Below are 72,089 nucleotides of genomic sequence, written 5' to 3'. Positions count from 1 at the left end.
CAATATCAAACGGAGTCCAAACGTAGCGAAACTTTTTGTGGATTTGTTTTGGACCAGAAGACATCCAATTGGCTGGAGAAGCGACTTGGGGGGGGGGGGTGCTCAGAGGGGTGCACAACCCACCAGGGCACACCTGGAGGCCCAGGCGCGCCCTGGTGGGTTGTGCCCACCTCGGGTGCCCCCCGGACCGCCTCTTTGCTCTATATATACCCCAATATTCCAGAAACCCTATGAGAGTTGACGAAAATCAATTCCAGCCGCCGCAAGTTCCAGAAACACCAGATCCAATCTAGACACCATCTCGGAGGGGTTCATCATGTCCATTGGTGCCTCTCCGATGATGCGTGAGTAGTTCTTTGTAGATCTTCTGGTCCGTAGTTAGTAGCTACATCGCTTCCTCTCTCTCGTTTGATTCTCAATACAATGGTATCTTGGAGACCCATATGATGTAATTCTTTTGTTGTGTGTTTGTTGGGATCCGATGAACGTTGAGTTTATGATCAGATCTATCTTTTTATCCATGAAAGTTATTTGAGTCTTCTTTGATCTCTTATATGCATGATTGCTTATAGCCTCATATTTCTTCTCCAATATTTGGTTTTGTTTGGCCAACTTGATCTATTTATCTTGCAATGGGATGAGATGCTTTGTAATGGGTTCGATCTTACGGTGCTTGATCCCAGTGACAGAAGGGGAACCGAGACGTATGTATCATTGATATTAAGGATAACAAGATGGGGTCTATTTCTACATAAATAGATCTTGTCTACATCATGTCATTGTTCTTATTGCATTACTCCGTTTCTCCATGAACTTAATACACTAGATGCATGCTGGATAGCGGTCGATGTGTGGAGTGATAGTAGTAGATGCAGGCAGGAGTCGGTCTACTAATCTTGGACGTGATGCCTATATAATGATCATTGCCCGGATATCATCATGATTATTTGAAGTTATATCAATTGCCCAACAGTAATTTGTTTACCCACCGTCTGCTATTTTTCTCGAGAGAAGCCACTAGTGAAAACTGCGGCCCCCGGGTCTCTTCCTTAATATATTTGCCTTTGCGATCTATTTCCCTTTGATTTTATTTTCAGATCTATTAAACCAAAAATACAAAAATACCTTGCTACAATTTATTTTATCCCACATCTATTTATCCCATCTATCATATTTTTGTCACGTATGTTTGCCAATTTTTAGCGTGTTACCCGAAAGGGATTGATAACCCCTTTAACACGTCGGGTTGCGAGTATTTGTTATTTGTGTGCAGGTGTTGTTTACGTAGTGTTGCTTGGTTCTCCTACTGGTTCAATAACCTTGGTCTCATCACTGAGGGAAATACCTACCGTTGTTGTGCTGCATCATCCCTTCCTCTTTGGGGAAATACCGACGTAGTCTAGCAGACATCAATCACTATTGTGGTTTTTGCCGTGGGTAAGAACGGTTCTCGCTAGAAGCCCGTAGCAGGCATGTAAAACTTGCAACAACAAAGTAGAGGACGTCTAACTTGTTTTTGCAGGGCATGTTGTGATGAGATATGGTCAAGATATGCTGTGATATATGTTGATGTATGAGATGATCATGTTTTGTAATATCAACAACCGGCATGAGCCTTAGGGTTGTCTCTTTATTGTATGAAGTGCAAGCGCCACGTAATTGCTTTACTTTATCACTGTGCGTTAGCGATAGTTGTAGAAGCAATAGTTGGCGTGACAACCTCAACGCAACGACGTTGCGATGGAGATCAAGGTATCAATCCGTTGATGATGGAGATCATGATGATGCTTTGGAGATGGAGATCAAAAGCACAAGATGATGATGGCCATATCATGTCACATATTTTGATTGTATGTGATGTTTATCTTTTATGCATCTTATTTTGCTTAGTACGGCGGTAGCATTATGAGATGATCCCTTCACTTAATTTCAAAATAAAAGTGTTCTCCCTGAGTATGCACCGTTGCTACAGTTCGTCGTTTCGAGACACCACGTGATGATTGGGTGTGATAGACTCCATGTTCACATACAACGGGTGTAAGACAGTTTTGCACGTGCAGAATACTTGGGTTAAAATTGATGAGCCTAGCATGTACAGACATGGTCTCGGAACACTGGAGACCGAAAGCTCGAACGTGAGTCATATAGTAGATATGATCAACATAGAGATGTTCACCATTGATGACTACCCCATCTCACGTGATGATCGGGCATGGGTTAGTTGATTTGGACCATGTATCACTTAGATAACTTGAGGGATGTTTATTTAAGTGGGATTTCATTAGTAATTTGATTAATTGAACTTAACTTATCATGAACTTAGTCCTGATAGTATTTGGAAATCTATGTTGAACATCAATAGCTGACGGTATAGCTCCTCTATTTTGATATGTTCCTAGAGAAAACTAAGTTGAAAGATGATAGTAGAAATGATGCGGACTGGGTCCGTGATCTGAGCATTATCCTCATTGCTGCACAGAAGAATTATGTCCTTGATGCACCGCTAGGTGACAGACCTGTTGCAGGAGCTGATGCAAACGTTATGAACATTTGGCAAGCTCAATATGATGTCTACTTAATAGTTTAGTGCACCATGCTTTATGGCTTAGAACCGGGACATAAAAAACTTTATGAATGCCACATAGCATATGAGATGTTTCGAGCTGAAATTGCTATTTCATACTCATGCCCATGTCGAGAGGTACAAGACCTCTGACAAGTACTTTGCCTACAAGATGTAGGAGAATAGCCCAGCTAGTGGGCATATGCTCAGAATGTCTGGGTAATACAATCACTTGAATCAAGTGGGAGTTAATCTTCCAAATAAGATAGTGATTAACAGAGTTCTCTGGTCACTATCACCAAGCTACTAGAACTTCATGATGAACTATAGTATTCAAGGGATGATGAAAACGATTCCCGAGCTCTTCGTGATGCTGAAATCGGCGAAGGTAGAAATCAAAAAGGGAGCATCAAGTGTTGATGGTTAAAAAGACCACTAGTTTCAAGAAAAAAGGCAAGGTAAAGAAAGGGAACTTCAAGAAGAACGGCAAGCAACTTGCCACTCCCGAGAAGAAACACAAAGCTAGACCCAAGCCTGAAACTAAGTGCTTCTACTGCAAAGGAAATGGTCACTGAAAGCGGAAATGCCCCAAACATTTGGCGGATAAGAAGGATGGAAAAGTGAACAAAGGTATATTTGATATACAGATTATTGATGTGTACCTTACTAGTATTCGTTGTAGCCCCTGGGTATTTGATACTAGTTCAGTTGCTAAGATAAGTAACTCAAAACAGGAGTTGCAGAATGAATAGAGACTAGTTAAGGGCGAAGTGACGATGTGTGTTGGAAGTGATTCCAAGGTTGATAATATCACCATCGCACACTCCCTCTACCTTTGGGATTAGTGTTGAACCAAAATAAATGTTATTTGGTGTTTTCGTTGAGCATGAATATGATTGGATCATGTTTATTGCAATACGGTTATTCATTTAAGTCAGAGAATAATTGTTGTTCTGTTTACATGAATAAAACCTTCTATGGTTATACACCCAATGTAAAAGGTATATTGAATCTTGATCGTAGTGATACACATATTCATAATATTGATGCCAAAAGATGCAAAGTTCATAATGATAGTGCAACATACTTGTGGCACTGCCGTTTAGGTCATATTGGTGTAAAGCGCATGAAGAAACTCCATGGAGATGGACTTTTGGAATAACTTGATTATGAATCATTTGATACTTGCGAACCATGCCTCATGGGCAAGATGACTAAAACTCCATTCTCCGGAACAATGGAGCGAGCTAATGACTTATTGGAAATAATACATACCGAGGTATGCGGTCCGATGAGTGTTGAGGCACGCGGTGGGTATTGTTATTTTCTGACCTACACATATGATTTGAGCAGATATGGGTATATCTACTTAATGAAACACAAATATGAAATATTTGAAAAGTTCAAATAATTTCAGAGTGAAGTGGAGAATCATCGTAACAAGAAAATAAAGTTTCTACGATCTGATCGTGGAGGTGAATATTTGAGTTACGAGTTTGGCCTTCATTTAAAACAACGTGGAATAGTTTCACAACTCACGCCACCTGGAACACCACAGTGTAATGGTGTGTCCGAACGTTGTAACCGTACTTTATTGGATATGGTGCATTCTATGATGTCTCTTACCGATTTACCACTATCGTTTTAGGGATATGCATTAGAGACAGCTGCATTCATGTTAAATAAGGCGTCGTCTAAATCCGTTGAGATGACACCGTATGAACTATGGTTTGGTAAGAAACCTAAGTTGTCGTTTCTTAAAGTTTGGGGTTGCGACGCTAATGTCAAAAGGCTTTATCCTGATAAGCTCGAACCTAAATCGGAGAAGTGCGTCTTCATAGGATACCCTAAGGAAACAATTGGGTACACCTTCTAGCACAGATCCTCAGGCAAGGTATTTGTTGCTAAGAATGGGTCCTTTCTAGAGAAGGAGTTTCTCCCGAAATAAGTGAGTGGGAGGAAAGTAGAACTTGATGAGGTAATTGTACCTTCTCAATTTGGGAAGTAGTACATCAGAGAAATCCGTTCCCGTGATGCCTACACCAACTAGAGAGGAAGCTAATGATGATGATCATGAAACTTCAGATCAAATTACTACTGGACCTCGTAGGTCTAACAAAGCACGTTCCGCACTAGAGTGGTACGGTAATCCTGTTCTGGAAGTCATGTTATTAGACCATGGCGAACCTATGACCTATGAAGAACCTATGATGAGCCCAGATTCTGATAAATTGCTTGAGGCCATGAAATCTGAGATAGGATCTATGTATGAGAACAAAGTGTGGACTTTGGTGGACTGGCCCGATGATCGGCAAGCCATTGAGAATAAATGGATCTTCAAGAAGAAGACAGACACTGATGGTAATGTAACCATCTACAAAGCTCGACTTGTCGCAAAAGGTTTTTGACAAGTTCAAGGAGTTGACTATGATGACACCTTCTCACCCGTAGCGATGCTTAAGTCAGTCTGAATCATGTTAGCAATTGCCGCATTTTATAATCTGGCAAATGGACGTCAAAACTGAATTCCGTAACGGATTTCTTAAAGAAGAGTTGTATATGATGCAACTAGAAGGTTTTATCGGTCCTAAAGGTGCTAACAAAGTGTGCAAACTCCAGGGATCCATTTATGGACTGGTGCAAGCATCTCGGAGTTGGAATATGTGCTTTGATGAGGTGATCAAAGCATATGGTTTTATACAGACTTATGGTGAAGCCTGTATTTACAAGAAAGTGAGTGGGAGCTCTGTAGCATTTCCGATATTATATGTGGATGACATATTGTTGATTGGAAATGATATAGAATTTCTGGATAGCATAAAAGAATACTTGAATAATAATTTTTCAATGAAAGACCTCAGTGAAGCTGCTTACATATTAGGCATCAAGATCTATAGAGATAGATCAAGACGCTTGATAAGATTTTCAATGAGTACATACCTTGACAAGATTTTGAAGGAGTTCAAAATGGACCAGTCAAAGAATGAGTTCTAGCCTGTGTTACAAGGTATGAAGTTGAGTAAGACTCAAAACCCAACCACGACAAAATATAGAGAGAGAATGAAAGTCATTCCCTATGCCTCAGCCATAGGTTCTATAAAGTACGCCAAGTTGTGTACCAGACTTGTTGTGTGCCTTGCCATGAGTTTGGCAAGGAGGCACAATAGTGATCCAGGAGTAGATCACTGGATAGCGGTCAAAATTATCCTTAGTTACCTAAGAGGAGTAAGGAAATATTTCTTGATTATGGAGGTGATAAAAAGTTCGTCGTAAAGAGTTACGTCGATGCAAGCTTTGACACCGATTCAGGTGACTCTGAGTCTCAATCTGGATACATATTGAAAGTGGGAGCAATTGGCTAGAGTAGCTCCATGCAGAGCATTGTAGACATAGAAATTTGCAAAATACATACGGATCTGAATGTGGCAGACCCGTTGACTAAACTTCACTCACAAGCAAAACATGATTACACCTTAGTACTCTTTCGGTGTTAATCACATGGCGATGTGAACTAGATTATTGTCTCTAGTAAACTCTTTGGGTTTTGGTCACATGGCGATGTGAACTATGGGTGTTGATCAAATGGCCATGTGAACTAGATTATTGACTCTAGTGCAAGTGGGAGACTGAAGGAAATATGCCCTAAAGGCAATAATAAAGTTGTTACTTTATATTTCCTTATTCATAATAAAGGTTTATTATTCATGCTAGAATTATATTGATCGGAAACCTTGATAAATGTGTGAATACATAAACGAACATTGTGTCCCTAGTAAGCCTCTACTAGACTAGCTCATTGATCAAAGATGGTTAAGGTTTCCTAACCGCTGGCATGAGTTGTCATTTGATAACGGGACCACGTCATTAGGAGAATTATGTGATGGACAAGACCCATCCGTTAGCTTAGCATAATTATCGTTTAGTTTTGTTGCTATTGCTTTCTTCATGTCAAATACATATTCCTTTGACTATGAGATTATGCAACTCCCGGATACCGGAGGAATGCCTTGTGTGCTATCAAACGTCACAACGTAACTGGGTGATTATAAAGATGTTCTACAGGTATCTCCGAAGGTGTTTGTTGAGTTGGCATAGATCGAGATTAGGATTTGTCACTCCAAGTATCGGAGAGGTATCTTTGGGCCCTCTCGGTAATACACATCATAAGCTTGCAAGCAAACAACTAAGGAGTTAGTCACGAGGTGATGCATTACGGTACGAGTAAAGAGACTTGCTGGTATCGAGATTGAACTAGGTATGAAGATACCAACGATCGAATCTCAGGCAAGTAACATACCGATGGACAAAGAGAATTATGTATGTTGTCATAAGGTCGAACGATAAAGATCTTCGTATATGTAGGAGACAATATGAGCATCCAGGTTCCGCTATTGGTTATTGACCGGAGAGGTGTCTCAGTCATGTCTACATAGTTCTTGAACCCATAGGATCCGCACGCTTAACGTTCGTTGACGTATAGTATTATATGAGTTATGTATGTTGGTGACCGAATGCTGTTTGGAGTCCCGGATGAGATCACAGACATGACGAGGAGCTCCGGAATGGTCCGGGGGTAAACATTGATATATAGGATGATATGGTTAGGCCAATGGGTTAAGCCCACGGGGCTTTAGGTCAGTGCAAAAGGAGTTTTGAAGAGGCCAGGGGGCCAAACACCGGAGACCCTGGTGTTTGGCCCTGGGCCAGACGCTGAGGCCCATGGCGTCTGGGCCAGATGCCAAGGACTGTGGCGTCTGGTCCTGGAAGTCCGAGAAGGACTCTTCCTTGTGGGCAAAACCGACTTTGAGGAGGCTATTTCTCCAAGTTTCGACCCCAGGGCGCAACATGTAAATAGAGGGGCAAGGCTAGCACCCGGAACACATCAAGATACACCAAGTCATGTGCCGACAACCCCGTACCTCTAGTTTATCCTCTGTCATAGTTTTCGTTGTGCTTAGCAAAGCCTTGCGGAGATTGTTCTTCACCAACACCGTCACCACGCCATCATGCTGCCGAAACTCATCTACTACTTCGCCCCTCTTGCTGGATCAAGAAGGAGAGGACGTCATCGAGCTGAACGTGTGCTGAACGTGGAGGTGCCATACATTCGGTACTTGATCGGGACGGATCATGAAGGTGTACGACTACATCAACCGCATTGATAAACGCTTCCGCTTAGCGATCTTCAAGGGTATGAAGATGTTGTCCCCCTCTCATAGTTATGCATCTCCATGGATAGATCTTGTGTGTGCGTAGAAATTTTTTGTTTTCCATGCAACATTTCCCAACAGAAATCCCCACTCATTGTATCATGTTAACATGGCATGACTCCGCCTTCACCACATAAATATAAATCATGAGCACCCATGTGTCAAACCAAGCAATTGGATCATACATCTAACGTGCTTCAGCTTAACCCAAGCAATACATGAGCGTGAGCCATGGATATAGCACTATAGGTGAACTAGAATGCGGTGATAGAGATAAATAAGGGAAGTCAAAAATGGAAGAAAGTCTCGCATTAACACGGCTAATCAACAGGCTATGGATATGCCCATCAATCAATATCAATGCAACAGATGCACTAAGAGCTATAAGTGTATGAAAGCTCAACGAAAACTATGTGGGTGTGCATCCAACTCGCTTGCTCATGAAGACCTTGGTTGAGGAAGCTCATCATCGAAATATGCAAGCCAGGTTCTATAACGAAAAATTCCCACTAGTATATGAAAGTGATAACTCAGGAGACTCTCTATATGAAAAACATGGTGCTACTCTGAAGCACAAGTGTGGAAAAGGATAGTAACATTGCCCCTTCTCTCTTTTTCTCTCATTTTTCTGTTGGTCTCTTTTTGGCCTCTTTTTTTCCTTCTTTATTTTTCATCCGGAGTCTCATCCCGACTTGTGGGGGAATCATAATCTCCATCATCCTTTCCTCACTAGGACAATGCTCTACTAATGATGATCATCACACTTTTATTTACTTAGAACTCGATAACTAGAACAACGTGACTCTATATGAATGCCTCTGGCAGTATGCTAGGATGTGTAATGATCTAGCATAACATGTATAAGAATGATGAACAGTGGTTGGGCCACAAATATCATGTCAGCTCTATGATCATGCAAAGCAATATGACAATGAAAACATATGTCATGAAAGCGGAACGGTGGAAGTAACCTGGCAATATATCTCGAAATGGCTAGGTATGGTGGTTGTTCTCAGGAAGATATAAGGAGGCTTATGTGTGATAGAGCATATTATATCATGGGGTTTGGATGCACCGGCGAAGTTTGCACCAACTCTCGAGGTGATAAAGGGCAATGCACGGTACCGAAGAGGCTAGCAAATTGTGAAAAGGTATGAGTGCGTATAATCCATAGACTCACATTAGTCATAAAGAACTCACATACTTATTGTGAAAGCCTATTAGCCCTCGATGCAAAGTACTACTCGCATGCACCTGGGGAATTGGTAGGTAGGAGTTAACCATCGCGCACATCCGATTATAACAGCACTCAAGGATTTCAATCAGAAATACAAATGCTCAAACCTCCCCACCATGCCATAACAAACACTTAGATGAGAAGTTAATAACAAGATTTAATACCGATATTTCTACTAACCAATGATCATGAACCTATATCCTTTCATATTAAGATATCAATATCATTAAACCATACATTTGATATGTAGTGATCTACATGAAAGTTTTTATTATATCCCCCTTGAATACATATCCTTCTCGCACTAGTCTTATAACCCGTACATATTGCCATTACAATTTATTAGAGTCTCAAAAAGATTTAAGTGAAGCATGAGAGTACAACTATTTCTATAAAATATAACCATCGCCGTGCTCTAAAATATATAAGTGAAGCACTAGAGCAACTGCCTAGCTCAAAAGATATAAGTGAAGCACGTAGAGTATTCTAACAAATCATGATAAATGTGTGTCCCTCTCAAAAGGTGTGTCCAGTGAACAATGATTGTGGCAAACTAAAATGAAAACAAGGCAAAACTATGGTACAAGATGCTCCAAGCAAAACTCATATCATGTAATGAATAAAAATATATATCTCCAAGTAACATACCAATAGATTGTAGACGAAGGAGGGGATGCCATCTGGGGCATCCTCAAGCTTAGACTCTTGGGTCTTACTTGAATATTACCTTGGGGTGCCTTGGGAATCCCCAAGCTTAGGGTCTCGCCACTCCTTATTCCTTCATCCATCGTGATCTCACCCAAAACTTGAAAACTTTAGCACACAAAACTCAACAGAAATCTCGTGAGATCCGTTAGTATAATAGACAAATCATAAACTTAGGTATTGTTATAAACCCATTCATATTTTATTATTTTATAGTACCTACTGTATTCTAACTTCTCCATGAATTATACCCTCTGATATAATCTATAGCATCATTAAAACAAGCAAAGTATGCAACAAAAACAAAATCTGTCCAAAACAGAACAGTTTGTAATGACCTGAACAAACATATTTCTATAACTCCAAAAATTCTGAAAAATTAGAGCAACGTGGAATTTTGTATATCAATCATGTGTAAAACATTCAAAATTTTATCACATTCTAGTGAATTATAGTAATTGCAGTAATGTGCGTAAAAGTTTCTGTTTTTCACAGAATCAAGTCAACCATCAACCAAATCATCCCAAAGGCTTTACTTCGCACAAACACGAATTAAAACATGAAAACACAATCACAACAGTATCAATAATTGTGTCAACACACCAAACCAAAAATAAGAAGCAAAAAACTTAATTGAGAACCCGCTGGCAGTCGCCACAGTGCGATGGGAATTCGGATCGTCTCTGGCGCGATCTACGCATCGGAGCTGAGCTTTATGGTCGATGTCGGCATCTTTGTCGCCGGCTCGACTGGTCACCTCGGGTGGACCAAGGACCGCGCTCCACGTCAGATCATCAAGATCAGACGGATACTTTCATCATCATCAACTCAAATCTCAACCGAGACCATGGAGAAGTCGTCCATGGAGCCTCGGGGCTCATCGTCAACATTGCCCTCGTGTGATCGCATAGTTTTTTTGTGCAACAGATTTGTTTTCACTGCCACCATCTCCTCGGGAGTCGATTTGATGAACCCTTTGGCGGAATTGTGCGTAATTGAGTATACAATAACCCTATAAAATTTCGTCTCCTTCCGATGCAGGAATCTCCAGCGATCTATGATATACCGGAGGCCTGTCGAGTCTGGACGAGAATCTGGACGAGTTTAGGGCGTGGTCTCCAGAGCCTAGCTTGGAGGTTATTTGAAAGATCCAACCGTTCATCTTCTGCGGAATTTTCATATCTACCACCTCTTAAAATTTCAGCTTGATCCAACTATTCAAACTCCGGGAACCTTCCGATTAGTGCATCACTTTTTAGATCTGTTTTCTGCGTGAATACGAATCTGACCTGGGTTCATCTTTCTTCATGAACAGGATATTGGACAATCTTTTTGGAAGAGTCTCTTTCTAGGTATTGTGTTTTGTTTCCGAACACATGCTCACAAATTTTGCTCCTTTTCGGAGGTAATCTTCACCATCGTGCCGGTGTCAAACCAGCCCTTGCTCCACATCTGCCGACCTGCACTAGGTAGATCGTCGCTTCATCGAGCCGAGCCTAACCTTATCGGATCATCAGCTCGGCAAGCCAAACAAGATTTCGGCATCGCGAAGGCTAAATCATCACCAACACCATCGCCTCACGGATTGCACGGGTCAGGCACGTCGACATCGCCCCTCGGTCACTTCATCAATCTAGCATTGACCGTGTCACAAGTTATGACCAACATTGGCATGGCCGAGCCATATCTTCTTCAAACCGATGTCTGCCATGCTGAACCGCTTCAACACCTCGGCTGGCATAGCGGCTGCAATATCACCTTACCGACCTGCTCCGTCACCTCGGTTGGACCAGGAGCTTCGCCATCTCTTCATCAACCTACTTCGGAGACTTCGGCGTCACCAGCCGACCAGCTTCGTCGCGTTAGCTGGACCGGGGGCTTCGCTTCGCTGCGTCCCGGCCGAGCACGCGCACACAACATCAAGCTAGTGCTGGCACTAGTACTATTACTAGATGCAAATCCATGAACGCCCGTGTGTGTCTCTTTGGATTGCTACAACAAATAAAGCAGGTGCTATTATTCCTACTAATTTTTTGCTTGCATGGGTTTATTTTTTCTGAGGAATATCACTCTGGTTTGTTCCATCCTCTGTACACAGGACTGTCAAATGCTGGATTAACGATGGTTGCGTGATGGTTCGGTCAGTTTCCCGTCCGGAATTCGGCGAACGCCACATCGGGAACTAGGACCGCCATGTGAATTCAGGCTTTGCCACAACGACGCCCCGCATCGACATTGGTTTCGACGCCATGCCACATCTCTTTAAAAATTAATTTGCGTAAATTAATTATGCGAGGATTTTTTGATATATTTATATTATTATTTTTTGGACTGCATTATTTTACACGTGTAGGTAATCGACTTCGACTGCGTCACGCGGTCACTTCGGCAAGCCGACGTCGTCGTCCCAATCGGCATAAATTGGCTCACGTGATCACCTTGTTGGTCGAATTGCCATACTGACATGCTCGGTTGCCTCGGGGATTTCGGCATCGCTGAGAGAGCTCTACCTCATCGAGTGTTTGGCACACGAGCCATATTTCTTTTATTACTCGCTTTGCATAAATTATTAATTATGCAACGAATTTTTTTAATTTATTATTATTATTACTATTATCTTCGGCTTGCACTATTTTCTGTGCACAAGTAAATGATTCAGGTTGGGCAGCGCTGTCACCTCGGCGTATCGACGTACCAAGCCGCCTCAGCTGGACCGATGGCTTTGTCATCATTTCATTAACCCACGTCGGGGACTTCGGCGTCATACTGCCAGCCTGCTCCATCGCCTCGGTTGGACTGGGGGTTCCACCTCGCCACATTGGTTGTGCTATGTCACCACTTCGGAATGCCGAGCTCTTTGCTTCGCCACCTCGGGACCGGCTTGGGGGTTGGGATCTTGTCCCGCCGTAAGCTCGGGCCGTGCATTGACACCGGGCACATTAACCATCTAAGTCGCTTCCATGCTCATTTTTTTAATTCTCGTTCGGTTCGACCGAACTTTATATTTATGTTAAACAAAAAACTTAGTTTGTTAAAAATGTTATTTGTTAAAAACACTTCCTTTACCCAAGTTAACTGGGGGCTCTTAAATTTGTACGAGCCATTCTATAATAATTGTTTTCTTCCTAGTCGTTGCTAAGTCTTTTTCTACCACTCCTTTTTCGACATGAGTGTGCGGTCAATAGCTAGATGGCATGGTCTCTCTCTAAAGCCGCTCGAGTTTAGTTCACTAAACTGGCTTAACAAGCAGTACTCCACCTTCGGGATAGGAGGTTGCAGTCGTAGGTTGACCCGCTTGAAGTCTTGAGATCAGATGTGTCATATTAATGCACGACAGAAGCACAAAAGTAAGAACAATTATCAGATTGGCACCAAATGACTTGATTTATTTCGGGCGTAAAGTTTTTACTAAATTTTTTTGGTTTTCCAAACCTATCGCACTTTTAAACTATTTGTGTGTTTCCAGCATAAATCTCGCAGTGCAACGCCGGACACCTTTAGAGATTTGGCAAAGACATTCTCGGATATTGCTATATATGCATCAGTTTCGAATTGTGTCTTCGGTCAATAGTTGGGTTGCCCGGCTCCTGTGCTTGCCTCCTACGTTTCGCTTTGTTCGGCTAGGTGTGCAAAGGGAGAACCACTGCGATTGTGCTTTCAGCTCGAATGGTTAAGCACCCCAGTGGAGAAAGCTGAAAAGTGACTATCACAACGGGCGTAAACTGGTCAGCAAACCGATGACGGTGTCAAACTATAGATCGATACCGATTACCCCGTGTTAAACGATGGGCCTTTCATAACATTGGCCGAAGTGTTAATGGCTAGACTTCGGTCGGTGTCGAACACTAACTGGGGGCTCATAGCTAGCTTCCCCAGTTTAAAACTCCTATGACTAAGTGAAAGTTATAAAGCCCGCATATCTGATTGCCTTGTTTCCGCTAACACAACCGTCTCCGGGCACCGAGACGCCGGCTAAGGGTTGTCTTGTTATTGCGGAAACACCCTGCGTAGCATCTACAAAGGGGTAGAAGCCGACGATGGGCCACTTTTAACTGATAAATGGTTGCAACGGAATCAAAATAAACATATATCAGCAGTGTTTGTATTCAATATACAAGGGTTGCCTTCCATAATCATTGTTATAAAGCCATAAATATGCATCAATTTGACTTAAGATTTTTGCCAAGCTGGGTTGCCTGGCTCCTGTGCTTACACCTACGTTCCCGATTTTTTGGCTATGCGGTAAAGGGAGCACCTCTGTGATTGTTACTACCGGGTCATCCGAGTTAGTACCTCATACAACATGAAGCCAAAAGCTAGCGATCTTAAAGGATATAATTGGTCCGCAGCGACGGAAGTGAAAATTTTGGTTCATTAAGACCATAGAGTTTGGGAACTTTCCCCACACTAAATCCTCAATATTTTCCTCCCACATTGATCGGAGGTGAGATTTTATGATCATGATCAGCATGACAACCCAAAGAAAGGAACCGATAGCGGGACAATTTTCTTCAAACGATGTTTCTTCCGTTAAAAGTTACATAACATATCTCTCCGTGTGCCTTTGTTTATAAAACCATATGGCCGGATTGCCTTGTTTGTCGTAAATCTTTGCCCTTATAAAGGCTTTATAAAGTAGGACAAAAACTCCCCGGCTACTGGCCGAGGAGGTTGAAGTCGATGATTGGTCATCAAAGTTTTGTACAATGCGGATCCGAGCATTAATGATGTAGAGTACTTAGATACGTAGAATCATTACACATAATTTGTGATTTTACTCCGGATATTGATCCTTAATTCGGCCACCCGTGCCCACATTAAGACTTGGGGGCTACTGGGCTTTGGGCTTATCATTTACTAATATTAAAGGGGCACATCGATCCCCTGATCTGGTGTTGCCACCCGACCAGTGTCTCGGGGGCTACTGCATTGCCTATTCAATGCAGAAAATTCAAAGTGCTTAGTGTTCGGCTTGAACGAACTATGGGCAAATGCGTCTTCGGACAACAATAGATACTATCTGGGACTTATCCGACATCAAGCTAATATATTACGATAACTTCTCAAAACCCTCTCTCAAGGGCCCATCTGCCGATCACTATATCCTCTAATGTGCATCTCAGATTTTTGGCCGACACACACCTTGAGGGCTATTGGCTATACATCTCGGAAGAGAATACATTGCACAAATCGGAATTAAATCCATAGAGGGCAGCTCTGGCATTAAGCTCGGTTGAATTTTAACCTTTTCAAGACCGAGGTAATCTATGACACCTCGGATACAGTCCGGCGCTGGAGCTCGGCTGTACAAAGACTCTTCGGATACAGTCCGGCGTTGGAGCTCGGATACATTCCGGTGTTGGAGCTTGGAAGCGGTCCGGCGTTGGTGCTCGGCTGCAAAAGATACCTCGAATCCAGTCCGACGTTGGAGCTCGGATGCAAGAGGGCACCGCCGCACAGGAACAATTTCAAACCTGAGGTGTGGCATAAAAATAACAAGGCATTGATAAAGGACGAGAACTTAAAGGGGCTCCTCGGATACCCGACATGTAAACTCTTCGGATTCACTTCGACGAACCTCAAGATCGTAGATGAGAAAATTTGTTGAACCAGTTTTCAAGACCGACGACTGAAGATGAAGAATAGTTTGGAAGAATCGAGGAGGGTCCCCAACTTGAAGACCGATTCAGGGGGCTACTGACGGTGTCCTAGATTAGGGGATAATCACCATGTCATCTCCCGACCAGCTGGATCGGGCCGAGGAACCCCATGGAGATTTACTCATGGGCCACTTCGGGCAGCCCATGCCGCATACAAGGGAGATCCCACAAGACTTGGCGCCCAAGACGAGGACTCTCCTAAACCCTAGGCCTCTGGTGTGTTATATAAACCGAGGCCAGGCTAGTCAATAGACAAATATTCATTAGAACAATCTCATGGTAGATACATGTAGTCTATACTACACCCCATATGAATACAATCAAAAGCAGGACATAGGGTTTTACCTCCATCAAGAGGGCCCGAACCTGGGTAAAATCCCATGTCCATGTTACCATTGCTCCAAGACGCCTAGCTTAGGACCCCTACTACGAGATATCCCAGATATAGAACCAACAGTAACTATTGGGTTGCCTCCCAACAAGCGTTATTGTTTTACGTCCCTAGCTAGGCGTAAGGCATTGTTTCAAGTATTGTAATAAAAGTAAGCGAGATCATCCATGTTCATATCATACTTCCTTCTTTCAGTAGAAAGCTTCCTAAGAGGTATGTAAAAATAATCAAAAGAGCTAAATTTAATAGGGTAAGGATCCGTAAGATCAAGTTTAGGAGGAGAAGGATCATCCTTTGGCCCTTTGTAAGTGATGACTATTTCTATATTATGCATGTTTCTTTGAATATGTTCCTTTAGCCTTTTCTTAAGCCCACACCCCAATCCATTATTTTGTATAGCAAAATTATCATTATGCTCAAAAAGTTTATCAAGTAAAACAGATGGGGGAACCTTTTCCCTAAGATTCTCATTGTAAGCAGCATAATCTGGAGATTGTATTCTCCTTATTTCCTCTTTGTTGTAAAGAGTTTCTTCCATAGGAGGATACCCACTACTTATATTGTAATAAGAAAATATTTCTCGTGCCTCCTTCATGATGTGGCTAAATCCATAAGCTAGAAATATAGTGGCTACACATTTAACGGAAGGATCATGTATGTTCAAAAATTCTAGAAGTATCCTTTGTATAGCCGGATGCATATGCACAAATTGTCCTTCAAATTCAACTATAAGCAAAGATATGGCATCCGCAATACTAGTAGTTTTATTAAGAATTGATCCTCCTAACATAGGTAACATGCCAGCACAAGTAAAGAAATCCTGAATAATGCCTTTTCCAATAATATTACCACTGCATATATGAAGTTTTTTAGTATGCATGATAGTGGGTTCTTCTTTATCATGATCATCATCGGCAAGGTTATCTAACTTTTCTTTAGCAACTTCATCAAAACTTCTTTTAACATTTTCATTTTCTATAAGTATAGCTTGAAGATCAAAAGGTTCCACACTAGTTGCGGGAACATCACTAACCTTGCAAACTCAGACATGATAGCAACTTCAAGCAAAGCAAGCAAACTAACAAAGTAAACTATTTTTGGTGTTTTTGTTTTTATGAGAAGTGTAGGGAGATGAAAAGAGGGGCAAATAAAAAGTAGAGCAAATAGATGATAGTTTGTACGTAGGAACCTGGTAAGAATTTAATGATGTCTCCTCGGCAACGGCGTCAAAAATTCTTCCTGCTACTTGTAAACTGCATTGGGTTTTTCCCCGAAGAGGAGGGGTGAAGCAGTATAGTAGAGATAAGTATTTCCCTCAGTGAGAACCAAGGTTGTCGAACCAATAGGAGAACCAAGCAAACTCTCGTCGTCAGCACCTACACATAGAAAAGCAAATACTTGCACCCAACGTGGGCAAGAGGGTTGTCAATCCCTTTGAACTCGTAACTCACAAGGATTAATTCTGATAGTAATAGATAGATAAAAAGAAAAGTAAGACAAAAGTAAATAAATTGCAGCAAAGTATTTTTGTTTTTAATATGATAAAAGTAAATAGGGGGGCATAGTTTTCACTAATGGCTTCTCTCTCGAACACATAGCATACAGTGGGTAAACAAATTGTTGTTGGGCAATTGATAGATAAGCACATAGTTATGACGTTATTCATAACAATGATCATGCATATAGGCATCACGTCCGTGACAAGTAGACCGACTCCTTCCTGCATCTACTATATTACTCCACCAATCGACCGCCATCCAACATGCATATGTGGTATTAAGTTCATGACAAACAGAGCAACACTTTAAGCAAGATGACATGATGTAGACAAAGTAGACTCAAGCAATATGAATAAACCCCATTGTTTTATCCTTCATGGCAACAATACAAATGTGTGCCTCGCTACCCCTTCTATCACGAGGTGAGAACACCGCAAGATTGAACCCATTACAAAGCACCTCTCCCACTGAAGATAAATCAATCTAGTTGGCCAAACCAAACGGATAGATCGAAGAGAAATACAAAGCTATCATAATCATGCATGATAAAGTTCAGAAAAGACTCAATTACTTTCAATGAATAATCTGATCATAAACCACAATTCATCAAATCTCAACAAACACACCGTAAAAGAAGATTACATCGGATAGAACTCCAAGAAGATCAAGGAGAACATTGTACTGAAGATCAAAGAAAGAAAGAAGAAGTCATCTAGCTACTAGCTATGGACCCGTAGGTCTGTGGTGAACTGCTCATGCATCATCAAAGGGGCGACAAGGTTAATGTAGAGGCCCTTCATGATCGATTCCCCCTCCGACAGAGTACCAAAAAAGCCTCCAGATAGGATCGCGGAAGAACAGAAGCTTGCAACGGTAGAAAAATTATTTCCGGTGGCTCTATGGGAGTTTCCCAATATTTGAGAATTTATAGAAGTGAAATTAGGTCAGACGGAGCCACGTGGTGCCCACAAGGTAGCAGGGTGTGCCTGCCCCCCTGGCGCGCCCTGTTGCCTTGTCGTCTCATCGTTTGCCGTCTGACCTCCCGAAGCTGCTAAGGTCTCTTTTGTCCAGAAAAAATCGTCAAAAAATTCCGTGGCATTTGTACTCCGTGTGGTACTGATTTTTTGAAAAACCAAAACAAACAGAAAATAGCAACTAGCACTAAGCACTGGGTTAATAGGTTAGTTCCCAAAAATAATATAAAATTGCATAATAAAGCATATAAAGTATCCAAGATTGATAATATAATAGCATGAAACAATCAAAAATTATAGATATATTAGAGATGTATCAAGGTGTTATTTGTAATACCTCCTTCTGATCAATGGATTTGACAACTCTCCTGCCAACATTCAAAAAATATTTTCTCTTTTAGCTTGTGGTTCACAGCCTAGCTATAGTCTACACCACATGCCTATGTGTTTGACTGGCCGGACGTCACTGTTTGACACAAAGAGTTCCAGACATGCCGGACTTATTTTCGAGGTTGGCAGATAAGAGCATCTATAGCCGGACTCAAATTGACCAGGCGGACACAGGACCAGGGAGAAGCAAAAAAGTTGATCCTACCGGACCCGCATAGCCTCCTTAGATGCCCGGGTTGTCTGACACTCCTCATATTCATCTCATATGAGATGAGTACGAGGAGTGCCCAGGCATGTCTTGTGAGTGGCCATGCGTGCGCCACATAGGATTAGACCCACCATAGAGCTTTTTTCTTTCTTTCTTTATAATTTCTTTTCTCTCTCCTTCTCCACCAATCATATGCATGTGACCGGTCATATAAGAGAAAAAGTAAGGGACATGACTGCATGACGGGCAAAATAGGGATTCCAAACAGACACGCCCGGACACTAATCGGGCGCTCCACGAACGTTTGAGGGGCTAAATTTGTTCAATCCAGCTGACGTTTGAGGGGCTAAATTTGTTCAATCCGGCTGACGTTTGAGGGGCTAAATTTGTTCAGTCCGGCTGTAGATGCCCTAAGTTCGTCAGTGCTTTGGTTTTGTTTTGTTTCTTTGAGAGGGAGGAGGAGAGAGGGATCATGTAAAGTCAAAAAGGTCCTCATTACGGTCCATTTGAATCACAATCACCCAGCCGGGTCATACATGTTATCCCCAATAAAGTACTACACTGATCCAATCATCATCCAATGAAGAAAGGTTTAAAAAAAAAGAATATATATTAATATCAAGAAGACATCAATTACACTCACCTCTGCAACAACAAGATCCTTAAAAATATCCAGGATGCACACAGCCCAAAAAAAAAGATAAAACAAAAAAGAAAAAAGACCCGCCATGGTGATCAATCACCGGAATAGCAGCACTCTAACCACCACCAAAAACAACACCCAGACTACAAATGAGGTTCTCCAAAAGCAACTCCTTCAAGAAGGAAACAAAGTACAAACATTGTCGTTGCCCGATCAAATATCTTAAATTTTCACCCTGGAGAAAGATCACGTTCGCAAAACAATGCTATGTTCAATCATCCAATATATGCAGGCTGGTTCCGCTACTATTTCCAGAATAAAACAGCAAAAAGAATCTACATATCCTACAATATCGAACTGCACATAAAATTAACTTTGAATCAGAGACTTGCTCCATCAAACTAGTATCGGCATTAGAATTTCTCTATTGCTACAGTATGATTGCCTTTTCTTTGACAGGAGGGGCAATCTGCTTATTCTTCCCTACGCTATGCTACACATGTTATTTTTGTCACGTTTTTGAACAATTCCTGGTTTTGGCAGCGGATTAGAAGAATTTCTCGAAGTCCTCAGCTGGCTGGCTCCAAACATCCATGAAACCTAAAAGAACCAAAGAGGGAAACAAATATTCAACTCCATGGGAAAATTGACCCACATTGTTACCAACAAACTTTTACAAGTATACAATGTTAACAATAACATGCAAAATATGTTCATGGTCATGGCTGTTACCACCTCTAATCCAAAAATATGTCATTTTAGCTCACATGGAGCAAGAAATGAGCAAATGTTGTAGTTTATGTCATTTTGATAGCATTTAGTGGGGCAGCTGACATAAGAATTCACCAAAATGAAAGTATTTGAAAACAAAACCCACCTACTTAAAATGATACCAAAAGTGGGCGGGGTGTAGTATGAATCAAGCATGCAGCAATTTTCACATTACCTAGCCATTGAATAGGTATTACCAACGTGAGTACTTTCCAACTAATCCCGAATTTTTAATTGCCAAAGGTACTGAATATCATGCATGAGTTTGCCATTCATTTCACTAGCACCCGCGATGCTTTTATGATATTCACTATAGTCCTTAACCTAAGAAGGTTGGCCTACAGATTCCAACGCAAATGTGCCAATCCTTTTCACATACCAAATAGATCCTGTAAATAAGATGAAAGGTGCATGCTCTAATTTGCTGAGTGACAAGGCAGAATTAAGAGATGGCTATGTTCGATTACTGAATAAATTCAATTGCGGAGCATGCACGTATTCACAAAAAAAGCTTGGATCAGATTTAAAAATATCATCACATTGCACCACAATTAGCAATAAAAAGTTATACAAAGCGACAGATTGAACCAGATTCTGATCAAGACTTTGGCAGTCAACCTGGTGCAATGCGCCGGTTTTTGTTTCTACATCTGATCCTTTGTAACAAAATACATCATCCACACCAAAATTTACTCTTAATTATATGATGTGGGTGATACAGAGCAAAGAAAAAGATTCAGTTCTTTGAACTTCACATATAGAGAAATTGCCACTTTATAGTCAGTGATTTGAGTTTTTTAAGATGTACTACAAAAACACATTTTCTTTCTTACTTCACTAATTTCTTCTCACAAACAACACATCAGCATTGATAATTTTTCTAAACACGTGCATAGGAAGTATTTGCAAAGGATTTATCATGTCTTGAAGTATATGCAACCACACTAAAGTGTGCGCTTAATCGCTATAAATAACTAGATGGTAATTGCGAGTCTCTGATTATATCTGTACATTCAACTTAACAGTATCACCAAAGCCAGTCAAAACATAGTTTAGGAACATGGAGGACTTCCCTAGTTTACTAAAACTAGTGTGGAACAAACACTAAAAAAGAAAAAACTAGTGTGCAACTATACGTCACTGAGTTGCATAGGAAATGGATCAGTGACTCCGATATATACTCCCGCTCCTCATAGACCACATAAATTAATTGATTATACCATTTTTTATAATTACCAGACACCCAAAGTGAGTTTCCTGACAAACTACAGTTGATACCACATATTTATATTATTTACACCTAAACCTCATTTTTGTACGTAAAAAATGCTATATACTGCATAAGGGCAACTCCAACGCCGTGCGTCAAATCGGACACACCAAATGTTTGCGGACACGTCCGGGCATGTCCGTGGACAGAGGGGGCAGCCATCCAACCCTATGCACCAGGATATTTCACAAACGGACAAAATTCATGCAAACCGGACAGACTTTAAGCAAGTTTCATGTATTAAATGCAAATCGGATGCTATTTAACAAGTTCAGCTCTTTAAGAAAACTAAACTAAACTACGCGAGGCACTGGAGGGTGCCCATGTAGGCATGGCCTCTGAGACCGCCTGCACCTCCATGCCGTCCGGTCCGTCATTGTCCTTCCAGCAGCGGACGGACTCCCAGGAGTCATGGCAACCCTCATCGGTTGTCGTCTCGCGCAAACATGGGTCGCGTCCGGCTGGCAGCGAGGGTCGGGTGCGGACTGGCCCTTGCCCTTGCCGGCGAGGGCACAGGCGGCGAGCTCGAACTCGGACAGCCTGATCTTGTAGGGCTGGTCTCTAGTCCGGCACTGGCAGTGGGAGGATGTCTGCGCGGTCTCGGCCCCAGCGAACGCGAGGTCTGGGTCGGTGCGCACCCAATCCAATGCCACGTCCGACTTCGCGAAGGCCGAACTACGCGCCGCTCCTGGTGCTCCTTAGTTGCCGCCTTGTCAGCCTTCGCCCTGGTGCTCGAGACCAGGCGCCACCACCACAACCGAGGTAGTGAAGGAGACGGCCGCGTGCATTGGCAATCGCCAGGGAGGGCGCCTCCTCCTTCACGGAGGTCGTGCACCATCGGGGCAGGGATGGCGGCACTACCTGCTTGCCGTGCCCGAAACGGCGCAGCGAGGACGCTGGCTGCTCAACGAGGGCCCTGGCTCCGTCTTGACGCGGTCATGCGACAGGGACGTCGGCTCCTTGATGCGGATGAGTCACAACGGCAAACTATGGCGCTGGACCATGGTCGAAGAGCAGCCGCTCAAGCAGCAGCTAGAGCTGGCGTGCATACTCCACGTACGTTAGCGGGGCCTTAGGCGAGGAGGTGTGGCTGCTGCTGCCCCTCGTCATCATTGGAGATCACCACCTCCTTGATTGTGGGCGTCGGCGGGCCCAGAGACCGTTGGCGGTGGCGCCATGATCTGGATGACCCCGGGGATCCACCTACCAGCCGCCAAGAACCAGCCGGATCCGCTGCCGGACTTGCCCATGTCTGCGGTGCGCGGAGGAAAGGTGAGGGGAGAGGATGCCTGGAGTGGAGATGGGGTTTGCCAACGAGAGTGGACTGCTTAAATAGTTGGGCCACATGGACCAGCGCCGCTTCCATGCAAGCACAGCGGACAGAGTAGGCTTATCGGTCGAAGCAGCTTCGAACAGCCGTCCGGTATGTCGGTCTGACCGGCATCAACGCAAGTAGGTGACTGTCTGGTACATCTCCTCTGAGCGGCGGTGAATGCATCGCGAGGCTTCTAGAGCGGAACACGCGGCGAAGGTTTTGGGTGGGACCAGACCGCTTAGTAGGACACATACATGGTGGATGTCCGGATGGCCACAAACCTCCTACAGGTTTGCGTCCGGTTTGTGGGCACGAACAGTGGATGGCAAAAAGTGTCCGGACCGCTCTGTTCAGACGTTTAGCGGCGTTTTGATGCACGTTGTTGGAGATGCCCTAAACTATGGGCTTCGTTGATTTTTTTTGTGAAACTTAGATGGAGGTATAATAAATTTGTTTAAGAGGTATATTTTGAATGTGGGAGTACATACTCCCAAGAGTACAGAAAATTAGTCTATACTTCATCAATATAATGACTAGATACCTCAAAGTCAGTTTTACAAAAAAAAATTCAAAAAAAATTCGGGGTTGTTTGGTTGCCACCCTGGGAGTCATGGCTGAGAAATTTCTGTGCCTGACAGTAGCCGGAGAATCTTGTGATTTTTGCCTGGCCAGGCAGGTTTGAGAGGTGTTGTTTCGTTGGCAGCCTGGCCTGCCAAGTGCTTAGAGCAACTCCAACGCGGCGACCCATTTCGTCCGCGCACGTCCGTTTTGGTCGGCGCAGACAGAAAAGTCGGCCCAACGCGCCGACCCAAATGGACGCGCGTCCGCTTTTCATCCGCCTCCCGGCCCATTTTTGAGACGGCTTTGCGTCAGCGCGGACACGCGACGAACGCCCGCGCGCCCGCCTACTCCTCCCCCCTGGCCCGCTGGTTGGTGGCACATTGGCCATCCTCTTACGTTCCAACAACAAACCCTCGCCCGCCTCCTTCGTCGCCACCGCCGCCGCCCATTTCTCCGGTGACTCTGCCAGCTGTCGGCGCCGCAACATCCCCTCTGCAACGCCGCCACCTCCCACGTCGCCCGCCACCGCCGTCTTGCCGCTGGGGAACCGAAGCTTCCCACCCCCGGTCCCCCGACACAGCCGCGACCGCGACCAAGAAGCCGCCTCGCCGCCCCGGCCAGATCCTCACCGGCACACTCGTCGGACACCGCCGGGGCAGCTAGTTGGTCCGAGGGTGGCACGACTCCCTTCGACGGCCGTCTCCTTCGTTGACACCCACAAGCTGTTCGACAGTTTGCCAAGGTACAAAATGGACTCCACCGACAATTTTTTTTTCACAATTTCCTTTGCGACTCCGACAATTCCTCGTCCGATGATGAGGAGATCTTGGCTGCCGTGTTGGTCCATCACCACCTCAATAGCCAGCGGCCATCGTTCCGTGGCTCCATTCCAGGGCACCTTCCGGCGTTGAATCGCAATCGAGAGAGCGGGCATTTCCTTCTTTGGAAGGTCTACTTTGACACAACAAACCCGTTGTTCAAACATCAGAAATTCCACCGCCGTTTCCGTATGAGTAGGCATCTTTTCAACCGTATTAGAGAGGGGTTGGTCGGCTATGATGACTATTTCGAGTGCAAAGAGGATGCCGTTGGAAAGAATGGTTTCTCCTCTTATCCGAAAATGCACTGCCGCCATCCGAATGCTTGCATACAGAGTACCCAATGATCTCATTGACGAGTACGTCCGTATGAGCGAGTCTACATGCCTAGACTCCCTGTATAAGTTCTGCAAGGCTGTTATTGCTGTGTTTGGCCCTGAGTACTTGAGAGAGTCGACTCCTGAAGATACAACATGTTTGTTGGCGATGAATGCCAGCAGGGGCTTCCTAGGGATGCTTGGCAGCATAGACTTCATGCACCGGGAGTGGAAGAACTGCCCTTCTGCTTGGCAAGGGCAGTATAAGGGCCATGTCAGGGCTTGCACTGTCATACTTGAGGCCGTGGCGTCTCAAGATCTCTGGATCCGGCACTCTTTCTTTGGCATGGCCGGATCACACAATGATATCAACGTGCTTCAGCGCTCGCCGGTGTTTGCTAGGCTTGCCGAAGGCAACAGCCCACCGGTGAACTTTACTATCAACGGCCACAACTACAACAAAGGATACTACCTGGGTGACGGTATCTATCCTCAGTGGACCACTATTGTGAAGACAATCCCCAACCCTATCGGAGAGAAGAGGAAAAGATTTGCCCAAGAGCAAGAGAGTGCTAGGAAGGACGTCGAGCGTGCCTTTGGTGTTTTGCAATTTCGATCGGGCATCGTTCGGTATCTTGCTAATACTTGGAGCACGCAGAAACTGTGGGAGGTGATGACTGCTCGTGTGATCATGCACAATATGATCGTAAAAGATGAGCACCCGGAACGTCTCTACAATCAAGGGTTTCAGTTTCAGGGTGAGAATGTTGTACCTGAGCATGGAGGAGCGGCAACGTTTGAACAGTTCACCCAATTTCATCATGACTTGCGTGATTGGGAAACTCACATGCAACTGCAAAATGATTTGGTTGAGCATATGTGGGCTCATGTTGGCAACCAATAGATGTATCTTCTTTATTCGGCTTGCAAAACTATGTGAGACATTTTTTCTTTTATTCGGCTTGTAAAACTATGCTATTTTATTTGGTTGAAACTACGTTATTTTTTTGGTTGTGGACTATATGTTTGCTTATGAAATAATGCAAAAGTTGTGTGTGAAATAATGCAAAAATTGTGCTATTTGTTGAAAAAGGGCGGCCAGCCGGCCAAGCCGGCACATATGGGTCGACGTGTTGGGCGCACTGCCGACCCAAATCTCAAACAAGGCGGACGCCGGGCGGGCGGCCGACCCAAACGGACAAAAAGCGGACAAAAGCGCCGTCCATTTGGGTCGGCACGTTGGAGTTGCTCTTAGGTACAAGATGCTTTGCTATTTAAAAAATAGACTCCCGTGGGTGCCTTTGTTGCAGAAGTGATTACCGCTCAGGCAGCGGCCAGGCACAAGAATTCAAAGGCCTGAGCCAGGCTAACTGCATTGCACATACTACGAGCCAGGATAACTATGATTGGGGGTTGTCAGGTCAGGTTAGCAGTGGAAGCTTCAGGTCTCCAACCAAAGAACTCAGGCGGCTACCAGGTAGGTGTCCGGCCAGGCTAGTTCACGTCAGGGTGGCAACCAAACAGCCCCTTAATGAGGTATACTAAAAATAATAAAGAGGTATAATGAGTCTGTTACAGCATGTATATTGAATGCGGGCGTACATATTCCCAGGAGTACATAAAATTGGTGTGTGTGTAGTTACAACCACGTCTCATATATCATCATGTCTAATTATATATACTATCTATCAATGTTTAGTATGTTCATATACTATGTCTAAGATACTCCAAAATGATCTACATGAAAAATTGCAAGTGAGCCCATAGTTTTTATTATATTTGTGAAATACACATTTGTATGTAAAAAAGAGTATGCTAACAATATGGTACATACGTACTACCTAAAAAGTGTGTGTATATATTCTTATATACTACATACTACACACACTCCATATAGATACTACTTAGAATTGAATCCTGGCGAAGGAATGATGATAGCATTTGCACAAATCACGAGGCATGCATTGAACGGAGATAACATGGAGTGACACTGCCACCCAAAGGGGTGACATAGTCACCAGGTGTTAAAAAATCCACACTAATATATATATATATATATTAGAGAGAGAGAGAGATCATCCACTGGCTACAATAGGTTTAATTACTAATACAGATATCTGTATTAAGTAAGCAAACAGAGCTCAAAGCGTTGAAGCGTGCAGGGGTGCGTGAGCGTGAGGCCTCAGGTTTGATTTCAGCCCACACAGCAATGAAAATATGCTTTCCTTTTTTATCAACAAAAATTGTGATATAAGATAAAGGTCCATAGTTTTTTTTGAATCACAGCTAATAAAAAGGTCAATATTCTGGGAATGGTTTGATTACCTCAAGCATGTTAGAGTTATATTATAAGTCATGTACCCCTTTGTATTTATCCCGTTATACAAGGAGTTTCCTGCATATGTTTCATATCTGTATATGTATATATATCGGCCTATGGCCTCATGGGAATACAAGTTGCATATTCCTAACATGGTATCAGAGCTAGGTTAACTTTTTTTGCACGCTGCAACTCGTGCGATTGATCCGTCTCTCCTCCCGATAGAGGCCGCAGCCTCGATCTCCTTGTCCCGCTCGGATCCCGTCCTGGATCGGATCGGGCCTCCTCTCCCGTTCTCGATCCTATAAGGACGCTCGCAGCCCCTCCCCCGATCGATCGCTCGCAGCCCCTCCCCCGATCGAGGACGTCCCGCTCGAGCTCGCCCTTGTTCCGATTCGCACAGGCCCTGCTGGATCCCGCCGCTGCCTCCAGCTGCCAGCCGCCCCTTGGTCTGGATCGACTGCCTGCTGCTCCCCCGATCCCGTCCTGTTGCTGATTGGAAACTGGTGGTCTCGTCCCTGCTGCTCTCGTCGGATTCTGCTGGTTTTGGATCTCTGCTAAAAAAAAAGATATGTCTGCTGCATCGGGCTATGTTGCTGTCCCTCGCTGTCCGGTGATTTTCGATGGTACTAACTACACCGAGTTCACTGGCTTTATGCACATTCACATGCGTGGCATTCGTCTCTGGGGTGTTCTTTCTGGCGAGGTCTGCTGTCCGCCACGTCCGGTTCCTCCGGTGGCCCCTACTCCGCCGACTCCACTGGTTCTTGCTCCGGATGCTAATCAGGCCGCCAAGGATGCGGCTAAGCTTGCTGATGAGGCTGCTGATCGTGCTTATGATGAGAAGGTTTTGGCTTATGAGAAGGCTCTTCAAATTTATCATGGTGCTCTGTCTGCTTACACCCAGTGGCTTGATGATGATGCTCATGCTGCTGCTGTTCTCACTGCTAGTGTTCTGCCTCAGTTTGCTTCTGAGTTTCTGGGTCTTCCTACTGTCTTTGAGATGTGGACCCGTCTTCGTCAGCGCTATCAGCCCTCTGGTGATGCCTTATACCTTTCTGTGATCCGTCAGGAGCATGCTCTTCAGCAGGGTGACTCTACTGTTGATGACTTCTATGCACAGAGTTCTGCTATCTGGCGCCAGCTTGATTCTCTCCGCAGTGCTGGTTGTCGTACCTGCCCTTGTTGCCAGGCTGTCCAGGCCAATTTGGAGTTTCATCACGTCTATGAGTTCCTGTCTCGGCTCCGTAAGGAGTTTGAGCCCCGGCGTGCTCAGTTGTTTGCTCGTGGCCGTATTTCTCTCATGGAGGCGCTTTCTGAGATTCGTGCTGAGGAGACTCGCTTACGTGGTGCTGGTTTGCTGGAGGTTCCCTCTGTGCTCGCTACTCGTGCTCCTACGCCACCTGCTGCACCGACCCCTTCTCGCTCGAGTGCTCCGCCGCTCTTGCCCACTCCTTCTGGAGGCTCAGGTCGCCCCCGTCCACATTGCGACTACTGCAACAATGATGGCCATCTTGAGTCTCAGTGCTACACGAAGAAGAAACACCTGCGCAAGGCGCGATCATCATCTTCTGGGACTTCGTCATCTACCTCGACAGCTTCAGCCATTACTTTGACTGAGCAGGATATTCTGAGACTTAAGCGTCTGCTCGCGGCTTCAGGTTCTTCCTCGACGGGTACTGCTGGTTCTGTGACTGATACTTCCCGCACTGAGCAATCACCCTCTACACAGTCAGGTACATCCCCATGGGTTCTGGACTCTGGAGCTTCTTTTCATATGTCTTCTCATTCTTCCATTTTGTCCTCTCTTCGCTCGCTGGATTCTCCTGTTCATGTCCTCACTGCTGATGGTACTCCACTTTCTGTCGTTAGTAGAGGCACTCTTACCACTCCTTACTCTGTTCCTGATGTTGCTCATGTTCCTCGACTCACCATGAATCTGTTTTCTGCTGGTCAACTTACTGATTCTGGTTGTCGCGTCATACTTGACGTTGACTCTTGTTCTGTCCAGGACCGTCGCACGCACACTCTGGTTGGGGCTGGCCCTCGCCGCCGTGATTCTCAGGGTCTTTGGGAGTTGGACTGGCTTCATGTTCCTTCTGCTGCCACCACTATCGCCAGTTCCTCCACTTCAGTCGCCTCTGTTACTGGTTCCTTCAAGCAGTGGCATCATCGACTTGGTCATCTGTGTGGTTCTCGGTTGTCGTCCTTAGTTCGTCGAGGCCTTCTGGGGTCTGTCTCAGGAGATGTCTCTTTAGAGTGTCAGGGTTGTCGTCTTGGCAAGCAGATTCAGTTACCATATTCACATAGTGAGTCAGTGTCTAAGCGTCCTTTTGATTTAGTCCATTCTGATGTATGGGTCCGGCTCCTTTCGCTTCCAAAGGTGGTCATAAATACTATATTATTTTCATAGATGACTTCTCTCGTTACACATGGCTTTATTTCATGACTTCTCGTAGTGAGGTGTTGTCTATTTATAAGCGTTTTGCTGCCATGGTTCATACTCAGTTCTCTTCACCCATTCGTGTTCTTCGTGCTGACTCTGCTGGCGAGTATATCTCTAAGATGTTGCGTGGTGTTCTTGCTGAGGAAGGCACTCTCTCTCAATTCTCTTGTCCTGGTGCTCATGCTCAGAATGGTGTGGCTGAGCGAAAGCATCGTCATCTTCTTGAGACGGCTCGTGCATTGCCGATTACTGCCTCTCTCCCGCCTCATTTTTGGGCTGAGGCCGTCTCCACCTCCACCTATCTTATCAATCTCCAGCCTTCCGCTGCTCTACAGGGTGGTGTTCCTTTCGAGCGTCTTTTTGATCGTTCTCCCGATTATTCGATGCTTCGCTTGTTTGGTTGTGTTTGCTATGTTCTTCTTGCCCCTCGCGAACGCACCAAACTGACCGCTCAGTCTGTTGAGTGTGTCTTTTTAGGCTACAGTGATGAGCATAAGGGCTATCGTTGTTGGGATCCTATCGGTCGTCGGATGCGTATCTCTCGAGACGTGACTTTTGATGAGTCTCGTCCCTTCTACCCACGCCCATCTTCCTCGACCTTTTCAGTGGAGGATATCTCTTTCCTCACTTTTCCTGACTCACCTATCACCCCTGTCGAGCCTGTGCCTATTCGTTCCGCTCCCTCTGCTTCTCCACCTCTAGTCGATTTGATGCCACCATCTTCCACGGTCTCCTCGTCTAGCATGTCACCGGATTCTACACCTTCATCTCCGGTGACTTCTTCGTCGCCACCCCTCGATTCTACCTTGGCGATTCCTCCTTCTATTGTTCCATCTTTTCCTCAGCATTACACTCGTCGTTCACGTCCTGTGGATGCCTTCGTGGATGTGTCGTCATCTTCCTCTCAGCCTACTTATGGCTTGCGTTCTCGTCCTCGTCCGCCTGTTGATCGCTTTGGATTTCCCACCGCTGGTGCTGCTGTTCTTGAGCCGACTTCTTATCGTCAGGCTGTTGTTCATCCTGAATGGCAGTTTGTGATGGCAGAGGAGATTGCTGCTCTTGAACGCACTGGTACCTGGGATCTTGTTTCCCTTCCTCCCGGAGTCCGTCCCATCACTTGTAAGTGGGTCTACAAGGTTAAGACTCGCTCCGATGGTTCTCTTGAGCGTCACAAAGCTCGTCTTGTGGCTCATGGTTTTCAGCAGGAGCATGGTCGTGATTATGACGAGACTTTTGCTCCTGTGGCACATATGACCACTGTTCGTACACTTCTTGTCGTTGCCTCTGCACGCCACTGGTCTATATCTCAGCTTGATGTTAAGAATGCTTTTCTTAATGGTGAGCTGCGTGAGGAGGTGTACATGCAGCCACCACCTGGGTATTCTGTTCCTGATGGCATGGTCTGTCGTCTTCGTCGCTCTCTCTATGGCCTTAAGCAAGCCCCCCGTGCCTGGTTTGAGCGTTTTGCCTCTGTAGTCACTGCTGCTGGTTTTTCAGCAAGTGCTCATGATCCAGCATTGTTTATTCACCTTTCTCCTCGTGGTCGGACTCTTCTTCTTCTCTATGTTGATGACATGGTCATCACTGGGGATGACCCCGAGTATATTGCCTTTGTAAAGGCCCGTCTTAGTGAGCAGTTTCTTATGTCTGATCTTGGCCCTCTTCGCTACTTTCTTGGGATTGAAGTCTCTTCTACCTCTGATGGCTTTTTTATATCCCAGGAAAAGTATATCCAGGATCTTCTTGCTCGTGCTGCTCTTACTGACGAACGCATTGTTGAGACTCCTATGGAGCTCAATGTTCACCTCCGTGCTACTGATGGTGATCCCCTCCCTGACCCGACGCGCTAACGTCATCTTGTTGGCAGTCTTGTCTATCTAGCTGTCACTCGTCCGGATATCTCTTATCCGGTTCATATTCTGAGTCAGTTCGTCTCCGCTCCCACATCGGTCCACTATAGTCATCTCCTTCGTGTTCTCCGATATCTTCGGGGCACAATCTCTCACCGTCTATTCTTTCCTCGCTCCAGTTCTTTACAGCTTCAGGCTTATTCGGATGCTACGTGGGCTAGTGATCCTTCAGATCGCCGTTCACTTTCTGCTTACTGTGTTTTTCTTGGTGGTTCTCTCATTGCCTGGAAGACGAAGAAACAGATTGCAGTTTCCCGTTCGAGTGCCGAGGCTGAGTTGCGAGCAATGGCTCTTTTGATGGCAGAGGTGACTTGGTTACAGTGGTTACTTCAGGATTTTGGTGTTTCTGTCACTACACCGACTCCGCTCTTATCTGACAGTACAGGTGCTATTAGCATTGCGCGTGATCCTGTGAAGCATGAGCTCACCAAGCACATTGGTGTTGATGCTTTCTATGTACGCGCTGGTGTGCAGGATCGGGTTATTGCTCTTCAGTATGTGCCTTCCGAGTTACAATTGGCAGACTTCCTGACGAAGGCCAGACTAGAGTACAACATGGCTTTTATCTCTCCAAACTCAGTGTTGTTCATCCACCATGAGTTTGAGGGGGGGTGTTAGAGTTATATTATAAGTCATGTACCCCTTTGTATTTATCCCGTTATATAAGGGGTTTCCTGCATATGTTTCACATCTGTACATGTATATATATCGGCCTATGGCCTCATGGGAATACAAGTTGCATATTCCTAACAAAGCAAACATGGGCAAGGGTAACAAATTTGCATGTGGCAAGCTGGACTTCTCTACGTAGGCTTAGGAAGGGGAAGATGGTCTAGGATTCGGAGTAAATGGGGGTTTAGCTTTGGGTGATAAAATCATAAAAGGGCTAATGTGCCTGGAACCCAGGCAGACGGTGTCTGACTTCATCCTGAGCAAGGTACAAAAGATACAAGAGATCTCATCTCTTGTAGTGGGAGCATTGCACAGGTACTCAAAACTTGCTCAGTCAGAAGAAACAGTGAACAGACATTTACCCGGAATTATCAAGGAGCACTGGATACAAATAGCAAGACTTACCATAGTTGCCAAGTTCCTGGCTCGAGGGACGGGAACGAGGGTCGAGGATCACCGGGTGGCCAATAACAGGGCACGACGGGGTATACATCTTTTGCACGACGGGGTATACATCTTTTGCACGACCGATTGATAGGTGGAACGCATCCCCAACAGTTTGGGAACGATGATCCCGGGACGATAAGATGGGTCGAGGAACGTGACCCAAGATGAAGGGAGTTTCGAGATGCAAAGGTGCATAAGGATGGCTAAATCACCGTGAGTGAAAAAAGGTTACAATCAATTGATTCCATTGTATGTAGGTGGCATGTCGCTAATTACATGGCTTGGTCTACACTATGTACGTTAGCGTTAACTTTTTCAGGGAAAGTGTGAAACATCAAAAGATCTCCCGCTGAAGTTTCCACAGCAACTCAGGAAGTCAGGGGCAAATACCAGAGGGAGCCGCCGGTTCGGCACTTCGGCGCCACCTCCGCAACTATGCCACCATGGGGGCTTACCTGGTCGGCTGCACAGAGCCCGGCTTTCAGGTCCTGCACAGCGGCAGCGGGATGCGGGACTGCAGCCACCGGGCACACGTTCACGCCGGTGGAAGGCGGACACCATGGACTCCTGGACCTGGTAATTCTCGATATCTTCATGAATCAATCCTTCCGTTTCCTGCTGGCGATGGGGAGTTGGGATAGAGATCCAATGTTTTGGGCTTGCTGAATGGGATTTGTGATCCTAGTGTCTGGGTCGCGTCCCGGACATTGACTCATGGTGTCGGACATGTCAACCCCGGCCCTCGATTTGGGTTGATGATCCCAGTTCGAGCATCGCTGCATCGTCCCCCACAACTATGATACTACCCTTAAGCAAGTACTCCAGGGCATCACAACGTGTAGATAAGTTTGTTCAGCAACGAACAATTAATGTATTTGAATCTAGTGTTATTCTAAGAAGATAATTTTATCCATATAAAGGACAAGAATTTAAGCTAGTGTCTAACCTGAGAGTAACTTGTGTTACTCCCATTTATTCACTGAAACACCAGGCGTAAATGTCCACTTGTAACTGATAGGAAAAGATCAACTACTGGGCCTGATGGGCAGCCATGACAATCTAACCTGAATCTTGATACAGTGAGAAGTTCCCACATGGACAGCTGAGTTCGAAATATTCACTTCATTAGTTATCTGTTGGGCTGCATAGGATGGTGTGCGGATACAGTCTATATAACAGGATATATCTATCTATTCATACCAGAACATTAATTCAATTTTACCAGAACAGTAACCAGAAAGCCTTGTACCGGAATGTTGATGCAACATTTTACCACAAACAAACAAATGCAACTGGTAACAAAAAAAGTATGTATCTGAGACATGGGAAAACCAGACAAAGAGGACATAGACCTAAAGCGAAGAGCTAAAGCAAAAATTAGGGGAACAAAAATCCATTACCAATATCAGTGAGAGACCCATATATTGGATCATCCATGACAGGGATGCCCTGAAGAGGAAACAAAAATTTAGTATGCTATCGTCTAGTGCAGTAAAAGACTAAATAATAACCAAATTATTCATGAGAACGTCACTACAAGGCCTTCCCGTGGCGAGTATCTAAAAGAACCAGGAAGTCTAACCTCAGAATCATTGGTACATATACCAGCTTGAAGATCAGGTCGCAATGATGTGTAGCATGGTATATCAGCCACTAGATAATCAGAAAGTGTAAGATTGTAACCATCTTCAATTACAGGAAGATCATCAGTATGTATGCCAGGGTGCATTATGACATCCATGCTAGAGCATATCATCGCGTTCCTGTTTGAACATCATATTTTGAAGTCAAAACCCTACGATGCAGAAAATTTAACAAACAGCGGATGGATGGTCTAATGCAACAGATATTGCTCATGAACTATTCAATAGGCTACCTGATATGTTGCAAGATATGAGAGAACAATAGACATGCTATTCTTAAGAGCTACCAAGTAATTCCTAGATCATTATAACATGGTATAAACATAAACGGTTAACTCCATTCAACCCGATAGAGGAGCTAACTGCATGTCGATCAACTCACTTTGCTTTTGAAGAATCAAAGCCAGCACCTTCAATTGGCATGTCATCTTCTATATCAAATACTTGGACAGAGTTATTGTCTAATGAAACTTGGCACAAATTATTTGTACCACCGACAATGTCTCCCACATTTGCTCCAAAATCTTCTTGCAGTTGTTTATGTGGCTCCACTGAATATCCTGGTGCAGAGTGTTGGCCAAAGCCAGGATTATTAGGTATTCTGAATGAGCTGGATTGATCCAGCTTTTCTTCTTCTTCCATTTGGATGATAGTTTCAGCCCCGGCATTACAAAACAAATCAACACCAACAATGTTCTTCTGATCAGAAAACTCAAACAAGCCCACTTCTTTTGGCACAATTTCAGTATCACAAATCTGGGCTCCTTCCTTAAATTGCAGATTTAAGTTATTTTTATGTAAAGATAATGACTGAGTTATGTCAGTTTCTTGCATCAAGGTAACTTCGTGAGAAGCTGTCGATGGAGATTGATCAGATTCTTCAATCAAGCTATCATTGTGTGCATCTGCCATTGGAGATAGGTTGGTTTCTGCAATCAAGCCATCATTGTGAGCATCTGGCAATGGAGATAGGTTGGCATCTTCGATCATGATATCCTCCTGCGTTCCTGTCAACGTAGATAGGTTGGTTTCTTGCATCAAGCCACCCTTGCGAGAAGCCGACAATGGAGATAAGTCATTTTCTTGCATCAAGTTATCCTTCTGAGAAATTGTCAAAGATGATACATCTTGTTCTTCCTTGTATTCCTGGACTACATGGAGTTGTGCATCGTTCCTGTATTCTTTCATATTTTCAGTAACGACTAATGTTTTGTTTTCTTGGAGAAGCATAGGTTCCATTGTTATTTCTTTGTAAGCTGTCTTAGAGACAGTACTTTCTTGGTAGATTTGATCTTCTCTGTTATCTGGCTGGATGTTAGTCAAAGATCTCTCATTTGCTGCTTCATCAGCTACCATCTTCGAACCTTCTCTAGAAGAAACTAGATCGACTGTTTCAGTTACTGACTTTCTATGTGCATGGCATGACCTGGGCTTCGTTGGAGCTTTTGCAAAGTCACAGCGTTTAAGCAAACTCCTCCTGTCGACATGCAAACCATTTTCCAAAATTTCCATGTCATCATTCAAGGCAATACGGTCACACAAAACTTTGTTGTTATCTTCAGCTTCCTCACCCACAACCTTACCATCTGGCAAAAGCTTCGCATCTGCCTCCATAACAACTACAATAGAAGTGTTATTGACATCACCGTTAGGGTCCATCTCTAATTCTGAACTCAGTATTTTATTCTCTTTCATCTCACCTTCATTCTCAGCCTGCAACTCCAGCAGAGCATCAGCATTCTTCCTAACATCAGCATTCAATCTGGTATCCTTCATCTCCAACTGACCTACAGCCTTCTCCATGAAAGGTGCCGCCTCTTTCACCTCATCCGTCACACATCTCCTAGACTCGTCATTCTCCCCACTGGACCGCGGATCCCTCTGAAATCCAGGAGCACCATCCTCGTCCTTATCTTCCTCATAGCGTCGACCATTCGAATTCAACCTTACTCTCTCCTTCTCCCTCTCCCTTCCACGACCTGGATACCCCATTCTGTACTCCCCATACTTTCTCTTCCATCTCCCATTGTAGCTACCACCATTACTGTAATCATCTCTATTAGTACAACAACTAGTAATGCTACTGTTCCACCTAGGCCGGGTGCCAGGGTTATTGCTATATACATCATCGTACCTCCTCCAGTCATAGAATGCGGGGGGTTCCTGCGGCGGTTGAGGCAGTGGAGGAGGAGGAACAGCCCACGGGTCGCCGCCGCCGCGCTGTAGGGAGGACGGCGGGAGCACGCCCGTGGATACCAGGTACTCGGCCGCCAGGCGGCCGGCCTCCATGAGCACCTCGTATCTGCGATGCGGCGGCGCAAGAAGCGGGGGCCGAGGAGGAGTTTGAGGAGCGTACGGCTGCTTGTGGCCGCCGGGGTACACGGCACCACTACCCCGGCCAAACGGCGGTGGAGGAGGCGGCGGCAGGCGGCTGCGGTGGTGGTACTGCATCGCGACTGGTCACACCTTTGACACTGCGCCCCCGCGGCCGCGGAATCCACGACAATTCACCAAAAATCTGAAGCGAAGAGGAAGATAAAGAAAAGGACAAAGATTACGATTCTGTAAATTTCCTTGAGGCGAGGAATCGGAAACCCTAGGTAAAAGTGTTGAGCAAACTCACAAATCGGAATTAAAATGTCGATCGAGACATCGGACTCGGAATCCACCGATTGGGGACAGCACTAACACGGTTTTCTTGTTTATATCAACTCGTATCGCGGTTTGATCGAAGCGAAGAGGGAAGAAACCACAACAAATTGCAAGAATTATAGTGCTAGTATATGAACACGCAACGGTGCTGCTGTTTCCGTTCGCGAATCTGCTTTCTACGGCGAAGAATTCGTCGATTTTAATGGGAAAGCGGAAAAGGGGTAGATTAATGGGTGCTGCTTTTGGTGGGTCGGAGTGTAATAGTTTCGGATGCGGGCGTGAATGCGCGCGTGGATTTGATGGCTCTATCTGCTGACAGTTGTGTGCGAGGTTTTCCGTTTGGCTTCTTGGTATGGCCATGACAGGTGGACCCGGAGCTTGTGGGGCTACTCGATAGTCACTCGTGGTTGCACACGGCATTGTGAAGGCACGGCGGAGAAAGAGATGGAGTGTGGTATGCCCGCTGGTGTGTATGCCATGTGGGCCATGTTCCGTCTTAAGCGACAAATGCATACTCCCTCCGTCCTGGTTTGTTGGGCCCTACGACCAAAACACAGGCATCAAGAGAATCTATTAATTATGTGTGCTAGTTTATGCAATAAATAAAATAAATTAAACGCTAACCGGTAACTGCCTTATAAGGGCGCTCGCTGCAAGTTGGCCAAAGCAAAAGTCTCGGCTGCCTGGCCCATGGGTGGAGGAAGGAACGACATGCATTGGGTAGTATTATGGTCGGAATTAAAAGCTCGGTATTAATTGGAAGGCACAGCTAACATTTTTTAGTGCTAAATCGAGGAGGGGACTTACAATAACGGATGCCCCTATTTTGCTCACGGGCCCGATAAACCCGGACGGAGGGGCTACCACTGTGGGTTATGGCATGACCATACATGTGTTGCCTCGGCATCCTGCTAGGCTTAGATTACACGGTGGCAAAAATGCTACTGAATCAATAAGTCCCGAAGGACCGGTTTTTTTGCTTCTCGTATCGAACTCTTTCGTTATCGTCGCATGAATCTTGACGGTTTGCGCTTGCCACGTAATCACCTCGCAATCGTTCGGAACGAAGCAAAAGTCACCCGAACCACTCCCTTGCCCTCTTCCCCTCATTCCCGCCCAACTCTCTTATCCACACAGCGCTGGGCAGGCAGGGACAACGGCGAAGGCGTCCGGCGATTGGTGCGACGGATGGTGGCATTCCCCCTGCAATAGCGACATCGGCTTCCCGCCAGCAGGAGCCAAACCATTTCACGCGGGCGGGGCCACATTGGGGCGGAGGCGGAGATGGCAAAGGCGACGGCGACGCATACGGGGGTAGGCGAAGGCGTAATGCGATCGGAACGGCGGATGGTGGAGAAAGATGTAGGAGAGATGCGACGTCGACTGGGCACTAGGCTGCGGCCTTGCGCGTCGCCGGATTTAAAGGAGGGGACGGCCGGCGTCGGGCAAGCGGGGACATCAACGAAGGCTTCCGCTAGTAGGAGCGGAGATAGGGGTAGAAAACATGTTGTCTTTGCACCTGAAAATCTTGTTTGATTACATATGCGCAAGGATAGGTTTCCTGATTTGCGCAAGTCAGAGCTAATGTCAAGTGCTGATAGTCCTTTTGAGGTGTTAGAGAAAATAAATGATAATGCATATAAACTTGAGATGCAAGCAGATTTTGGGGTTAGTCCCACTTTTAACATTGCAGATTTGAATTCTTATTTGGGTGAGGAAGACGAGCTTCTGTCGAGGACAACTTCATTTCAACAAGGGGAGGATGATGAGGACACCACTACCATAGTTACACCCGCAGCCCGTACTACTATACATATTGTACCAATTACTAGAGCTTGCGCACGCCAATTAAATTATCAGGTACTTTTATTTCTTGGCAATAATTCTAATGTCCGTGAGAATATGATGTTGCCTAAAATAGATACATTTGTGTTGATTGCTAATGAAGGGCCTAAAATGGACAATAGGGATTATCACTAGAGTAAGATCAACCATGGAGATGAAAGCGCGCGCGAAGGGAACCAGAATGGTGTTTCTAATAGAGTGTTTAGCACTTTGAAGTCCCATGATGACATATAAGGACATGGACCAAATATACAAGATGCCCTTTCATAAATTTCATCCATGGCTTATTATAGGTGCTACGCCATGCTACTTGTGAGCTGCGTTGGGATTTCCTCGAAGAGGAGGGGATGATGCAGTACAATAGAGATAAAAATTTCCCTCGGTTAAGAACCAATGTTATCAATCCAGTAGGAGAACCACGTAATGCCTCGTTAGCAGTATGATGTAGGGTAGAACCCTAGTGGCCCGATCTTTCACGAAAGGAGCGGATCCCGCGAAGAACACGATGAACACGAAGAGGAGAACGAGGAAAAACGGGGGAAAACACAAGGGGAAACACAAGAGGAACACTCAAACTAACAAGAACAAGTCACACATGTGCTAGATCCTCGGGTACATAGAACGATACACGAATCCACGGACAACTAAGGACGATACAAAAGGGTAGCCGGTTCTTCTCCGTGAGGAGGTCTTGAATCCACAAGGGGATCTTCCTGTAAAGGGGTCTTGAATCCAAGGTGGATCTTCTCCGCAGAGGGGCCGCGGTCTCTCTCGTGGAGTAGATCCAATATGGATGAGCAATGCTCTATCTCTCAATGAGCTAAACCAATGCTAACCCTAGAAAGTTGTACGGGATAGAGTATATATAGTCTAGGTGAAGAAAGGGTACACGGGCCTCGGCCCAAGTGGCTGCGCGCAGGCAGGGCCGGAAGTTCTGGGCGCCGGAGGTTCCGGGGAGGGTCCGGCCTAACCAGAGAGTTGGCGCGGTGGAGATGTGCTGGCATCCGGGGGCCGGAAGGTCCGGGCAGGCCGGAGGTTCCGGGCGCTAGAAGGTCCGGGACGGGGTCCGGGCTAACCCGAGAGTTGGCACGCCTGGGCTGGTCGAAGTCATCGGCGGCCGGAAGCTCCGGGTCGGCCGGAAGGTCCGGGGGCCGGAAGTTTCGGGCTCTGGCCGGAAGTTCCGGGCTGTCCAGAGTGTTGACGCCTGTCTCTTCTTCTACAGTCCTCAGCTCCGAGTCTTGAGCGTTGTACCTATGACACATAGTATCTCGGACTTAGGCAGTAGCCATGTCTCACTTGAAGAGGGGGAAAACTCAAGTAGGAGTGATGTCACCTTAGATTGAATAGCACGTGCCCTAGCCCTTGTCATTGGTCCACTTGGAGCTTGGATAGTTGAGGTGGCGTCCATGTGGATGGTCGTGGGATGCTCCGCATCATCTCCCCTCCCTTGGGGAAGATCCGTCCTCGGATCGAGTTCTTCATCACAATTTGCTAGATTTCATAAAATGCGGCAATTGCTAACATGATTCGGACAGATCTAAGCATAGATACGAGTGAGAAACTCTAATCGTAGTCAACACCTTGAACTTGTCGAAAACCTTTTTGCGACAATTCTAGATTTGTAGATAGTAACACTACTCTCAGCGTCCGTCTTCCTCTTGAAGATCCATTTAATCTCAATGGCTCACCGATCAATGGGCAAGTCAATCAAAGTCCATACTTTGTTCTCATACATGGATCTCATCTCAGATTTCATGGCCTCAAGCCATTTCGCGGAATCTGGGCTCATCATCGCTTCCTCATAGTTCGTAGGCTCGTCACGGTCAAGTAACATGACCTCCAGAACAGGATTACTGTACCACTCTGGTGCGGATCTCACTCTGGTTTACCTACGAGGTTCGGTAGTAACTTGATCTGAAGTTACATGATCATCATCATTAGCTTCCTCACTAATTGGTGTAGTAGTCACAGGAACAGATTTCTGTGATGAACTACTTTCCAATAAGGGAGCAGGTACAGTTATCTCATCAAGTTCTACTTTCCTCCCACTCACTTCTTTCAAGAGAAACTCCTTCTCTAGAAAGGATCCATTCTCAACAATGAATATCTTGCCTTCGGATCTGTGATAGAAGGTGTACCCAACATTTTCTTTTGGGTATCCTATGAAAATGCACTTCTCCAATTTGGGTTTGAGCTTATCAGGTTGAAACTTTTTCACATAAGCATTGCAACCTCAAACTTTAAGAAACGACAGCTTAGGTTTCTTGCCAAACCATAGTTCATACGGTGTCATCTCAACGGATTTAGATGGTGCCCTATTTAATGTGAATGTAGCTGTCTCTAATGCATAACCCCAAAACGATAGTGGTAAATCGGTAAGAGACATCATAGATCGCACCATATCTAATAAAGTACGGTTACGATGTTCGGACACACCATTACACTGTGGTGTTCCAGGTGGCACGATTTTGTGAAACTATTCCACATTGTTTTAATTGAAGACCAAACTCGTAACTCAAATATTTGTCTCTGCGATCAGATCGTAGAAACTTTATTTTCTTGTCACGATGATTTTCCACTTCACTCTGAAGTTCTTTGAACTTTTCAAATGTTTCAGACTTATGTTTCATCAAGTAGATATACCCATATCTGCTCAAATCATCTGTGAAGGTCAGAAAATAACGATACCCGCCGCGAGCCTCAACACTCATCGGACTGCATATGTCAGTATGTATTATTTCCAATAAGTCAGTTGCTCGCTCCATTGTTCCGGAGAACGGAGTCTTAGTCATCTTGCCCATGAGGCATGGTTCACAAGCATCAAAATGATTCATAATCAAGTGATTCCAAAAGCCCATCAGCATGGAGTTTCTTCATGCGCTTTACACCAATATGACCTAAACGGCAGTGCCACAAATAAGTTGCACTATCATTATTAACTTTGCATCTTTTGGCTTCAATATTATGAATATGTGTATCACTACGATCGAGATCCAACGAACCATTTTCATTGGGTGTATGACCATAGAAGGTTTTATTCATGTAAACAGAACAACAATTATTCTCTAACTTAAATGAATAACCATTGCAATAAACATGATCCAATCATATTCATGCTCAACGCAAACACTAAATAACATTTATTTTAGGTTTAACACTAATCCCGAAAGTATAGGGAGTGTGCGATGATGATCATATCAATCTTGGAACCATTTCCAATACACATCGTCACTTCACCCTTAACTAGTCTCTGTTCATTCTGCAACTCCTGTTTCGAGTTACTATTCTTAGCAACTGAACTAGTATCAAATACTGAGGGGTTGCTATAAACACTAGTAAAGTACACATCAATAACATGTATATCAAATATATCTATGTTCACTTTGCCATCCTTCTTATCCGCCAATTACTTGGGGTAGTTCCGCTTCCAGTGACCAGTCCCTCTGCAGTAGAAGTACTCAGTTTCAGGCTCAGGTCCAGACTTGGGTTTTTTCACTTGAGCAGCAACTTGCTTGCCGTTCTTCTTGAAGTTCCCCTTTCTTCCCTTTGTCCCTTTACTTGAAACTAGTGATTTCATATACCATCAACACTTGATGCTTTTCTTGATTTCTACCTTCGTCGATTTCAGCATCACGAAGAGCTTGGGAATCGTTTCCATTATCCCTTGCATATTATAGTTCATCACAAAGTTCTACTAACTTGGTGATGGTGACTAGAGAATTTTGTCAATCACTATTTTATCTGGAAGATTAACTCCCACTTGATTCAAGTGATTGTAGTACCCAGACAATCTGAGCACATGCTCACTGCTTGAGCTATTATCCTCCATCTTTTAGCTATAGAACTTGTTGGAGACTTCATATCTCTCAACTTGGGTATTTGCTTGAAATATTAACTTCAACTTCTGGAACATCTCATATGGTCCATGACGTTCAAAACATCTTTGAAATCCCGATTCTAAGCTGTTAAGCATGGTGCACTAAACTATCAAGTAGTCATCATATTGAGCTAGCCAAACGTTCATAACGTCTGCATCTGCTCCTGCAATAGGTCATTCACCTAGCGGTGCATCAAGGACATAATTCTTCTGTGCAGCAATGAGGATAAACCTCAGATCACAGACCTAGTCCGCATCATTGCTACTATCATCTTTCAACTTAGTTTTCTCTAGGAACACATATAAAACATAGGGAAGCAATAACGCGAGCTATTGATCTACAACATAGATATGCAAATACTATCAGGACTAAGTTCATGATAAATTAATAGTTCAATTAATAATATTACTTAAGAACTCCCACTTAGATAGACATCTCTAATCATCTAAGTGATCACGTGATCCATATCAACTAAACCATAACCGATCATCACGTGAAATGGAGTAGTTTTCAATGGTGAACATCATTATGTTGATCATATCTACTATATGATTCACGCTCGACCTTTCGGTCTCCAGTGTTCCGAGGCCATATCTGCATATGCTAGGCTCGTCAAGTTTAACCAGAGTATTCTGCGTGTGCAAAACTGGCTTGCACCCGTTGTAGATGGACGTAGAGCTTATCACACCCGATCATCACGTGGTGTCTGGGCATGACGAACTTTGGCAACAGTGCATACTCAGGGAGAACACTTTTATCTTGAAATTTAGTGAGAGATCATCTTATAATGCTACCGTCAATTAAAGTAAGATAAGATGCATAAAAGATAAACATCACATGCAATCAAAATATGTGACATGATATGGCCATCATCATCTTGTGCCTTTGATCTCCATCTCCAAAGCATCGTCATGATTTCCATCGTCACCGGCATGATACCATGATCTCCATCATATTGATCTATATCAATGTGTCTTCACATGGTCGTCTCGCCAACTATTGCTCTTGCAATTATTGCTATCGCATAGCGATAAAGTAAAGCAATTATTTGGCGCTTGCATCTTATGCAATAAAGAGACAACCATAAGGCTTCTGCCAGTTGCCGATAACTTCAACAAAACATGATCATCTTATACAACAACTTATATCTCATCACGTCTTGACCATATCACATCACAACATGCCCTGCAAAAACAAGTTAGACGTCCTCTACTTTGTTGTTGCAAGTTTTACGTGGCTGCTATGGGCTGAGCAAGAACCATTCTTACCTACGCATCGAAAACCACAACGATAGTTTGTCAAGTTAGTGCTATTTTAACCTTCTCAAGGACCGGGCGTAGCCACACTCGGTTCAACTAAAGTTGGAGAAACTGACACCCGCTAGTCACATGTGTGCATAGCACGGCGGTAAAACCAGTCTCGCGTAAGCGTACGCGTAATGCCGGTCCGAGCCGCTTCATCCAACAATACCGCCGAACCAAAGTGTGACATGCTGGTAAGCAGTATGACTTATATCGCCCACAACTCACTTGTGTTCTACTCGTGCATATTACATCAACGCATAAAACCTAGGCTCGGATGCCACTGTTGGGGCACGTAGTAATTTCAAAAAAATTCCTACGCACACGCAAGATCATGGTGATGCACAGCAACGAGAGGGGAGAGTGTTGTCTACGTACCCTCGTAGACCGGAAGCGGAAGCGTTATAACAACGCGGTTGATGTAGTCATACGTCTTCACGGCCCGACCGATCAAGCACCGAAACTACGGCACCTCCGAGTTTTTGCACACGTTCAGCTTGACGACGATCCCTGGACTCCGATCCAGCAAAGTGTCGGGGATGAGTTCCGTCAGCACGACGGCGTGGTGACGATCTTGATGTTCTACCGTCGTAGGGCTTCGCCTAAGCACCGCTACAATATTATTGAGGATTATGGTGGAGGGGGCACCGCACACGGCTAAGAGATCAATGATCAATTGTTGTGTCTCTGGGGTGCCCCCCTACCCCCGTATATAAAGGAGTGGAGGAGGGGGGCGGCCAAGGAGGGTGGCGCGCCCAAGGGGGGAGTCCAACTCCCACCGGGAGTAGGACTCCCCTTTTTCCTATTAGGAGTAGGAGAGGGAAGGAAGAGGAAGGAGCGAGGAAGGAAAGGGGGGCCGGCCCCCCTCCCAATTCGGATTGGGCTTGGGGGGCGCCCCCTCCCTTGCTCCTTTCCCCTCCTTTCCACTAAGGCCCAATAAGGCCCATATACCTCCCGGGGGTTCCGATAACCTCCCGGTGATTCGGTATTGTCCCAATCTTACCCGGAACCTTTCCAGTGTCCAAATATAGTCGTCCAATATATCGATCTTTATGTCTCGACCATTTCGAGACTCCTCGTCAAGTCCGTGATCACATTCGGGACTCTGAACAACCTTCGGTACATCAAAATATATAAACTCATAATGAAACTGTCATCGTAACGTTAAGCGTGCGGATCCTACGGGTTCGAGAACAATGTAGACATGACCGAGACACGTCTCCGGTCAATAACTAATAGCGGAACCTGGATGCTCATATTGGCTCCTACATATTCTACGAAGATCTTTATCGGTCAGACCGCATAACAACATACGTTGTTCCCTTTGTCATCGGTATGTTACTTGCCCGAGATTCGATCGTCGGTATCTCAATACCTAGTTCAATCTCATTGCCGGCAAGTCTCTTTACTCGTTCCATAATACATCATCTTGCAACTAACTTATTAGTTGCATTGCTTGCAAGGCTTAAGTGATGTGTATTACCGAGAGGGCCCAGAGATACCTCTCCGACAATCGGAGCGACAAATCCTAATCTCGAAATACGCCAACCCAACATGTACCTTTGGAGACACATGTAGAGCACCTTTATAATCACCCAGTTACGTTGTGACGTTTGGTAGCACACAAAGTGTTCCTCCGGTAAACGGGAGTTGCATAATCTCATAGTCATAGGAACATGTATAAGTCATGAAGAAAGCAATAGCAACATACTAAACGATCGGGTGCTAAGCTAATGGAATGGGTCATGTCAATCACATCATTCTCCTAATGATGTGATCCCATTAATCAAATGACAACTCATGTCTATGGTTAGGAAACATAACCATCTTCGATTAACGAGCTAGTCAAGTAGAGGCATACTAGTGACACTTTGTTTGTCTATGTATTCACACAAGTATTACGTTTCCGGTTAATACAATTCTAGCATGAATAATAAACATTTATCATGATATAAGGAAATAAATAATAACTTTATTATTGCCTCTAGGGCATATTTCCTTCAGTAAGGGCGAAAGACATGATTCATGAGGCGCATAAAAGTGCCCGGTGCTTCAGAAAGACCCATAGGCATGACTAACCACTCATATAAACCAAACTTGGTTTTGAAGGCGGTTTTCCATTCATCACCCTCTTGTATGCGGATTTGATAGTAACCACTCTTAAGATCAATTTTGGAAAATATAGTGGCACCGCTAAGCTCATCAAGCATATCATCTAGGCGTGGAATGGGATACCTATAACGAACGGTGATAGCATTGATAGGTCTACAATCGGAGCACATGCGAAAACTACCGTCACGTTTTGGCACAAGAATGACCGGAACGGCACAAGGGCTCAAACTTTCACGCACATGTCCATGGTCTATGAGATGTTTTACTTGCCTTTGAATTTCTTTGGTTTCTTCGAGGTTGACACGGTAGGGAGCTTTGTTTGCAAGTGGTGCTCCGGGGATGAGGTCGATTCGGTGCTCAATGCCTCGTAGAGGAGGTAGTCCCTGAGGTAGCTCATCGGGAAAAACATCTTGAAATTCCCGCAAAAGAGAAGACAACACTAGAGGAAGAGTGCGAGAGGTGTTAGTTTGTGGTGCATTGTCCTTGCACACGATGACGTAGTGTAGGACACTAGATGGGTTCTCACACACTTCTCTCATCTCACGTTTGGTGGCAAATAGAACTAGGTTCTTTTTTTCGCTCATCGTGGAGGCACTCAATTTGGGCTTGTGGCGCTCACTCTCTTTTTGGTGGCTCACTCTCTCACCATTCTCTCCATGATGGGTGGTATGCTTGTCGGCGATCACTTGACTTGGCGACATTGGACGGAGGACGTACTCCTTGCCCTTCATCTTGAAGATGTAGTGGTTCGTTCGACCGTTGTGGACGACTCCTCTATCGAATTGCCATGGCCGTCCAAGGAGAAGATGACAAACGGTCATTGGAACGACATCGCACTCCAAGGTGTCTTCGTAGGCGCCGATCTTGAAGGAGACTTGTACTCGGTGCTCGACTTGGATGGTGCCGGAGTCACTAAGCCATTGCACTTTGTATGGATGTGGATGCTTCGTCTTGGGCAATTGGAGCTTGGAGCAAAGTTCTTCACTTGCGAGATTGTGACAACTCCCTCCATCGATGATGACCTTGACAGATCGTCCATTGATGCCGGCCTTGGTGTGGAATATGTGGCATCGTTGGTCTTCTTCTTGGTGATGTTGGAGAGTCAAGACTTTTGAGACAACAAGTGCGGGACTTGAGTATTCATCACAAAAGACTTGTTCTTCTTCATTGTTCACTTGGCGGTGCATGGCGACTTGCTCAAGTGCTTCCATTTCACCTTCACTCATGGAGTCATAAGTGCCATCGTCGTTGAAGACCATGGTCCGCTTGTTGGTGCACTCGTAGGACTTGTGGCCTCGGCCTCCGCAAGTGAAACACTTGAAGGAACTCGTCTTGACGGTCTCATCGGTTGGGGTTGATGATGATGAAGCTCTCGGCTTGAAGTTGCCCATAGTAGGGTTGCTTGTAGTTGGCGAAGCTTTCTTGGAAGTCGACTTGTCGATGTTGGAAGTAGAAGGTCTTGTAGTCGGTGTTGTAGTCGTTGAAGCTTGGTTATTGGAGAAGCCGTAGGACTTGGATGAGAACTTGGCGTACTTGAGATCATCTTGCACTTGGCGTTCCGCTTTGGTAGCTTGGTGCACTAGCTCGATGAGATTTGAGTATGGTTGGAAGTCGGCGATCTTCTTGATAGGATGATTGAGTCCATTCAAGAAACGTGCCATTGTTTGCTCATCATCTTCCGTGACATTGACTCGTATCATGGCAATCTCCATCTCCTTGTAGTACTCTTCAACGCTCTTGGTTCCTTGCTTGAGTTGTTGGAGTTTCTTGAAGAGGTCGCGGTTGTAGTAGGTAGGCACGAAGCGTGCTCTCATGACATCCTTCATTTGCGCCCAAGTAGTGATGGGTGGTTCACCTCTTGCCTCACGGCGCTCTATGATTTGTTCCCACCAAATGAGGACATAGTCTTGGAACTCAAGGGATGCCATCGCGATCTTCTTCTCTTCTTCATAATTGTGCAAACGGAAGATCTTGTCAACTTTCAATGCCCATGAAAGGTATTCTTCGGGATCGTTGCTTCCGTTGAACTTGGGCATGGTGAACTTGAGCTTTCCGTAGCGTTGCTCTTCATTGTGTTGGGGTCGGGGATGATGACGCCCATGTTGTAGATGATTGTTCAACTCGTGGTGCTCTTGTCGCGGAGGGTTGTCAACCTCGTGTTGCTCTTGTCGTGGAGGATTCCCATTATTTTCATGCTCTTGATGAACTTGATGGTGTTGGCGAGCTTGTGGAGGAGCGCGTCGAGCTCGAGGAGGAATTAGACGATGCATGCGAGCTTGAAGTTGTCGTTCGTGAATTTCTTCGCGAAGTGCTTCCTCTTCTTCACGGGCTTGACGGCCTCGGTCAACAACGGCTCGACTCGCATCGCGTAGAGCTTGTTGCGCCTCAAGTGCTTGAGCGTCACGGAGTTGTTGTTCTTGATGTTGATCCTCGGCATCTTGTGCATTTTGGTGTAGATGCGCGCATTCTTCCTCTTCATGTTGGCGTTGTTGTTGTCGTTCTCGAGCTAGCGCAAAGGCTTCTTCGGCTTGACGTCGTCGGTGCTCTTGAGAGTCGGTGTCCTGACGTGGATTGAGGTTTACTTGACGGTCTGTGCGCGCGGCTCGACGAAGAGTGTTCGATGTCGGTGTACTTGAGCCGGAGAGGGTAAAGTCGGAATGGCGACTTGAACGGCTCCTTCTTGAAGTGGAAGAAGAGTGGTTGAGCAACAAAGCGTGAATCTCGTCCATCCTTGCATCATTCTCTTGCTTGTGATCGTCGATCTTGTGGTCAAAGTAGTCCCTTCTACGTTGCTCGGAAAGTCGTAAGTCGGCGGCAAGGTTGTCGATGCGTTCACTCATAGCTTGTTGCTCTTGATGCAAAGTACGTTGTGCACCAAAGAGGTGACTCTTGGTGACGAAGGAGTTCATGTCGTTGTCTTGCTCCATGAAGAGTGGGTTGGTAGAAGTACTTGGCCTATCCATCATTCCAAGACAAATTTGAGTGGTAGAAAGAGAAGAACGAGTACCAAATGTACCTTGACCGAAGTTGAAAGTGGATCGAGGATCACTCCAATGTAGGACAAGGAAATAGCACAATTGGTACGAGTTCTTGTCGGTTTCTCACACCTACACAAGTAAAAGCTTTTGGTGGAGCTTGGTTAGGATGGTGGCACAAAATTTGATGTAATTGTAAGTGAGCTTCAATAATGTTGGAAAAGATTCGCAATATGCAATGTAACAAGTAGACCAAGCATATAAGGTACACGGAAACACACACGCAAAAAGATAAGTGGGGTTGTGCAACCAAGGGTGAGCCAAAATGTGGAATCCATGAAAATGCTCTTGTTGCACAACACTAGAGAGACGCTAGCACGATTGCACGATAGGCGGATACAAGAACTTGTGCACAACCTACTTAGCAAAAATGTAACGACTTCTATCCCAAATACTTTGTATGCAAGGTGTTGTTATGATATGATCCAAGATGATCGAGTATGATAATCTTAATGTTGTATGATGCTATGGTTCTTTCTTAAAATCTCTTTGCTTATCTTTCCTCTTTGCTTAAAAGCTTGTTTGGCTCTTTGATGTTTGAGCTCTTTTCTCATGCAATGCTTGACGAACCAAGATAGCAAGTGAGTATGCGATGACAACTTTGTGACACAAGAGATGATACCAATATAGGCAACAATGATGTATGTATGCTATGGGAAGTATGATCACTAATGTGCACAAGTCTTGTTGCCGGCAATACTCAATGTCTAGTCTCGATGGGTAAGCAACGCAAAGGAGTAAGGCTATGATGGCTATCAATGTAATGGCAAGAGTGATATGTCCAATACCAAGATGAGGTTACCGGTCTTGCTTCCGGTATGGTGTCAAAATGGTGGCACGAATACCAAGTCATAGTCGAGGTGGTCGTTGTTGATGACGCGTCCGTGGCGAAAATGAGCAGCGGTGATGTCGATGTCAAACCGTACCTAGATAGCCGAAACACAAAAGGATACGGTACCGCAACTCAAATTCTCAAACCTCGAAGTAGTAATTGTGTCGGAGAGCGTCCAAAAATAGTTGGGTTATGCGGGAATGGTGGAGGTATGCGGAAGTATATATGGTATATGGTGAGCACCAGAACAAAATTTGGTGGAATTTGGGCGGAGATGTGGAAGTAGTGCAAACTTTCTGTCGAAGCCGGAAGTTCCGGGCAAGACGGAGGGTCCGGGGTCCGGAGGTTCCGGGAAGGCCGGAAGGTCCGGGGGCCGGAATGTCCGGGCTGGACCATAAGTTCCGTGGTCAGGATTCTGCCAAGAACAGAGACTTGGGGATCGTGGATTTGGGCAGAAAAACTTGGGGAAAAGCCCAAATCCGAAGGGGAAAAAGAAGAAATTGGAGGAAAATAAGGTGGGGAGGCTAGATCTACGGGCCACACACAAACTTCATGGATCAAAACCAACAAAAACTCAACACATGAACAAATCACAAAAAAAAATTGGGGCAATTTTTGGTGGGGATTTTCGGATTAGGACGAAAAACAACAAAATTAGGCTAGAAACACAACGGGGAGGCTCCGAAATCGTGATCAACGTGGCTCATGCCAAGATGATGTAGGGTAGAACCCTAGTGGCCCGATCTTTCACGAAAGGAGCGGATCCCGCGAAGAACACGATGAACACGAAGAGGGGAACGAGGAAAAACGGGGGAAAACACAAGGGAAACACAAGAGGAACACTCAAACTAACCAGAAAAAGTCACACATGTGCTAGATCCTCGGGTACATAGAACGATACACGAATCCACAGACAACTAAGGACGATACAAAAGGGTAGCCGGTTCTTCTCCGTGAGGAGGTCTCGAATCCACAAGGGGATCTTCCCGTAAAGGGGTCTTGAATCCAAGGTGGATCTTCTCCGTAGAGGGGCCGCGGTCTCTCTCGTGGAGTAGATCCGATATGGATGAGCAATGCTCTATATCTCAATGAGCTAAACCAATGCTAACCCTAGAAATTTGTATGGGATAGAGTATATATAGTCTAGGTGACGAAAGGGTACACGGGCCTCGGCCCAAGTGGTTGCGCGCAGGCAGGGCCGGAAGTTCTGGGCTAGGCCGGAAGTTCCGGGCGCCGGAGGTTCCGGGGAGGGTCCGGCCTAACCAGAGAGTTGGCGCGGTGGAGATGTGCTAGCATCCGGGGGCCGGAAGGTCCGGGCAGGCCGGAGGTTCCGGGCGCCGGAAGGTCCGGGACGGGGTCCAGGCTAACCCGAGAGTTGGCACGCCTGGGCTGGTCGAAGTCATCGGTGGCCGGAAGGTCCGGGTCGGCCGGAAGGTCCGGGGGCCGAAAGTTCCGGGCTGTCCAGAGTGTTGACGCCTGTCTCTTCTTCTACAGTCCTCAGCTCCGAGTCTTGAGCATTGTACCTAATGACACATAGTATCTCGGACTTAGGCAGTAGCCATGTCTCACTTGAAGAGGGGGAAAACTCAAGTAGGAGTGATGTCACCTTAGATTGAATAGCACGTGCCCTAGCCCTTGTCATTGGTCCACTTGGAGCTTGGATAGTTGAGGTGGCGTCCATGTGGATGGTCGTGGGATGCTCCGCATCACAGTACCTACACACAAGATAACAAATCCTTGCACCCAATGCGAACAAGGGGTTGTCAATCCCTCGGCGGTTACTTGCAAGATTAAATTGTGTAGTGATTGATAGATAGATACAACAAAAAATACAAACTAAAATAAATAAAATAAAATTGCAGCAAGGTATTTTTAGGATTTTTAATTTATAATGAAAGTAGACCCGGGGGCTAAAGTTTTCACTACAGGCTTCTCTCTTGAAAATAGCATACGGTTGGTAAACAAATTAATGTTGGGCAATTGATAGAAAAACAAATAATCATGACGATATCCAAGGCAATGATCATGTATATAGGCATCACGTCCGAGACAAGTAGGCCAAAATGATTCTGCATCTACTACTATTACTCCACACATTGACCGCTATCTGGCATGCATCTAGAGTATTAGGTTCATAAAGAACTGAGTAACGCCTTAAGCAAGATGACATGATGTAGACAAAGTAAACTCGCGCGTAAATAAACCCCAACTTTTATCCGTAATGGCAACGATACAAATATGTGTTATGCCCCATTCTGTCACCGGGATTGAGCACCGTAAGATCGAACCCATCACAAAGCACCTCTCCCATTGCAAGAAAAATCAATCTAGTTGGCCAAACCAAATCAATAGATCGGAGAAAAATACAAGCTATAATAATCATGCATAAAAAAGTCCAGAGAAGACTCAAATAATATTCATGGATAATCTAATCATAAACCACTGCTCCATCTTCTGGCCCTCTGTCGAAGCTTCCATTATCTCTTATGTCCAGAAAAAATCAACAAAAAGTTTTGTGGCATTTGGACTTCATTTGGTACTGATATTTTGAAAAATCAGAAATAGGCAAAAAACAACAACTTGCACTGGGCACTAAGTTAATAGATTAGTCCCAAAAATGATATATATATAATCACTTGTAAGTGCATACAAAACATCCAAGATTAATACTATAATAGCATGGAACAATCAAAAATTATAGATACGTTGGAGACGTATCAAGCATTCCCAAGTTTAATTCCTGCTCGTCCTCGAGTAGGTAAATGATAAAAACATAATTTTTGATGTGGAATGCTACCTATCATATTCATCATATAATCTTTTCTTTGTGGCATGGAAATTTGGACTTGAGTGACTCAAAGCAATAGTCTATAGTTTGACATGAAAATATAAATACTCAAGCATACCAACAAGCAACCATGTCTTTCAAAATATCAACGCTAAAAAAAGTTATCCCTAGCCCATTATGCTCAGTCATTGATCCATTCATGAAACACACTCAATTAACTACACTCAATGCACAAGTATGACAATAGTGCTCTCCAGTTGGTGCTTTACAAGAGAAGATGGAGACTCGAAATAAAAATTAAAATTACATAAAGGTAAAATAGATAGGCCCTTCGCAGAGGGAAGCAGAGATTTGCAGAGGTGCCAGAGCTTCAAGTTTAAAACAGATATGAAATTGTTTTTGAGAGAGGCATGCTTTTCCTGTCAACATCACGATCAAAAGTTTGCAATATCTCCCATGCTAGACACATTATAGGCGGTTCCCAAATAGGAAATAAAGTTTACTTCCTTTCCACCATTCTTTCACAATCCATGGCTAGCCGTATCCACGACTGCCTTCCAAACTTTCAACTTTCCATGCAATTTATTAAAAAACATTTCGGGACTGGGCATCCCTATTACCGGCCATTTTCTCATGCAATGACAAGTGAATGAACACTCATCTTGAGAATAACCTGTAACACCCCGAGAACGATGCTCTAGTTACCTTCCAGTTATTTCATCGACGTGGGGTGTTTCAATTGTTTGTTGCCATGATCTTGATGGGTGCCATTGTCATATTTCGTTTCTTGCATCATGTTTATCATTGGTTATATTACATTGCCATGCCCATCTCACTGTCTTATTGGATTATGTTGTTGCCATGATCATCTTGTGCTTTCCCCCTTATATATGTTGTGTGTTGCTCAAGTTGATGTGTGCGCATCACCCCTTGCCATCTCTCTCTCAAGCCATGCCCATGCATCATCCCCTCTCCCTTCCTTCTTCTTTCATGTTTTTGCAAGTAACTTTATTCCCTCCTCCATTAATGTTCATCATTTCCCTACAAATAGTAGACCACGCCTTAAACCTCTTCGTCAAGTTTTATCCTTTTTGGAGTTGTTTTGGTTACAATAGAAAATGCCTCAAGTTTGAATATAATTCAAACTTGTTTTATTTTTCTACCTCTATCTACCTCTAAAAAATGTCCAAACCAATTTATTCAATTAGGTCATTAATCCAAGGTCATGAGGATATTTTTATATTACTCAAACCCCTCTCCTTTTCCCCTGTGATTTTATGGTTATTTTCTGTCTGAAGAAAATCAGAAGGAAAGAGTAGTAGCAGCCATGTAGCGTAGCAGCAGTAGTGCGGGCCAGCCAGCCCAACAGCTTCCACCAGCGCCACGGCCCAGCTCACCTGCCCGTGCCTCCTCCCTGCTTTTTCTCACCTAGGGGCACCCGCACCCTCGCTAGCTCGCCTCCACGTGTCACCGCCGGTCCCGCCTGCCAGCCTATGGCTATAGCAAACCCACGCGCCACCTTTTCATCAAGCTCACGCTCTCGCCATGGGGACCGCGAGCGCCCGACACCGTGCACACACCTCGCCCCTATAAGAAGCCCCCGCAGAGCCCTAGGGTTTCTCTTCTCTCTATTTCCCCCCTTCTCCTCCCTCTCCCGCCACCGGTAAGTTTTCTCCACGCCACACCAACGCCATGGCCGAGAGGAGGCCGAGCTCCTCTCCGGCTTGAAGCCTTGAACCACGATGTCCTCTCCGTCGTCTTGTTCCTCGGACCTTCGTGACGCTGCCACAACCCCGATCCTGTGGCGATCCAGGGCCGGAGACGCAAAGTTTCTCAACGTCCCCTTCCTCTCCTTTGACTCCTTCATGTACTAGGCGCCATCTCCTCCAATCAGCGCCTCCGCCATCTCCTATGCTTCCCCGATGAGTCTGTCTTCACCAGCGAGCCCACGGTGACGCCCTGCTTCTCCTCATGCCTTTCTCCTCATTGTACGCTTCCCTAGGTGCCGATCTCTATGAGCACAACTCTGGTCACCTAGGCCATAGCCAGGCTCGGCCTCGCAGAAGCCCTCACCCGCGCATCCTCACACAATACCCTCAAGCCTTCTACCGATCGCACCACCTCCCAAATCCGCATGCCCGCTGCTGTTTGCCCGCGCTCGCCTCGCCCCGATATGCCCTCACCGGTGTCGTCGTCGTCTTCTCTATTGTAACAAAGGAGCTAGCACCGCTTGGGGCTTGCTCAAAATGAACCGAGCCCCATATTTCAACTACCTCCCACCTAGCCCAACTGGTCGTTGAGCCACGTCTCCAACCGAGCGGCCCGGGTTCGATCCCTCGCGGGCATGATTAACCCCCCTTTCTATTTCCTTTTGTTTGAGACACTGACAGGTCGCCCCCACCTATCGGCTGCCCAAGCACACACCCCCGGCGGATTCCACTTATGGAAAGTGCCCAGTTTCCATTTTGGGCAGATCCAAATCTACACATTCCAGATCAGTCCATTTCCTTTTATGTCTATTTCCATTTCGGGCAGTTTCTCAAATATGCATTTTGTGGATATTTTTCTACAGCAACCCCTACATATTATACTCCCTCCGTCCCATAATATAAGAATGTTTTTCAAGCTTTGTTAGTTTGAAAAACGTTCTTATATTATGGGATGGAGGGAGTATATGTTTTTGGGGTAGAAAAATCCCACCAATCCATCTATGGCATCCATTTCATTATTTGAGCAAGTTTGTGAACATGTTATTTTACAACATATGCCATTTTGCCATTTTTATATGATTTTTTGTGGTGTTCATATGAGCAGTTTCATGACATGAGTAGGAGTACAAGCATGCCATCTTACTGTTAGTTTTTATCCCATGCTATGATTTGCATTGTGGAGAGTGCAACAAGCTTGTAAACCTGCCTGCATGAATCTGTTTCTGCCATGACATGTTTAATTTTTGCCAAGTCTGAAACTGTTATTTTGTCATGCCATGTTTACTTGATGCTACCATCAAATCCATGCATAATCTGGAGATGCTTAGTAAGGATGTTCTGTGTATCTTGTTATGCTCTATCCACACATGCCCTTGTTTTCAATTATGGCCTGCTGTAGCTTGTCATTACCATGCTTTTAAATTGCTAAATAATGTTTCTGTCAGCCTGTTATCAGTAAGTTCATTTTTGCCATGTGAATAGCTAGTGTTCTATGCATCCTATGACCATGTTCTTGCCATGAGTAGCTGCAAAAATGTGCGTTCTTGATGTTGGTTACATTCACACGCCATGAAATGCTTTGTGGTGAGTTGCACAAGCTCGCAAACATGTCTACTTGTCGCTGTTTCTGCCATGTCCAGTAAACTCCACTAAGTCTGTGAATCTGTTATGACTTGCTTAATTGTCTTGATGAATGCCATTGATCTAGAGGTTATATGGAGATGCTTAGTAATCATGTTTTTCTATGTTTAAACTGTACTTCAAGGCCATGTTTTTTCTTGTTATGATATTGCATTGTAGCATGTTTGTTTCTTGCCTTCGACATGTCAACATGTTATTCCTGCTCACTTGTATGCCCTGTTTTTCACTAAGTCATAATCTGTGTTATAAAGTTGCCTTTTGCATTGATCATATTGGGTTTAATCTTGATGCCTATGAACATGAACCTTAATGATATTTTATGTATGTTATCTATACTTGAAGTGCATATCAAGTTTGTGTCCATATGTTTCCTGTAGCATGTTGTTTCCTTGATTGCAAAATGCTTAGTTGTTGTTTTGGGTAGATTGTGTTTGGAACTTGTATTGAGTGTATTGTTGAACTGTGGCTCCGTTTGGAGCATGCTCTGTATGAAACTTGCTTGGTTTTGCATGTAGTTTCATCATGCCATGTTGCATCCATGTTTTGAGTGTGTTTGCTTGATGTTGTTTTGCTTGCATTTGCATTAATGCCATGTTTAACTTGTTTTGCTCATATCTTCTAGGCCATAGCTCCAAATTAAATGAACTTTATATGTAACTTGACTAGAAAGACGCGTAGATCATCTTGGTGCACCTTAATGTGTTGTTTAACAATTTCAACATAATGTTTTGTTTAGACCTGGACCAATTTCGAAATTTGCATATGGGGAGTTTCCGGAAGTGTTATGTGTTGATTCCGGCCTCATTTAAACTTGCTTTGATGTGTGGTTCTTGTATACATCTCTTGCCATGAGTAGCATCATTTAAACTTGACATGCATCATACTTGGTTGAGCATCATGTCATGTTTATGTGTTGTGTGTTTACCATGTTGTTTGCTTCTTTCCGGTTGTGCTTCTTCTCGTTAGTTCCTATTTTGTTGCGATCGTGAGGATTCGGTCGACTATGCTTGGTTCGTCTACGTGGCTTCGTCTTCTTCATGGACTCGGTCTTCTTCCTAGCGGGATTTCAGGCAAGATGATCGTCACCTTGGATCTCACTACTATCTTTGCTATGCTAGTTGTCTCGATGCTATCGCTATGTCGCGCTACCTACCACTTGTTTATCAAGCCTCCTAATTTGCCATGTTACCCTCTAACTTTTTCACCATCCCAGCAATACGTTGTTTGGCTATGTTACCGCTTTGCTCAGCCCCTCTTATAGCGTTGCTAGTTGCAGATTGTTCCATGTTGGGACATCAATGTCATGGATATCATGGGATATCACGATATCTCTTATTTAATTAATGCATCTATATACTTGGAAAAGGGTGGAAGGCTCGGCCTTTTGCCTGGTGTTTTGTTCCACTCTTGCCGCCTTAGTTTTCGTCATACCGGTGTTATATTCCTTGATTTTGCGTCCCTAACACGATGAGGGTTTATGGGTCCCTCTTGACATTTCGCTTTGAATAAAACTCTTCCAGCAAGGCCCAACATTGGTTTTACCATTTGTCTAATAACAACTAAAACTTGCATATGGACCTGCCGGCCCCCGAGGTCTCTTAATCAACCCCCCGGGGGCCAGTGCTCCTCATGAGTGTTGGTCCACCTACCTAGCAGTCGGCGGTGCCACCTCGGGGCAACTCAAGGTCTTTGGCTATTGTCCACTTAGCATAGACGGTGTTGTCCTGAGAATGAGATACGCGCGGCTCCTATCGGGGTATCGACGCACCGGGTGGTCTTGCTGGTTTTGTTTTACCATTGTCAAAATGTATTGTGCACCGGGATCCTGAGTTTGATCGGATGTCCCGCGACGGAGGATTGTCTCCGCAGATCATGAGCTTGTCATGGGCTAAGTTGGGACACTCCTGCAGGGTTTAAACTTTCGAGAGCCGTGCCCGCGGTTATGTGGCAGATGAGATTTTTTAATATCCGGTTGTAGAGAACTTGACCAGTGGCGGAGGCACCACCCAGCGACCCTGGGCACTTGCCCGGGCTCGCTAGTCCTCGATAGCAGCGATCGATCCAAATTAACGAAGCGCTAAACATGTTCGATAGCTTGTTTACCCGGGCAAAAAACAATTGGGCCTTCGGTTTTCATAGGTTCATAGCCCAACAGCTGTTAGCAGCCCAGGCCGATACAGAAGACACCTAAAAAACGAGGGAATACGTAGGTTGTACAGATCCAGTGCAGATCAATCGCTCGAACTCCCTGTCTCTTCGTTTTCACACAGGCGGCGAGCGCAGGGACTAGCGGCTGGCGCTAGAGCCCTAGAAGGCTAGACGCACGGCCATCACCCGGCGACGAGCGGACGCAAGGCGTCCAGACAGTCTACTCGCCCGGTCGTCCCTCAACCCCCTCCTTCTTCTCATTCCGCCTCGGCTCTATTCGGTAAGAAACTGAGAATCCTCCATTAGAATTAGGGTTTGCTGGCTAGGGATCCCTCGTCTTCGTCTCTGGATTATTTGTTCTTGCATAGCTAATTGGAAGGAGAGGGAGAGCTTCTTGCACCAGCTCACATCACTGAACTTCTTCAAGTAGAGAAGATAAAACAGATTACAGATTACTGTGTGTTTATTTTCAGGTCAGGGTCTCCGAAAGTTTTGATCCTCATATGATTTTCTCATGTATAAGTATTTATTTTCAGGTCAACTAATCTGTATTAGAATTAACTAACTAGCAATTGTCTTGTAAATGTGGTTAGTATTTGAGAGCTTTGTTTCTCGTGTTTGTTGAACCCTAACTTAAATTTAGGGAATTTTTCATTCGGAACGATCATGAATTCATGACTAGAGATAAATTGAATTTGTTGTCTTCTCGAAACTAAAAAATCAAAGTATACAAGAAGAGGGCAACTTGTATTAATGCAATATTTATTACTTTCTAGTTGCTTAATCAGAATACAATATTTCTTTGATGCAAGTAGTTTTGTACTATGAACTTCTTACTTGTAGCTCATTTACTTGTTTAACAACTATCTTCAAACTTTATATTAAATTGCAGAGATGAGGACTTTTTTGGTTAACAGAGCAAGCACTGAAAATGCGAATAGTGTGTAACCGGACATAGAACCGGAGGCACACCCACCTCCTAACATCGCCAATGAGGAGGTTTTCTACTTGTGATGATGTTCAAAGTATGGCCATGAAGATGGTTGAAACTAAGAAAGATTTGGTATTTTCACTGGTATACAAACTTATTGAGTTGGCCTTCATATTGCCGGCGTCAACAGTATCTGTTGAGAGAGCTTTTTCAGGAATGAAGATTATCAAGACTAAACTGCGTAGTGATACGTCTCCAACGCATCTATAATTTTTGATTGCTCCATGCTATATTATCTACTGTTTTGGACATTATTGGGCTTTATTTTCCACTTTTATATTATTTTTGGGACTAACCTATTAACCGGAGGCCTAGCCCAGAATTGCTGTTTTTTGCCTGTTTTAGGGTTTCGAAGAAAAGAAATATCAAACGGAGTCCAAACGGAATGAAACCTTCGGGAACATGATTTTGTCACTGAATACAACTCAGGAGACTTGGACCCTATGTCAAGGCACGTAACAGGAGGCCACGCGGTAGGGGGGCGCGCCCTACCCTACCAGGCGCGCCCCCACCCTCGTGGGCCCCCTGTTGCTCCACCGACGTACTTCCTCCTCCTATATATATCCACGTACCCCCAAACGATCAGAGACGGAGCCAAAACCCTAATTCCACCACTGTAACTTTCTGTATCCACGAGATCCCATCTTGGGGCCTGTTCTGGAGCTCCGCCGGAGGGGGCATCGATCACGGAGGGCTTCTACATCAACACCATAGCCTCTCCGATGAAGTGTGAGTAGTTTACTTCAGACCTACGGGTCCATAGTTAGTAGCTAGATGACTTCTTCTCTCTTTTTGGATCTCAATACAATGTTCTCCCCCTCTCTTGTGGAGATCTATTCGATGTAATCTTCTTTTTGCGGTGTGTTTGTTGAGACCAATGAATTGTGGGTTTATGATCAAGTTTATCTATGAATAATATTTGAATCTTCTCTGAATTATTTTATGTATGATTGGTTATCTTTGCAAGTCTCTTCGAATTATCAGTTTGGTTTGGCCTACTAGATTGATCTTTCTTGCAATGGGAGAAGTGCTTAGCTTTGGGTTCAATCTTGCGATGTCCTTTCCTGGTGATAGTAAGGGCAGCAAGGCACGTATTGTATTGTTGCCATCAAGGATAACAAGATGGGGTTTTCTTCATACTGCATGAGTCTATCCCTCTACATCATGTCATCTTGCTTAAGGCATTACTCTGTTTTAACTTAATACTCTAGATGCATGCTGGATAGCGGTCGATGAGTGGAGTAATAGTAGTAGATGCAGGCAGGAGTCGGTCTACTTGTCTCGGACGTGATGCCTATATACATGATCATACCTAGATATTCTCATAACTATGCTCAATTCTGTCAATTGCTCAACAGTAATTTGTTCACCCACCGTAGAATACTTACGCTCTCGAGAGAAGCCATTAGTGAAACTTATGCCCCCCAGGTCTATCTTTATCATATCAATCTCCTACTACTTAGTTATTTATTTTGCTTTTATTTTACTTTGCATCTTTATCATAAAAATACCAAAAATATTATCTTATCATATCTATCAGATCTCACTCTCGTAAGTGGCCCTATAGGGATTGACAACCCCTATTTGTGTTGGTTGTGAGGATTTATTTGTTTTGTGCAGGTACGAGGGACTTGCGTGTAGCCTCCTACTGGATTGATACCTTGGTTCTAAAAAACTGAGGGAAATACTTACGCTACTTTGCTGCATCATCCCTTCCTCTTCGGGGAAAACCAACGCAGTGCTAAAAGAGGTAGCACGTAGCAAGACAATAATGAATGGTTTAATGACTTGTTGAGATGTTACACCGAGCGGGAGTTATTCAAGTCAGTTGATGATAAGGATATTGTTCGAACATTTACTGCAATGAGCTCTCAGAAGGGGCATTTGCCTCATGATTCTGTTTAGTGGAGTGTCGGTATGTTTCATCTGACCATCTTTATTCTTGCAAGCTTTCAATTTTGAATATATTCACATCTTGCAACTTAATTTATTTTAATTACAAATCCTTTTTTTATATTGTAGTGCCTTCTAGAACTTTGGCAACATGGCAAGTTTGCCTCTATAAAAAGGTTGATTGTATGTCTTTATTTTGGCAAAAATGAACGAGTAAGAGATGCTTTCCTTTTGTTCACATGTCTCAACTTTATTTGGTTTATGAAGCGGATATTGATATATTATCTCACTTTAACAAATTTTGTGTCACTGTTACGGTTATGTTTTCACTTCATAATTAATGCGGATTTGTGATTCAGAAGTTTGGCGATATATTATATGTTATTTATCTGAATCCTGATTTTTGACTTCAAGATTATACACTTAGGCTCAACTTGCCCAGGATCCAGAAAAATTCTGGCTCCGCCACTGAACTTAACACCAGATTCGAACTAAAATACACCAACCACGTGTGTAACCATGACCTCTCTTTTCGAGTGAGTTCGGGAAGAGAACACGGTGGGGTTATGTTTGACTCGTAAGTAGTTCAGGATCACTTCTTGATCATTACTAGTTTGCGAGCGTTGCGTAGTTTCTCATCTTAATCTTGTACTCGTAAGTTAGCCACCATACAATGCTTAGTCGCTTGCTGCAGCCTCACCACTTACCCATTCCATACCCATTAGCTTTGCTAGTCTTGATACCCATGGTAATGGGATTGCCGAGTCCTCGTGGCTCACAGATTACTACAACAACAGTTGCAGGTATAGGTGATGCAATGACATGATGTGAGAGCGATGCTTGATTGCTTTTGGAGTTCTTCTTCTTCTTCAATCAAGGGATAGGTTCCGGGTTGGGGAGCCTAGGATTAGCAGGGTGGATGTCGTTCTTCTTTTTCGTTTGATTTCATCCGTAGTCGGATCCTGCTCTTCTGTATGATGATTGTTATGTATTGATGTATTGATGTATTCATGTTGTGGCTTGTGGCGAGTGTTGGGGATATAACTATTAGGTATGACCCGCCCAGGAGGGGCCAGGTCATCCCTATGACGATTCATCACAATTAAGCCCAAGATCATATGGCGGTTCATAGGTAGGCTTAGTAGAGGGCCCAGACCCGAAGGCGGCTTAAGGCCCATAGATATAAACTGCCATGGATGTACAACTTGTATTGTAAGGTATGTAAGAAAGGTCACCGAGCCGGATACGTTATATAAACCGGCCGGGACTCTAAGGGCCGCAGGGCGTCAACCCGTGTATATAAGGGGACGACCTAGCGGCGACTTAGGACAAGAAACGATAGATGGAGAGCCAGGTCAAGCGGATTCGCTCCCTGCTCATCGAAACCCTAACAATACCAACTACAAACCGGACTAGGCTTTTACCTTCATCGTAAGGGGCCGAACCAGTATAAACTCCTCGTGTCCTTTGTCCTGATTAACCCCTTTAAGCTAACCTCAACGCGATGGCTCCACGACTAAGTCCTCACACTAGGACATCTGCCGTGACAATTCCATGATAGTTGGCGCCCACCGTGGGGCTATCGCATGATGGTTTCGAGTTCTTAAAGGGCAACTTTGAAGGGATCAAGGGATACACTGTGGGCCGGATGACCAATAGTCGTCGCGACAAGCTCTACATCGACGACGCAGGCTGGGGCCCCGAGGCCAGATCAATTGAGTACGGGTACCGGGTCCCCTTCGGCGGAATCCACGTCTTCATCGGCAAGATCGGCGAGCCGGGCCTTGAGCCGGACATCTGCTCCGACATCATCGAGACGGCTCAGCGTGCGAGACCCGCCCGGGTTCGGCCTGCCATCAATTGTGTCTTCATGGGATTTATCCATGGTGTGGAATATGAGGACAGACCAGCATCTAGTGATGAGATCGTCGTTTATTCTAATGGCGAGTCATCCACCAGCGAGACAAAGTCATTGTATCAACTGCCAGACGGCCGGCTCGGGGGCCGCTCCGATGACGACAGTATTCCAGACCCCCGTTAGCCGCCGAATCGGGTTGCAATCTTCATGGCCGGTAAACAGCCTGTGCAACATTCATCTACGACAGCGGAGTTGGTTTCCGGGTCAGCAGCGGCAGCGGCTGCCGGGCAGGAGGCCCTGAGCGCTCACCGGCTCAAGCTTTGTCTGACTTGTTGGATAAGCTGACCACGCTGTTGACATCGGTGGTTAACCCGGCGGATCAAGATCAGCATAATGCGGTAATCACAAAACTGCGTGATGAGATAGCGCAGGACAAGGAGGAGCTAAACACAGAAAATGCCATGATGGCTGAGGAGCGGACTGCTTTGGATGCTCAGGCTCAACGGATTCAGTCAATCTTACCAGCTCATGTTAGATCAGAACGCTTCCAATGAAGTCATGAGGAGGAGGCATCCGACTCGTCTGCCTTCGGTTTATGAGGCAAGGAATCTCTTTAACACGCCAGGAGCAGGAACCAGTAACCCGACGGTAGTAAACCGGGTCGAAGCGCCTAGGACAGGTATGCTGGTTCAGCCGTGCACAATGGACCCGCCTCGTCAGAATGCCAACCCACCGTAGCACGTACCGAAGCCACCGGGTCATTATTCTAACCCTTTGGATAACATGATCGCTGCGGCGTCAGGACGGGCGGCTCTGCCGGTTGATGGTGAGTCACCAACGGCGGTCGAGACACGGAGAGCCAGAGAGCTTCTTCAAACTGCACAGACCCAGCATCAGGCTTATTCTTACAGTCGTGATAGGATTCATTCCACCCCTCGCCCGAGCCGAAGTTACAGCAGACATCTTGATGAGGCGGCGGTGTCAAGCAGTGGACGGAATCATAACCCGCCGCGAGGGTATAACCCGGCGGGCGGTGGTGCTGATGCTCAGAATGTGGTGGATCAAGGAAGAGCCCATCAAGAGGCCGAGCTGGCGGCTCAGTATGCGGCTCGTCAACTAACTCCGGTTCGTCCAACCACCTATGTGGAGCCAGCTATGACCTTTAGAAACCTGGGTGTGCCATGCTTGGTGTCGGATCTGCGTAATGAGCGCCTGCCCAAGGATTTCAAAGGTCCTCACAAGGTGCCTAACTATACAGCCGATTTAAGTCCTGAGGCATGGATTGAGAGTTATGAGATGGCCATGCAATTGCTGGACATCAGCGAGGCTGCATGTGCTAAATACTTCCCCCTGATGTTAGAAGGGACGACCCGCACTTTGTTGAAGGGGCTCCCTGCCAACTCCATCGGGTCATGGGCCGAGTTAAAGGCACAGTTCATCCAGAACTTCAAAGACACATGCAAACAACCCATGTCAATTGTGGATCTGGCCTCATGTGTTCAAGAAGAAGGTGAGTCAACGACCCATTGGGTGCGCCGGGTCTCAACAATTTTGCACTTGTCGGATCGCATCAATGCCGACTCAGCAGTGTTGATGTTGGAGAACAATTGTCGTTTCATGCCCTTAAAATAGAAGCTAGGGCGGCTCAAACGTCATTGCAATGACATGGGGACGCTCATGGCGGCTCTCGTTAAGTATGCTGATTCTAATAGTACCAAGGACCCCGAGTCTGATGAGGAAAAGCCAGGGAAGGGAAGAAAGAACAACAATGCTAAGGGGCAACAGTATAACCCGGGAGGCAACGGTAAACGCAAGGCTGATAATAGTTTTGACTTTTTGGCTAACACCAATGCACAGAATAATGGTCAGTGTCGAAAGGGTAAACCGCCCCCATGGGCCGGAGGATCCGGTATCAATCTTGAGCATATGCTAAATCAGCCCTGCCCAAAATAGGGTACGAAAGAAAGACCATCCGGGCACCTATGGAAGGATTGTCACATTATGAAGGATTACAAGAATTACAATCTTTTTCATGACAGCCATGGCCCGGGTGGCGGTTCTGGGCCTGGCTCTCACGGTCCGGGTTATGGCGATGGCAGTTCTAACTCTGGATTCCAAGGAAATCAAGGCAATTACAACAACCAGGGTGGTTACAACCAGCAGAGTAATCAGGGGGGGTCAACAGCAGCAACAGTCTGGTTATCAAAGCAACCCGAAGCAGTTGAATAGTGGGCAATATCATGTTTTACCACTAGCTTGTGTAAACGTGATCAGAAGCTTCATAGGAGGTTAGTTAATGCTGTTGAGCCGGCGGTTCCTCGTTACCTGCGTTGGTCTGAGCAGCCCATTGTGTGGAGTAGGGAAGATCACCCGCCCCTGGTTGATAATCCGGGTCATTTGGCCTTGATAGTCGCACCTCAAGTTGGAGGGTATAAGTTTACCAAGGTACTCATGGACGGAGGGAGCAGTATCAATATCCTTTATTATGAAACTTTCCATCGCATGGGTTTGACTGATAAAAATCTTAAGCCATCAAACACTGTTTTCCATGGTGTAGTGCGTGGTAAGTCGGCATATCCAGTTGGTAAGATAGCTCTGGAGGTCGTTTTTGGGGATGATCATGACTCTAGGTCGGAGACATTGACCTTTGAAGTGGTCAAGATCCACATCCCATATCATGCTCTATTTGGACGGCCGGCTTATGCCAAGTTCATGGTGCGGCCGTGTTATGTGTATCTGCAGCTCAAGATGCAGGGTCACAAAGGAACCATCACGGTGCATGGGAGCCGTAAGATAGCTCTGGAATGTGAAGAAGGGGATGCGGCTTATGCTGAGTCAGTTTGTGCAACAGAGGAGTTAAAATTTTACAAGGACAATATTGACCCGGCAGATATGACGTCTTTGAAAAAGCCAGCCACAGAACATGATCCGATTTTGAAGTTTAAATCAGCAGATGATACCAAGATGGTTGATTTCGTTCCTGGCAACTCGTCCAAGCAGTTCAGCATCAGTGCTAATCTGGATCTAAAATAGGAAAGCATGCTCATCGAGTTCATCCGTGAGAACCGGGACATCTTTGCATGGAAGCCTTCAGACATGCCGGGTGTACCAAGAGAACTCGCTGAGCACACTCTTAACATTGATCCAATGTTTAAGCCGGTTAAACAGTTTCTTCGCCGGTTTAATGAGGAGAGGCGGAAGGCCATTGGAGAGGAAGTAGCCCGGCTCTTGGCAGCTGGGTTTATCATTGAAGTTTTTCATCCTGAGTGGTTAGCTAACACGGTGCTGGTACTTAAGAAGAACGACACTTGGCGTATGTGTGTGGACTACATGGATTTAAACAAGGCTTGTCCGGTTGATCCTTTTGCTCTCCCTCGTATTGATCAGATTATTGATGCTACGGCGGGTTGTGAGCGCTTGAGTTTTCTGGATGCTTATTCTGGTTATCATCAGATCAAGATGGCAGTTAAGGACCAGGAGAAGACAACTTTCATAACTCCTTTTGGAGCCTTCTGCTATGTGTCTATGCCTTTTGGGCTCAAGAGTGCCCAGGCGACTTATCAGAGATGTGTGCAAAATTGCCTTCATAATCAAATTGGGCGTAATGTTCATGCTTATGTGGATGACATTGTGGTAAAATCTAGAGAGAAAGAGACATTGATAGATGATTTGAAGGAAACCTTTGATAATCTCCGGATTTACAAGATGATGCTTAACGCGGCCAAGTGTGTCTTTGGTGTACCCGCAGGCAAACTCTTGGGTTTTTGGTGTCTAACCGAGGTATTGAAGCTAACCCGGAGAAGATCAAAGCCATCACTTCACTGGCTAAACCGGCATGTATCAATGATGTGCAATGTCTGGCGGGTCGTATTGCGGCGTTGAGCTAGTTCATAAGCTGGTTGCGAGAGAAGGCTATCCCTCTGTATCAGATGATGAAAAAGACAGATAGTTTTGTATGGAGTGATGCTACTAATACAACATTTGAGGATTTGAAGAAGCAACTGGCTGAGCCGCCCGTGCTTGCTGCCCCTATTGATAAGGAGCCTTTGTTGTTATATGTGGCTGCTAATAGCCGAGCTGTCAGTGTTGCCATTGTGGTAGAAAGAAAGGAGGCAGGCAAGGAATATTCGGTTCAACGACTGGTTTACTATATTAGCGAGGTGCTTATTGAGTCCAAGCAGAGATATCCACACTGGCAGAAGCTTGTATATGGAGTGTTCTTGGCCAGCCGGAAGCTTAAACATTATTTCCTGGGTCATCCCATCACTGTGGTCAGCTCTGCTCCTTTGGGAGATATCATCCAAAAAAGGGAAGCGACTGGCCGGGTTGCTAAGTGGGCTATTGAACTTGGACCTCACGGGTTAAAGTATGTGCCTCGCACGGCTATTAAGTCTCAGGCGCTGGTGGATTTCATCAATGATTGGACAAAGCTGCAGATGCCTGAGGAAAAGCCAGATAACACGCATTGGACTATTCACTTTGATGGGTCCAGGCAATTGGAGGGCTCGGGGGCTGGAGTTATTCTTGCTTCCCCTCGAGGTGATAAATTCTATTATGTTCTCCGTTTGATGTTTCCTTGTACTAACAATGCAGCTGAGTATGAGGCCTTGCTCCATGTTCTTCGGATGGCTAAGGAAATGAGCTTAAGCCGGGTTAGGTGCTTCGATGACTCAGACTTGGTGGCTCAGCAAGTCTCTGGTACTTGGGATTCTAAGGATCCACTCATGGCGGCTTATCGGCGAGAGGTGGACGTTATTGCTGGTCGCTTCAAAGGTTATCAAGTTGAGCACGTGGATCAGAGGAAAAATGAAGTAGTGGACGCTTTAAGCCGGTTGGGTTCTCAACGTAAACCGGTGCCGCCTAATGTTTTTCTTGATGTTTTGCATAATCCGTCCGTCAAGTTGCCTACAGAGGAGGATTTGGCTATTCTTGACCCGGAGGCTCAGCTGGTGGTGGCTCTTCATGTAATCCCGGATTGGACAATACCTTACTTGGCTTATATGACCCGGGGTGAGTTACCTGAGGATGAAACCTTAGCCAGGCAGATAACCCGGCGGTCTAAGTCAATGAAAATTGTTAATGGAGAGCTACATCATCGCAGTGTCACAGGGGCGTTTCAATGTTTTGTTTCTCCAGAAGAGGGCTGTGAGATCTTACGAGAAATTCATGAAGGAGATTGTGGTCATCATGCCGGTTCAAAATCCCTCCTGGCCAAAGCTTTCCGTCATGGGTTTTATTGGTTAATAGTTCATGATGATGCAGAGGACCTCGTCAACAAGTGTGATGGATGTCAAAAATTTGCACGACGAGCCCATGTGCTGGCTCAAGAATTGAGGATGATTCCAATTACTTGGTCATTTGCAGTTTGGGGGCTTGATATGGTTGGACCTTTCAAAAGATCCAAGGACAAGAAGACCCACCTTTTGGTGGCTGTTGATAAGTTCACTAAGTGGGTAGAGGCAGAGCTGGTCAGTAAGTGTGATGTAGCAACGGAGGTTCAATTCATGAAAAAGGTGATCTTCCGTTTTGGCTTTCGACACAGCATTATAACAGACAATGGCACTAATCTCTCTAAGGGTGCTATGGAAGAATTTTGTCAACGTGAGCATATCCGGCTTGATGTATCATCAGTGGCTCACCCTCAATCCAATGGTCAAGCTGAGAGAGTAAACCAAGAGATCTTGAAAGGCATCAAGCCCCGATTTATGGTTCCCTTGCAAAGGACGCCGAATTGCTGGGTGGAGGAGTTACCTTCTGTGTTGTGGAGCATCAATACCACCCCAAACAGATCTATGGGATATACACCTTTCTTCACGGTTTACGGAGCAGAGGCAGTTCTCCCTAGTGACATCCATCATGATTCACCTCGTGTGGCGGCTTATGTTGAAGCTGACAATGAAAGAGCACGTCAAGAAGCACTTGACCTGTTGGATGAGGAGCGTGACATCACAGCGGCTTTTTGGTGATTTACCAGCAAGATCTGCGCCGTTATCACAGCCACCGGGTTAAAACCAGAACTTTCCAAGAAGGCGATTTGGTGCTCCGGCTTATCCAGGATCAGACTGATATGCACAAGTCATCCCCGCCTTGGGAAGGACCCTTTATGGTCAGCAAGAATCTAAACAACGGGTCGTATTACCTTAGCGATGTTCGAGACCACAAGGACTCACGCACGTCGGAGGAGGAGACCCGCCGGCCCTGGAATATTGCTCAACTTAGGCCGTACTATACCTAGCCACCGGCACTTCCAATGTACATATTTTGACAATGTATATATTATGATCGATATAATAAAGCCGGCATCCCTGCTAAAGCGGGGCCTCTGTCATTTTTTCCTCTTTAAATAATGAGTTTTTGGTCACATGGGGGCTTCTGCTTTATACAACGAAGTTATGATTACCCTTTGATCCGGCTTATAGGCCACATTAAAAGCTTGGTGGCTTACTACCCAGGTTAAAGGGACCAAAGAGAGTCTGTTGCACAGCACAACTCAAACATAGGTACCCAGTGAGCACGGCTCACAAATAAGTCACTTGGGGGCTTCCTGTTCAAACATAGGTGTATTCACCAAAGAGAACATAGCGTTACTACCTCTTGACGGGGTTATTTTGTTCAAACATAGGTGTATTCACCAAAGAGGACATAACCCTTTCGGGTTATCCTACCTGTATGCCAGCTGCTTCTCCATCAGGTAATCCTGATTGACCCGCCGAACTCTTAACAGTCAATATTTGAACAAGACCCTGAACTCGTTAAGGTTAAAACGCCGGTTTGTCATGTGAGGGCACGATTTACGGAAATCAAGGAGAAGCTCAGGCTGATAAAGCTGCCTTCCTTGAAACTTGGATAAATCGGCCTGTGATGCACGATGCTACTCTGACCCCGCGTACTCCTGATAAGTCTATCTTTAAATAAGAACTGAACTTATCTGGGTTAAAATGTTGATTGGGTAATGTGAGTGCCGGCTCACGGAAAGCGCGTACCTTCCAGTGGCTAATGCTAGTTTCATTGAAGAAGATATTTTGGCTTGGCGGCCTATGAAAGCCTTGGATTTTCTGTTGTTTGTTGCTTTGAACGTCTTTTTGAGATTTTTTCTTTTGTGACATAGTAATATATGGTGGAAAACCAATAAGGCTTATAATGCCTTCTGAGTCATATATGACATTAAACCGGTGTTTATTGACCCGGTCTAGTTTTGACTATAAGTCGCCAGTATGAAATAAAAATCATATCCGGTGTTTATTGACCCAGCCCGGCTTTGTTCATAAACCGACAATCTCAAATAATCACCAGTGCTCGGAGCTTTGGGCTATCACCCTTACCGCACTGGCTTGATAAACCAACAAGTGTGATCAAGCATCACAAGTATGATATATTTTTAATCATATATGATTATTATTTCGACCGGCCTTGGTTATAAATCATGATAAGTTCATGTTGGGGCAGTATAACCCATCCAGCGGTAAACCGCCAGGACACTTTTTATCTGTTGTATGAAGGAACATATTCAAGATTGATAATATCATCAGGCATATATATCATATCTTCGCATGATGGATGAAGAAGTATCATAAACATCGCAATATGCACGATGGCATAACAAAACAAGAAGTTTGAAGCTAGCCTATTACAAGGCGTTTGGAGCCCAAAAGGATAACTGTTTTTCAGTCTCACATACAGCATATGATAAACCGGCCCCGGTTCATGAATCTTGACCCGGTTGACTTGAAGATTGCGGCTCATCCCTTGCCGGTTCGTCCTCCTCCTCTATCGTCTAGAAGTTGGGTTTTGACCAGTCAAAGCCATGAAGGGCGACAAATTCAGCCTCGTCATCAATCAGACTGGACGCATTGATATCAGGGGCGAAAGTGTGCTTACGGATCAGCGGGATTAAGTCCATCACTTTATATGAAGGAGTCACCATCTTCTGATTGTCTGCATCGTAACCCGACTGATACTTGGTGAGGTTGGTCTCTTCGACAATTATTGTTGCATGAGGACGAATCTCCTTGACACAAGCAGCAAAGTCTTGTTGGTCGAAAGGAGTTCCATATTCCTTGAGACTGGGATATCTGCTGGCTACATCCGCCGGGTCTAACTCCGGTACCCAGGCTTTGGCACGACTTAAAGCTGTCACAGCTCTGACTCTAGCACAAGATCGCTTGATTTTTTGGAACCTAGCTGGCAAGATGGACAGTTTCTTCAAGACATCACTTAATAGATTCGGCCCTTGATTTGCTGGGGAGATAGTGGCAAGAGTTCGCTGAGCTCCAGTATACAATTGTTCCACAAGCATATAAACCGCCTTGAGCTTTACCAGTGTATCTCGGCTCAGATTGCTGCTCCTGGGACCTGTAAAGTTTGCACAATGGGTTAAGTGGCGGCTTATATTATGATGACAAATACTCACTTTGAGTAAGTAACAAGGTGACTTACCGAAGATTGCAAAAACCATCTGAGACACATGGTTCTTTAAACCGGTGAGTTCAGCGGTAACCTCTTCCAGAGCCGCCTCAGCCTTCTCAGCACGCTACGTCAAGGCAGTCTTCCCATTAGCCCAAGCCTCTTTCTCCGCAGTAAAGCTGGTCTTCATTTTTTCTGCTTCAGACACACTCAACTGGAATTTGAATTCAGCTTTCTTTGTCTCAGTCTCTTGAGCCGCCGGCCGGGTCTTGGCCTCAGACAATTGAGTTTCCAGTTCTGTGGTCGCAGCCTGCATACAACATAAGTTCGTTCAGTTTCATGGCGGATTACAAAATACAAGTCCCGAGTGCTTTGCAAGCAAACAACACTTGGCACTTGTGGGCTAATGCCTATCAAACGAATTTTTTCAAAGGAATTGGCTCTTTCTAACAAGTCCCAAGTGATTTGCAAGAAATAACACTTGGCACTTGGGGGCTAATGCATATTGCTTGTTTTCTTATTAAAGATGAGCCAGGTGTGACAGTTCTAGCCGACTCATGAGAGATATGCAGTTAAATTTTGGTCTTTTACGTAATGACTAGTAGGACCGGCTCATTCATACTGATTAAACCGGCCCTTGGGGACTACACATGCAAATTGAAATACTATCAGCATCCGGTTCAGTTGTAAACCGGACTTGGAGGGAGTCTAAAACAGAGGCTCATAAGTCTTTTAAGTCTACAGATCATTCAATCTTATCATAATCAGAAGACTTGGAGGCTGGCAGGGTATATAACTTATATAAGCCGGGGAACGTACCTCATATTTTTGGTGCATCTGTTTGACCATCTCAATTTCTGAATCACGGCTGGAGTGCACTTGGCTGAGATAACCAGATAGCACTTCACTAATACTCAGATGAGCATAGTGGGAGACGTCAAACCTCACTTTCTGCCTTTCCATAACTTCCTGTTTGGCAGAGTGTCTCGCCAATACAGTTGGATTCCCTGGTTCAATGAATCTGGTGCCAGTG

General features: G+C 45.1%; 2 protein-coding genes across 5 annotated transcripts; one reads left to right on the top strand and one right to left on the bottom strand.

Moving 5' to 3' along the window:
* Nucleotides 1-19,679: 19,679 nt before the first annotated feature.
* Nucleotides 19,680-36,939, bottom strand: LOC125512537 (uncharacterized). 4 transcript variants are annotated; one of them, XM_048677633.2, is made up of 6 exons: nucleotides 36,594-36,939; nucleotides 34,353-36,488; nucleotides 33,910-34,090; nucleotides 33,728-33,776; nucleotides 25,306-25,385; nucleotides 19,680-20,080 (listed from the first exon to the last, which is right to left on the bottom strand). In XM_048677633.2, the coding sequence occupies exons 2-5, from the start codon at nucleotides 36,419-36,421 to the stop codon at nucleotides 25,339-25,341; spliced, it is 2,346 nt and encodes a 781-aa protein (XP_048533590.1). In that variant the 5' UTR covers nucleotides 36,422-36,488; nucleotides 36,594-36,939; the 3' UTR covers nucleotides 19,680-20,080; nucleotides 25,306-25,338. The 4 variants fall into 4 exon arrangements, with proteins under 4 accessions (XP_048533590.1, XP_087383866.1, XP_087383867.1 ...); XM_087527740.1 differs by lacking the exon at nucleotides 25,306-25,385 and having other exon boundaries at nucleotides 34,353-35,589; nucleotides 35,671-36,488; XM_087527741.1 differs by lacking the exon at nucleotides 25,306-25,385 and having other exon boundaries at nucleotides 34,353-36,014; nucleotides 36,105-36,488; nucleotides 36,594-36,938.
* On the top strand, nucleotides 27,418-31,148 carry LOC147964897 (uncharacterized). The gene is made up of 4 exons (XM_087527648.1): nucleotides 27,418-29,205; nucleotides 30,144-30,383; nucleotides 30,501-30,698; nucleotides 31,020-31,148. Exons 1-4 carry the CDS (start codon nucleotides 27,424-27,426, stop codon nucleotides 31,146-31,148), a joined length of 2,349 nt encoding a protein of 782 aa, XP_087383774.1. The 5' UTR covers nucleotides 27,418-27,423.
* Nucleotides 36,940-72,089: the final 35,150 nt, after the last annotated feature.

This window comes from Triticum urartu, chromosome 6A, assembly GCF_056163025.1.
Source record: "Triticum urartu cultivar PI428250 chromosome 6A, HENAU_Tu73, whole genome shotgun sequence".
Taxonomy (NCBI): domain Eukaryota; kingdom Viridiplantae; phylum Streptophyta; class Magnoliopsida; order Poales; family Poaceae; genus Triticum; species Triticum urartu.
The sequence above is the reverse complement of the archived record's forward strand: the minus strand, read 5'-3'. Positions and strand labels throughout refer to the sequence as shown.

Coding starts and splice junctions, on each gene's coding strand:
- LOC147964897 (XM_087527648.1), top strand. CDS start 27,424: ATGTCTGCTGCATCGGGCTATGTTGCTGTCCCTCGCTGTCCGGTGATT. Junction 29,206..30,143: donor TTGATTTAGTCCATTCTGAT/GTATGGGTCCGG, acceptor TCTTTTCCTCAG/CATTACACTCGTCGTTCACG. Junction 30,384..30,500: donor GCACTGGTACCTGGGATCTT/GTTTCCCTTCCT, acceptor CATGGTTTTCAG/CAGGAGCATGGTCGTGATTA.
- LOC125512537 (XM_048677632.2), bottom strand. CDS start 36,421: ATGCAGTACCACCACCGCAGCCGCCTGCCGCCGCCTCCTCCACCGCCG. Junction 34,091..34,352: donor TTTGATTCTTCAAAAGCAAA/GTGAGTTGATCG, acceptor ATGTTCAAACAG/GAACGCGATGATATGCTCTA. Junction 20,081..33,727: donor TGGGTCTCTCACTGATATTG/GTAATGGATTTT, acceptor TGGTTCTTTTAG/GTTTCATGGATGTTTGGAGC.